This window comes from Orcinus orca, chromosome 5, assembly GCF_937001465.1.
Source record: "Orcinus orca chromosome 5, mOrcOrc1.1, whole genome shotgun sequence".
Taxonomy (NCBI): Eukaryota; Metazoa; Chordata; class Mammalia; order Artiodactyla; family Delphinidae; genus Orcinus; species Orcinus orca.
In genome coordinates, this window is record NC_064563.1 from 48,585,059 (window position 1) to 48,657,147 (window position 72,089).

Here is a 72,089-nt window from a genome sequence, read left to right on the forward strand (position 1 = left end):
TTTTTGCATAATATTTTAAAAGTTTGAAAAATATTTTAGAGGTTTGTCTTTCATTAGAGGTTTGTTGACACCCAAGTTATCTCTATCTGCACAATTTTATCTTCCTTCAATTGAGCAATGAAAACATATTATAATATGTGCATTGAGAATCATCATTATTATTATGTAATAATTTTAAGTAATTATATAATGATTATCATTAATTAATGGCATATATATATAAATATATATGTGAGCCAAATATTCATACCAAAGACTTTTTTATCCCCTTCTAGATGACAATTCTAACTTTTCCTTCAGGGGCTAATTAGGTGTTTTGTGAGAAAATTATCTTATACTTTATTTTTAATCTAGTGGGCCTCTTTGCCTGGAGTTTCAGTAACTTCGTGGACACTCAAAGTAAACCCATAGAATAATTGTTTTGGGCCTTAATGACTATCTTTTGAGATTAAAAATAATTCTATGATTCCTGGTTGAAACATTTTTGGCTGTTGTTTTACTAAACTTATTTCAGCCACAAACAACTGAACCTACTAAAAGAGCCCTGAATAATAAAAGGTATATTATTTCACAATTGTAATTCCAGAGTGTGTAATTTGGGGTGGTTTGATAAAGCAGTTCTCCTAGTGTGGATCAGAGACACTTGGGAATCTCAGAAGAACATTCAAGTATCCTTGATATCACAATTATTTTCATAATAAGATCCAGGTAATATTTGCCTATTTCAGTCTGTCTCACAGTATACAATGACAGTTTCCAGGGGATAAATTATGTGTGATATAACCAGACTGAATGCACAAAAAGATATGAGAATCTAGCTGTCTTCTATAAAGCAAAGCATTGAAAAGATTTGCAAAAATGTAAAGTCATGCTACCTCTCACACAAGTATTTTATTTTGGAAAATACATTTATGACATTAAAGTATGTTATTCATGGTAACATATGGATATGTTGTTTTCATTTTAAATAAATTAATAATATCTTAAATTTTTTTCTCATTTTAAATTCTAATACAGTAAATATTGATAGATACAGTTCACATACAAAGTGTTTTGGCTACTGATTCTGGTCCTGTCCTATGACTCCCTTCATATAAACTTTTTGGTCTTCATTTTCTAGTTTATAAAATAATTAGATTAAGAAAAAATAACATCTGAGATACCCTGAGATGTTAAACTTTCTTCAATAGATATACTTTGTAATGTTCTCAAGAGTTATAATGACTTGAATTGGTTGACCATGTAATCTGTTTTTTCAGGGAGAGACTTGAAGACTACATATGCTAAAGAAATGATGTTTTAGATGCTTGTCACAAACTGACGTGTAAAAAGTTCATAAGTATTTAATTACTTCGTCTATTTTAGGTGTGGGCACATTCCAGCCAATAAATATTAAAAATTCTTATAAGCATTTGATATTGTTCTGGAAAAGTTATGGTCTCCATTTTAGCTTTAGAATAGATTCCAAATAATCCATATTTCTAATGTAACATCCTTAAAATTTTTGAAAAATGTGAATTAAATGTTTTGAAAAAAATTCAATAACACTTCAAATATATTTGCATATATATTTGCATATATAACTTTGGAGGGAGAGTACTAATTCTCCTACTCTTGAGTGGATTATAGGCATTATTAAGAGTTCTTTATTGGTAGGTATTATACCTTTTGTTTTGTAGATCATATGAATATAATACTCAGGCATGCTGATATATTAGACTGAATATAAAAAGTTTAGTGTTATCTTTAAATTAAGTACCAGTTCCATAGTCAACAATATTTCAGAGTACCTTGAAGCATAGCTATGTTTTTGGTTCAATTTTTAGAATAATTTTGACTTATAGTTACTTCAAACTAGTATCTCTCTCTTTCTCTCTCTCCTTCTCTCTTTCACTCTCTTTGGTGGTATTGACAAGTGACTCGACTAGAAACAAGCAACCTTTCTGATTTAAAATGAAAATATGACATCCAGTTTATCCTTTCACAAGCAAGTACATAACCAGATAAATTAATTTTATAGTTGAATACCAATTATAAGAATTTAGCCAAATCTGCCAATTCAGTGGTATTAGTGAAATAATTTATGATTTTGCCTATAAATTTGAAGTTCCAATTTATGTTTAATTCTGTCCTCAAGCATTTCCCATGGAGAAGTTCCTTTGCTGATGGCAAGTTAGTATTACCCTTATCTCCAAGGGAATTAGTTCAGTGAGGTTATTCATTACAGCAAAATTAGAATTTAATTTCAGTTGTCTCATAATAGTTTTTCATAATCATCTGACAACCTAGTTAGTTAACACCATCAACATATTTTCTCTTCTGAAAACCTAGCAGGTGTTTGGTACATTTTCTTCATCTGTTACAAATCAGTCCTGATTCCAACTGGACATGTTCCATTCAATAGATGGACATCTTTATACTTGCAGATATCCTGCACCTGTTCAAACAGTATCAGCTCCAAACCTGTCTTCTTAGTTGATGCTGGCTGTTCTGTTCTTGACACCTGGGCCATTCGACCCACATCATTTTCTCTATAGAAGAGATTTATTATACAGATACTATTGCACCTGTCTCAAATTATCTAAATCTGTCTCTGTCTGGCACACTGACACTCTTAGTGGAACTGTGGAGGCATAGGTTGACCTATGCTGAATCATATTTTTGCTTCATGACAAAATGATATATCAATTCTCTAAAATCTTCATCAAATTGTAACTACGTTACCATTAGAAATAATCTTAAAGATTTTATTCTTGAATTTTTCCAATTTTCAGAATAAAATAGGCAAATTATAAGATCAGCAGTAACTTTTCAAATCAGAAATTATAGCAGATGAAAGAACAGACCAAACAACTCTTGAAAATGAAAATTATGATAACCTTACGTTAGGCACAAAGGTTGATGTTCCTAATATGTGAAAAACTCCTACAAAATCAAGAAGATATAAACTAATGATACATAAATACACTTTGTAGAAAAAGAAAAGCAAACGTCCTTGAACATACATAAAAATTAACACTATAATAAGACCATTTCTGATCTATCACATCACAAAAATTTAACTACAGACGACCCTCCATATCCATGGGTTCCTCATCCACAGATTCTCGAATTCAAATTCCAACTTCGGTTTTTGAATATGCAGATGCAGAACCATGGATACAGAGGTTCAACTGTATTACACCATTTTATATAAATAACTTGAGTATCCACAGGGTTTGGTATCCATGGGGGTCCTGGAACCAAGCCCCTGGGGATATCCAGAAAGTACAGTACATGCTCTTTTGAAAAAGTTTGAGGAAATGGCATACTGTTGGTGGAAATATAAAATTGTGCAAACTTTTTGGAGGGAAATTTGGCACTATTTGGCAATTATCTGTTCACATAGTCTTTGATGTACTTATAGGAATCTAAACATACACTGCAAAATATAAATTGCCATACACAAAACTTATTCATGTGACATTATTTGTAATAACAAATATTAGAAATGATTCAAGTATGCATCAGGAAATTGATTGGATTAACAATAGCACATCCATAAATGAAGTATTACACACACATAGAAATAGAAAATACATCTATGCAGTGATAGGTATGGTTTCCAAAATATACTGTCCAGTGAAAAAAGCAAATTTAGAGTATCTCCTTACAAGTAGACAGATAGGTAGGCTAGGTAGATTTGTAGATAAATGAAAGATAGCTGAAATTGCTTTTTAAGCATTGTAGGATTACTAGGGATAAGAAAGTTGAAGAAATAGACCTATCTATCTATCTGTCTATTGATCTATCTATCTACAAAGAGAGAGAGAATATAGTCTTCCCTTGGCATTCACAGGGGATTCATTCCAGGACTCCCCACGGATACCAAAATCTGCAGATGTTCCTTATATAAAATGGCATTGCATTTCCATATAACCTACTCACATCCTCCAGTGTACTTCAAATTATCACTAGATTACTTATAACAACTAATACAATGTAAATGCTATGTAAATAGTTAAGATCATACAGCAAATTTAAATTTTGCTTTTTTGGAATTTTCAGGAATTCTTTTTTCAAAAAAAATTGGTTGAATATGAGGATGCAGAATCTGTGGATATGGAGGGCTGAATGTATGCATGTGTGTGTATACTTTTGTGTTTAAGATTGTTTTAATATTAAAAGATTTTTAAAGAAATTTACATACATTAAAACAACACTTTTATTTTGAGATAATTTGGGGATTATAGAAAAGTTGCAAAATTAATAGAGTTTCTCTATCATAGAACTTTTCCTAATGCCAATATCTTTTGTAATCATAAGATACTTATCAAAAGTAAGAATTTAACATTGGTATAATACATACATAATTTTTAAAATATTTTTAAGAAACATTAGAATAACAAACAATGCTAATCAAATGGTTAATAGTTAGAGGGAAGGAATAGTAAAAGGAAGGGAGGAAGGAAAGGAAAGAGACCCTGAAATAGGAAAGCGGGGGAGTTGTCCATAATTCATTCATTAATACATTATCAAGTCATTTTAATGCACTGTAGCTGTGATGGACCTTGGATGATTTTGTCTTAAACTATGGCAATGAAGAGTTCAAAATCACTTCTCTGTAGTTAAGGGTTAATGAAGAGTATTGTATAGAAAAATATGAAAATTTGAGAACTGTGTCTGTTCTTAAAGGCTAACTTTATCTAAATCACAGAGAATTTTGACCACAACTCAGAGGAAAAAATATTGACTTTTATCTTGTCTTTGATGATTGATTTCCCTTTATTCATATTTAATGTAAGATTTTTCAAACTTTTACCCTAAACATCTATCCCAAATATATTCTAAACAATCTGATATTTAATTTTAGACTTTGATATTTGACTCTATCACCCAAACCTCAGAATTTACACATGAGGCATAACTTTATTTGCCATGAGAAAATATTGAGTTCTAAATTGATGGAGACTTTGAGTAAGTTTTATGATGAGTATAAAATATGATTTATATTTAAATATACATTTCTGTGGTTAGATATAGTTCTCAATATTGTAAATATTTAGATAAGGCTAATTGCTGGTGTCATGTAAATATCTATATATATATTTTTTTTAATTAATTAATTAATTTATTTATTTTTGGCTGCCTTGGGTCTTTGTTTCTGCGCGTGGGCTCTCTCCAGTTGCGGTGAGCGGCGGCTACTCTTCATTTCGGTGCACGGGCTTCTTGTTGCGGTGGGCTCTCTTGTTGCGGAGCACGGGCTCTAGGCGCGCAGTCTCAGTAGTTGTGGCTCGCGGGCTCCAGAGCGCAGGCCCAGCAGCCGCGGCGCATGGGCTCAGTTGCTCCGCGGCATGTGAGATCTTCCCAGGCCAGGGCTCAAACCCGTGTCCCCTGCATTGGCAGGCATATTCCCAACCACTGCACCACCAGGGAAGTCCCTATATATTTTTAATGTCAGACACCAGTATTTTAAAAGACATATGCTTGTTTATAGAGCAGTATTTTTGTCTAATTGTCAGAACAACTAGTAGAATTCTCTTACTGTATGTGTAGGACAAGTTACTTTCAGTAAATGCAGTAATATAGGCTAGAAAAATTCAGTAATATAGGCTGGAAAAAGAACAATGTTAAAATTAAGCATAATTTAATCTTTTAGAGATGATATTTAGTAATTGATCTTTCATAAATTAGTTAATGACTATGAGATTTAGTCTACTCATTTATCAAACAGGATTAGGAATTTAGTATCTATCCTGTGGAATTGTTAGAATGATCATATGAGACACCTCAAATAAAACACTTGAAACATTGCCTAAAGAATGTTGCTTTTGTTACATCCTTACAACTTTCTATCTCTATTATTATTTTTTTGGCTGTACTGGGTCTCCATTGCTGCACACGGGCTTTCTCTAGTTATGGCAAGTGGGGGCTACTCTTTGTTGTGGTGCATGGGCTTCTCATTGTGGTGGCTTCTCTTGTTGAGGAGCACGGGCTCCAGGTGCACGGGCTTCAGTAGTTGCAGCATGCGGACTCAATAGTTGGGGCATGCAGGCTCAGTAGTTGTGGGGCATGAGCTTATTTGCTCTGCAGCATGTGGCATCTTCCCGGAACAGGGATCGAACCTGTGTCCCCTGAATTGGCAGGCAGTTTCTTAACCACTGGACCACCAGGGAAGTCCCAATCTATCTCTATTTTTAATTATAGTGTTAATATCATAGCATACATAATGTTTTATAGCTGGTTTTAATCATCTAATAACATATTATGAAATTTTCTACAAATTTATAAATTTAAGAATATAATTTTAAGTACTTTAGTTTTTAAAAACGTTTTAGGCTTACATATATATATAGATAGATATAGATATATATATAATTTTATAAAATGCTATCGTGTGGAGATATTTTACCTAATAAGATAATTCAATCTCTAAAGTAGACAATTTATGTTTGCTACTTTTGTTCCATTGTAAATTTTGTATATTAAATATCCTAAAACAAACAGTTCTGTTACTTTCTCTGATTATTTTCCTTGAAATGAATGTGTACATGTGGTATGACATGGGTCAAAGTGATAACATGAAATTTCTTTGTTTTGTTTTTTTGCCAAATATTCCTCCATACATTTGCACAGATCTATGGTTACACTTAAATTATCTCTCTTTTTCCTCCATTGGTTGTTGAACATGAATACATTGAATATGTTTTATTGGTAATTGGTATTCATTTATTTTTATATTCACATAGCATTTTTAAAATTTTTTTTATTTTTTTGGTGAACTGGTTATTTTATCTTTTGGGGCTCTTGACACATTCATTTTAACTGTGGAAGTCATATTTAATTTTTATAAGTGCAAGTTCATACCAAATATTTAGATTTTGATCACTATACTATTTGTTAATTATATGCCACTAACCATCATTTTGCAAATTTCTCATAAAGTTGCTGAACACAGAAGCAGCAGATTAACTTTCCTTTTCATATTAATCATCATTTACTACATAGGATTACTTTTAATATATATGATAAAACTTTTAATGTAATGATTCTACTTTAAATAAAAATTTATTTTTAAATACAAAAATTTTTCTCATCTTAGGAAAATGAAAATTAGGCAAAGTTTTACAGTAATTCAGACTCAGTGAACAGACTAGGGGAATGCTTGCCTTTTGACTTCAATGGGGACTTTAATAAAACACATAGAAATTAGAAATGGTATTTTTCTAAACTTGACACTTTTATATTTCTGCCAAGGGAAGGAGATTTGTATATGTATATTTTTTATGTTTTTTTTTAAAAGAAATGCATTTATTCAGAAATTTTTTCTCAAAGAGTTTCAAACCAGACTTTTCTTGAGACAAAGATTTTTCCTTGTAAGTAGGTCATCAAAAGAGAGAGATTTTCATTTTTAAAAGGCTTAAAAGCTTTTGGATAGCAGCCATTTTATCTAAAATTAATTTAGCACTGAGAATTCCTTGCAGTATTATTTCTTGAAAAACTTCTTATAAAGTTGTAATTATTTAAGGATAAAGAAAAGAAGGAAGGAAGGAAGGAAGGAAGGGAGGGAGGGAAAGAGGGAGGGAAGGAAAGGAAAAAAAAGTATTGATTTTAAAAGTCGTCCTAACCAATTGTTGTATGTGGATTGGGAGAAGGGGTCAATTATTTTATTTTATTTATGTATTTATTTATGTATTTATTTATTTATTTATTTATTTATTTATTTATTTATTTATTTAGTGGTACGCGGGCTTCTCACTGTTGTGGCCTCTCCTGTTGCGGAGCACAGACTCCGGACGCGCAGGCCCAGCGGCCATGGCTCACAGGCGTAGCCGCTCCGCGGCATGTGGGATCTTCCCGGACCGGGGCATGAACCCGTGTCCCCTGCATCGGCAAGCGAACTCTCAACCACTGCGCCTCCAGGGAAGCCCCGAAGGGGTCAATTATTTCATACCAAATCATTGAAAGTCCCTGGGCATCACATTTATAATTTTTATATGAAATGTTGGCTGCAGAACTCACAAAAATAAACAATACTAAAATGTAAGGCACAATATGCAACAGCGTTTTTTGTTTTGTTTTTTTTTTTGACTGTTGGCTCTTCGTTGCTGCATGCAGGCTTTCTCTAGTTATGGTGAGCGGGGGCTACTCTTCGTTGCAGTGCTTGGGCTTCTCATTGTGGTGGCTTCTCTTGTTGCAGAGCATAGGCTCTAGGCACATGGGCTTCAGTAGTTGCAGCACCAGGCCCTAGAGCTCACGGGCTTCAGCAGTTGCGGTGTGTGTCTCAGTAGTTGTGGCTCACAGGCTCTAGAGCTCAGGCTCAGTAGTTGTAGTGCACGGACTTCGTTGCTCCGCAGCATGTGCCATCTTCCCGGACCAGGTCTTGAACCCATGTCCTCTGCATTGGCAGGCGGATTCTTAACCACTGCACCACCAGGGAAGTCCCTGCAACAGTTCTGTATAGCATGTCTCATGGAATTAAGGTCAGAAGTCACTTAAAATAAACATAAATATAGTTTGAGTGATTAAGCTATACAGAACACCTTCTTGACACTGTGGATAAAAATGTGGATGCAGAGTTATGACCCAAATTTTCCCTTCAGGTAACTCCTAGTTGGAGAGATCATCTAATGTAAGTTACCTTTTCAATAAAAGCTTTAGGTAGACCTGTCTTCTCAGGTTAGTTACTTCCTCCCAGAGACTTTGTCCTTTCACCTCTATGTCCTCTACATTACTATATGTATAGTAATATATAAATATTTACATAAATATTCTTCTTTCTTCACTTATAAATGATATTTATAGAGATCTCTCTATCTACTTATTTATCTATCCACATCATCTATCTAATAGAGAGAAACAGAAACAGAGATGCTAGCCCAGTGCTGTGCTGAGTAAAACTGGGGACTTAAGAAATAGCTACAGAATGACCCGGTGTGCTGAGAACCAAATTCTATGATAGTTGAATGAAGAGGAGGCTTTCCTTGTATTTACTGAGAATGACTGTGTTCACTTTATTTTCTAAGGTGGTATAACAGGCAATGAGAAAAATAAGTGTAGCAAAGGATGATATCCAGAAATAATTAACAAAGGCTTCAAAATGGAAAATCTATACACATAATCTGAAAATTATCAGAAATAGCACTATTGATTATAAAGTTGTTATATAAATGTTTGTAAGCTCCTGCTTATGAAATATGAAGGTATATCTTTAAGTCTCTAAACAGCACTTGATTGTGTCCATACAGATAAGTACTTATATTAATAATGAAATAATTACCAAAATATGAGGATCCATGTAGGATGAGAAAAGTCATGTTATAATTATACTTCAAATATTTATTGGGAATATGGTTTCTCCTATTTAGTAAAAATTTCTTTGTTTCTGACAGAAGCCTGAATGACAAATCCTACAACTTGAAGAAGCTTTAAAAGACAAATTCAAACTGATCTATGAAACAATTCGTGACTCTGAAGGAAGAAAAAGACAGTGGTGTAGCCAATAAGCATTTTCTGTCTTGGAAAAATAAATAAGCAGCAGATTATCCAGCAGATTTCAAGAAACATTCCAAAGAGCATTCCTCTTAGATCAGGGAAGAACAAATGCTTGATTATATTAAATAGTGCCAAGAACAAGTTTAATGAATAATTCTAACTAATTTGGTTAAACTTGAATGGTACATTTCTTTTAATTTTATTTTAAACTACACTATAAAATTGACCATTAAATCACATTTAATGCATAAGCAGCAAAATATTTATTTAATATACGAGTGGTTTATCTCTCCTGCATTTTTAGTGAGTATATTTGCTTTTTTTTTTTAAAACATCTTTATTGGAGTATAATTGCTTTACAATGTTGTGTTAGTTGCTGCTGTATAACAAAGTGAATCAGCTATATCTATACATATATCCCCATATACCCTCCCTCTTACATCTCCCTCCCACTGTCCTTATCCCACCCTTCTAGGTGGTAACAAAGCACCAAGCTGATCTCCCTGTGCTATGCGGCTGCTTCCCACTAGCTATCTATTTTACATTTGGTAGTGTATATATGTCAACACAATTTTCTCACTTCTTCTCAGCTTACCCTTCCCCCTCCCCATGTCTCAAGTCCATTCTCTATGTCTGCGTCTTTATTCCTGTCATGCCCCTGGGTTCTTCAGAGCCTTTTTATTTTTTTTAAGATTCCATATATATGTGTTACCATACGGTCTTTGTTTTTCTCTTTCTGACATACTTCACTCTGTATGACAGATTCTATGTCCAACCACATCACTACAAATAACTCAATTTTGTTTCTATTTGTGGCTGAGTAACATTCCATTGTATATATGTGCCACATCTTTATCCATTCAAATGTTAATGGACACTTAGGTTGCTTCCATGTCCTGGCTATTGTAAATAGTGCTGCAATGAACATTGGGGTACATGTCTCTTTTTGAATTACGGTTTTCTCAGGGTATGTCCAATAGTGGGATTGCTGGGTCATATGGTAGTTCTATTTTTAGTATTTTAAGGAACCTCCATACTGTTCTCCATAGTAGCTCTATCAATTTATATTCCCACCAACAGTGCAAGAGGCTTCCCTTTTCTCCACACCCTCTCCAGAATTTATTGTTTGTAGATATTTTATGATGGCCATTCTGACCACTGTGAGGTGATACCTCATTGAAGTTTTGATTTGCATTTCTCTAATGATTAGTGATGTTGAGCATCCTTTCATGTGTTTGTTGGCAATCTGTATATCTTCTTTGGAGAAATGTCTATTTAGGTCTTCTGCCCATTTTTGGATTGGGTTGTTTGTTTTTTTGATATTGAGCTGCATGAGCTGCTTGTGTATTTTAGAGATTAATCCTTTGTCAGTTGCTTCATTTGCAAATATTTTCTCCCGTTCTGAGGGTTGTCTTTTCGTCTTGTTTATGGTTTCCTTTGCTGTGCAAAAGCTTTGAAGTTTCCTTAGGTCCCATTTGTTTATTTTTGGTTTTGTTTCCATTACTCTAGGAGGTGGGCCAAAAAGGATCTTGCTGTGATTGATGTCATAGAGTGTTCTGCCTATGTTTTCCTCTAAGAGTTTTATAGTGTCTGGACTTACATGTAGATCCTTATTCCATTTTGAGTTTATTTTTTTGTATGGTGTTGGGAGTGTTCTAATTTTATTCTTTTACATGTAGCTGTGTAGTTTTCCCAGCACCACTTATTGAAGGGCTGTCTTTTCTCCATTGTATATTCTTGCCTCCTTTATCAAAGATAGGATGACCGTATGTGAGTGGGTTTATCTCTGGGCTTTCTATCCTGTTCCATTGATCTATACTTCTGTTTTTGTGCCAGTACCATACTGTCTTCATTACTGTAGCTTTGTAGTATAGTCTGAAGTCTGCGAGCCTGATTCCTCTAGCTCTGTTTTTCTTTCTAAAGACTGCTTTGGCTATTCGGGGTCTTTTGTGTCTCCATACAAATTGTGAAATTTTTGGTCTAGTTCTGTGAAAAATGCCATTGGTAATTTGACAGGGATTGCATTGAATGTGTAGATTGCTTTGGGTAGTATAGTCATTTTCACAATGTTGATTCTTCCAATCCAAGAACATGGTATATCTCTCCATCTGTTGGTATCATCTTTAATTTCTTTCATCAGTGTCTTATAGTTTTCTGCATACAGGTCTTTTGTCTCCCTAGGTAGGTTTATTCCTAGGTATTTTATTCTTTTTGTTGCAGTGGTAAATGGGAGTGTTTCCTTAGTATCTCTTTCAGATTTTTCACCATTAGTGTATAGGAATGCAAGAGATTTCTGTGCATTAATTTTGTATCCTGCAACTTTACCAAATTCATTGATTAGCTCTAGTAGTTTTCTGGTGACACCTTTAAGATTCTCTCTGTATGGTATCATGTCATCTGCAAACAGGGACAGTTTTACTTCTTCCTTTCCGATTTGTATTCCTTTTATTTCTTTTTCTTCTCTGCTTGCTGTGGCTAAAACTTCCAAAACTATGTTGAATAATAGTGGTGGGCTTCCCCGGTGGCACAGTCGTTGAGAGTCTGCCTGCTGATGCAGGGGACACGGGTTCGTGCCCCAGTCTGGGAAGATCCCACATGCCGCAGAGCGGCTGGGCCCGTGAGCCATGGCTGCTGGGCCTGCGTGTCCGGAGCCTGTGCTCCGCCACGGGAGAGGCCACAACAGTGAGAGGCCTGCGTATAGCAAAAAAAAAAGAAAATAAAAATAGTGGTGAGAGTGGGTAACCTTGTATTGTTCCTGATGTTAGTGGAAATGGCTTCAGTTTTTCACCATTGAGAATGATGTTCACTGTGGGTTTGTCATATATGGCCTTTATTATGTTGAAGTAAGTTTCCTCTATGCCTACTTTCTGGAGGGTTTTTTTCATAAATGGTGTTGAATTATGTCAAAAGCTTTTGCTGCATCTATTGAGATGGTCATATGTTTTTTCTCTTTCAGTTTGTTAATATGGTTTATCAGATAGATTGATTTGCATACATTGAAGAATCCTTGCATTCCTGGGATAAACCCCACTTGATCATGGTGTATGATCCTTATGTGCTGTTGGATTCTGTTTGCTAGTATTTTGTTGAGGATTTTGCATCTATGTTCATCAGTGACATTGGCCTGTTGTTTTCTTTTTTTGTGACATCTTTGTCTGGTTTTGGTATCAGAGTAATGGTGGCCTCATAGAATGTGTTTGGGAGTGTTCCTCCCTCTGCTATATTTTTTGAAGAGTTTGAGAACCATAGGTGTTAGCTCTTCTCTAAATGTTTGATAGAATTCGCCTGTGAAGCCATCTGGTCCTGGGCTTTTGTCTGTTGGAAGATTTTTAATCACAGTCTCAATTTCAGTGCTTGTGATTGGTCTGTTTATATTTTCTATTTCTTCCTGGTTCAATCTTGGAAGGTTATGCTTTTCTAAGAATTTGTCCATTTCTTCCAGGTTGTCCATTTTATTGGCCTATAGTTGCTTGTAGTAATCTCTCATAATCCTTTGTATTTCTGCAATGTCAGTTGTTGTTACTTCTCCTTTTTCATTTCTAATTCTGTTGATTTGTGTCTTCTCCCTTGTTTCCTTGATGAGTCTGGCTAATGGTTTATCAATTTTGTTTATCTTCTCAAAGAACCAGCATTTAGTTTTATTGATCTTTGCTATTGTTTCCTTCATTTCTTTTTCATTTATTTCTGATCTGTTCTTTATGATTTCTTTCCTTCTGCTAACTTTGGGGTTTTTTTGTTCTTTCTATAGGTGTAAGGTTAGGTTGTTTATTTGATATGTTTCTTGTTTCTTGAGGTAGGATTGCATTGCTATAAACAACTCTTAGAACTGCTTTTGCTGCATCCCATAAGTGTTGGGCCTTGTCATTTGTTTCTAGGTATTTTTTGATTTCCTCTTTGATTTCTTCAGTGATCTCTTGGTTATCTAGTAGTGTATTGTTTAGCCTCCATGTGTTTATATTTTTTATAGTTTTTTTCCTGTAATTGATATCTAGTCTCATAGCATTGTGGTTGAAAAAGATACTTGATTTGATTTCAATTTTCTTAAATTCACCAAGCTTGATTTTTGACCCACGATGTGATCTATCCTGCAGAATGTTCCATAAAAACTTGAGAAGAAAGTGTATTCTGTTGTTTTTGGATGGAATGTCCAATAGATATCAATTAAGATATCAATTGTTTAAAGTGTCATTTAAAGCTTGTGTTTCCTTACTTATTTTCATTTGGTTGATCTGTCCATTGGTGAAAGTGGGGTGTTAAAGTCCCCTACTATTATTGTGTTACTGTCGATTTCCCCTTTTATGGCTATTAGCATTTGCCTTATGTATTTAGGTGTTCCTATATTGGGTGCATAGATATTTACAATTATTATATCTTCTTCTTGGATTGATCCTTTGATCATTATGTAGTGTCCTTCTTTGTCTCTTGTAATAATCTTTATTTTAAAGTCTATTTTGTCTGATATGAGAATTGCTACTCCAGGTTTCTTTTGATTTCCTTTTGCATGGAATATCTTTTTCCATCTCTTACTTTCAGTCTGTACGTGCCCCTAGGTCTGAAATGGGTCTCTTGTAGACAGCATATATATGGGTCTGTTTTTGTATCCATTCAGCCAATCTATGTCTTTTTTTGGAGCATTTAATCCATTTACATTTAAGGTAATTATCAATATGTATGTTCCTATTACCATTTTCTTAATTGTTTTGGGGTTGTTTTTGTAGGCCTTTTCCTTCTCCTTTGTTTCCTGCCTAGAGAATTTCCTTTAACATTTGTTGTAAAGCTGGTTTGGCAATACTGTATTCTCTTAGCTTTTGCTTGTCTGTAAAGGTTTTAACTTCTGCGTCAAATCTTAATGAGACCCTTGCTGAGTAGAGTAATCTTGGTTGTAGGTTTTTCCCTTTCATCACCTTAAATGTGTCCTGCCCCTCCCTTCTTGCTTGCAGAGTTTCTGCTGAAAGATCAGGTGTTAACTTTATGGGGATTCCCTTGTATGTTATTTGTTGCTTTTCCCTTACTGCTTTTAATATTTTTCTTTGTGTTTAATTTTTGACAGTTTGATTAATATGTGTCTTGGCATATTTCTCCTTGGATTTATCCTGTATGGGACTCTCTGTGCTTCCTGGACTTGATTGACTATTTCCTTTCCCATATTAGGGAAGTTTTCAACTATAATCTATTCAAATATTTTCTCAGTCCCTTTCTTTTTCTCCTCTTCTTCTGGGAACCACATAATTCAAATGTTGGTGCATTTAATGTTGTCCCAGAGGTCTCTGAGACTGGCCTCAATTCTTTTCATTCTTTTTTCTTTATTCTGCTGTGCAGTAGTTATTTCCACTATTTTATCTTCCAGGTCATTTATCCATTCTTCTCCTTCAGTTATTCTGCTATTGCTTCCTTCTAGAATGTTTTTAATTTCATTTATTGTGTTCTTCATCATTGTTTGTTTGCACTTTTGTTCTTCTCAGTCCTTGTTGAACGTTTCTTTTATTTTCTCCATTCTATTTCCAAGATTTTGGATCATGTTTACTATCATTACACTGAATACTTTTTCAGGTAGACTACCTATTTCTTCTTCATTTGTTTGGTCTGATGGGTTTTTACCTTTCTCCTTCATGTGCTGTGTATTTCTCTGTTTTCTCATTTTTCTTAAGTTACTGTGTTTGGGGTTTCCTTTTCTCAGGCTGCAGATTCATGGCTCCCATTGTTTTTGGTGTCTGTCCTAGTGGGTAAGTTTGGTTCAGTGGGTTGTGTAGCCTTCCTTGTGGAGGGAACTGGTGTCTGTGTTCTGGTGGATAAGGCTGGATCTTGTCTTTCTGGCGGGCAGGACTGCATCCAGTTTTGTGTTTTGGGGTGTCTGTGAACTTAGTATGATTTTAGGCAGACTATCTGCTAATGGGTAGTGTTGTGTTCCTGTCTTGCTAGTTGTTTGCCATGGGGTGTCCAGCACTGGAGCTTGCTGGTCCTTGAGTGGAGCTGAGTCTTAGCGTTGAGATGGATATCTCTGGGAGAGCTCTCCCCGATTGATATTATGTTGGGCCAGGAGGTTCTGGTTGTCCAATGTCCTGAACTTGGCTCTCCCACCTCAGAGGCTCATGCCTGACACCCGGCCAGAGCACCAAGAGCCTGTCAGCCACATAGCTCAGAAGAAAAGGGAGAAAAAAAGAAGGATAAAAAAAAAAAAAGTTATTAAAATAAAAAATATCAAAATTAAAAAGTAATTTAAAAAAAAGAAGAGAGCCATCCAACCAATAAACAAACCCACCAATGATAACAAGTGCTAAAAACTAAAGTAAGATAATCATATAAATCAGAAACTAGTCAGTCGCATACGGCAAACCCTAAGTCTACAGTTGCTCCCGGAGTCCATTGCCTAAATTTTTAGATGATTCATTTTCTATTCAGGTATTCCACAGATGCAGGGTACATCAAGTAGATTGTGGAGATTTAATCTGCTGCTTCTGAGGCTACACAGAGAAATTTCCCTTTCTCTTCTTTTTTGGCACAGCTCCTGGGGTTCAACTTTGGATTTGGCCCTGAGCCTTCATGTAGGTCACTGTTTGGTGTCTGTTCTTACCCAGACAGGAAGGGGTTAAAGGAGCAGTAGATTAGAGGTCTTTGGCTCACTCAGGCCAGGAGGAGGGAGGGGTACAGAATGCGGGGTGAGCCTGTGGCAGCAGAGGCCAACATGTCATTGCACCAGCCTGAAGTGTACTGTGTGTTCTCCCGGGGAAGTTGTCCCTGGATCACAGGACCCTGGCAGTGGCGGGCTGCACAGGCTCCCAGGAGGGAAGGTGTGGATAGTGACCTGTGCTTGTACACAGGATTCTTGGTGGCTGCAGCAGCAGCCTTAGCATCTCATGCTCATCTCTGGTGTCTGCGCTGATAGCCGCGGCTCACGACTGTCTCTGAAACTCGTTTAGGTGGTGTTCTGAAACCCCTCTCCTCACGTACCCCAAAACAATGTTCTCTTGCCTCTTAGGCAGGTCCATAATTTTTCCCGGACTCCTCCTGACTAGATGTGGCGCACTAGCCCCCTTCAGGTTGTGTTCACGCAGCCAACCTCAGTCCTCTCCCTGGCATCTGACATCTGAAGCAGGAACTTCAGCTCCCAGCCCCCACCCATCCCAGCAGGTGAGCAGACAAGCCTCTGAGGCTGGTGAGTGCTGGTCAGCCCTGATCCTCTGCAGGAATCTCTCTGCTTTGCCCTCTGCACCCCTGTTGCTGCACTTTCCTCTGTGGATCCAAAGCTTCCCCCGACCCACCCCCTGTCTCCACCAGTGAAGGGGCTTCCTAGTGTGTGGAAACCTTTCCTCCTTCACAGCTCCCTCCCACTGGTGCAGGTCCCGTCCCTATCCTTTTGTCTCTGTTTTTTCTTTTTTCTTTTGCCCTGTCCAGGTATGTGGGGAGTTCTTGCCTTTAGGAATTCTGAGGTCTTCTGCCAGCATCCAGTAGGTGTTCTGCAGGAGTTGTTCCACACGTAGATGTATTTTTGATGTCTTTGTGGGGAGGAAGGTGATCTCCACATCTTATTCCTCTGCCTCTTGAAGGTCCTCCTCTCAGTATATTTGCTTTTAATTAAAAAAATCTGTAATCATTTTTTATGTGCTATTGTTGCTTTTATAAATTATTCACATCTTCTTCCAAGAAATCTCACAATTAACATAGGCATTTGATAAATCGTGGACATTGGTAAATCCTGGAAATTAAACTAAATGACCTAAGAGAAATGAATCATTGAAGAAAATTCTGTCACATTCATAAATACCATCAGGTCTATTGAGATCCTCTCTCTAGACAAGAAAGGTAGATTAACTTCTAAGGATGTGCCTTCACTTGTCTTCGGAGGTTCCGTAGTGCACTAGTCTGTGGACTAGTTAGGGTTAACCAGTAGACTTCTCTGCTTTAATGGAAATGTTCTATACCTACACTTTCCAGTATGGTAGTCACTAGCCACATGGGGCCATGGAGCATTAGAAATGCAGCTAGTGGCACTGATAAATTAATTTTTTAACTGTGTTCATTTAAATTAATTTAAATTAAAATAGCCTGCTTTAGGGTAACCTGGAAAGTGGACCCTGAGACAGCAGCTTACATAAGGTTAATTTATTTGGGAATACAATAGCAGGGAGCAGGAGTGAGGGATAGAGGAAGTGAAAAAAGAAGAACAAAAGGTTAATATAAGGATGAATTATCAAATTGGAAGCTGATTGTAGCAACTGATGCTCAGTTTTTTAGGACTTCTGAGATACTTTATGAAATTCATTTTAGAACTGTCCATACAGAAGATTAAAGGGAGAAGCATTTATCCCTCAGCTCCCATTTCCCATTGATTCTGAATCTCAAAGGCATTAACTTTTCCACACTTTGGGATTACATATGTCAACTGAACAAAATGTACAATCTAAAAGTTGAGAATTACATTTTATTTGGCAGACAAAAATGAGGACTTAAGCCCAGGATGTAGCCTCTCAGATAGCTCTGAGAAACTGCTCCAAGGAGGTAAGGGAGGAGCCAGGATACATGAGTTTTTGCAACAAAGGCCAGGTAGTCGGAACATCAAGAGATTATTGTTAATTAATGAAAACTAGATATCTCAAGTTAAGGAATTTAGCACTTTTCTATGTATGGGAAGAAGCAAGAGTCTGGGCTAACTGAAATCATTCCTTTGATGTGCACCTCAGCTATCCTGTGCTTTCTCATCTTGAGTCTGCTTGGGGTGCATCGTTGGGGGTGGCTACAGTGGCTGACTGTCTGATGGAGGGCATTCCATTTCCATCCTGAGTTTTCTCAGGGCTCACTCTCAGGGGCAGCTGTAATGTGAGGGTTTGATGGCTGTAACATCCTCTGCTTATTGACATGGCAGACAGTATTTTTTCAATGACACATATGCATGAAGACTAAGAGGGTTTACCATGGATGTTGTTTACAGGGGCTTTAGAAGAAACTCACAATAAAAAGCAAGGTGATGAAAAAAAGAAGGTGATGGATATGGGCCCCAGATAAGGGACTTGTGTGAAGTTGGTGGAAGCCTTTGTGAACATGATCACCACAGCACTGTGGTGATGGCAGTCAGGGAACTAGCTGAAAGATTTCCTGGGCTATAAGTATAAACATTTAAGTGAATAAAACCTTGTAAAACTTATAATCAATTGGAGTAGATAAGAAAATAAAAAATAAGCAAACAAAAAGATAATTAGAAATTGTGATGAATGCTGTTGAGAGAATAAACAAAGTATACGGATACAACATAGTAGGAAGAGAATTCATTTGATAGAGTGTGATCAGAGAGAAAGCCTCTCTGAAGAAAATAGTTTTAAAGCTACAACATGGACAATACAGAGGAGGCCAGGGAAAAAAATATTGTTCAATAGATCAAGAAAAGTATAAAGTAAATCATGTTTCTAAAATGCCCACTTGGGAGCTGAAAAAGAAACCCCCAGCCCACTCAACAAACAGATGGTGAGTCATTATAGCCACCCTACCAATTCAACCAATAGTGTTGCCAAGAAGAATGATCCTTGGTAGACTTATACAGTTGTTAAATCAATATTCTACATTTCAATGGTAGGCAATAGCCAGAAAGTTCCTTTTTTAATGAAAATATATAAATCCATTATTGAAAAATAAAAATAGTTGAAGCCAAAAATTTTGTTTTCAACATTGCAGCAGGGAGCATCTTTAAAATAGTAAATTGCTCACTAGGAAAACAACAACAAAAAATCATGAAAGCTGGAAGAGAAGATAAAGACATTTTAAAGAAAAATGGTTAATTTACCTGCATTTAACAGAGAAGTGAAACTGGAAGGGGTCTATTCTGATCACTGATGCATGAAAATTTGAGAGTTTTCAATATAGAATCTGACAGCACTGGAATAACATTACTGAATTTTGGTGGCTAAATTAATTTGCTTCTCCTTGGAAGTGTAGATTACCTTTATTTTCTAATATCTCAATATGGAAGATTTAATGCACTTACTTGGGGAAATTAAATTTAAGATTGGAAACAGAATGTTTGAACCAAGCCAATTAAGCACTACTTGCCAAGTAACAAATCATAGATTTCAACTTTAACTTTCAAAACTATGTTTTATGGGACCCCAGTTTCTTCCTATCCAACCCCCTACTCCTGGAACATTTTATTTTGCAGGAAGAATTGCCTTTAAGTATTTGCATAAATTTATGAAACTATCAAATTTAAATTTAAAGCAAATGTTTTGTTCCAACTTTAACTTACACTCATTTTTATCCTGTGTGGTCCTGTTTTAAGAAACACAATTACTATGGAAAAATGTGTATTTTTATTTATATAATCACCACAACAACTCCATGGAGTAGACACCATTCTTAACCTAGTTTTACAGAAGAGAAAAATGAGGCACAGAGATATTAACTTCTCTAACTTGTTCCCCTGTATCCTTAGAGACTATAACAGTGTCTGACACATATGTGAGCTTAAAAATTGTTGACAGTATCTTGTTGACTGATCAACTCACTTTTTTATGTGTCATTCTGTAAATGCTAAAGAAAAACATGATTTTAGCTCCTTCCCACGCTATGCTCAGAACAAAGCCTATTCCTTTGCTAGCCTTCTCCATCTCATATTTTGGTCACAGACTGGATAAACACTCATTTCTTCCAGCCAAAATTTCATGACTCATCCTTCAGTATTTTCTATGTCCCACACCCTACATCTAATCCTTCACATGTTTAGTAGTTTCTTCTTCTAAAATACATTTAAAAATCTGTTCCTTTCTCTCCATCTCTATTGCCACTATGTTCCAAGCCAGCATCTTTAATCTCTTAAAGCAACAGTGGTTTCATGATCTTGTTACCAAACAAGGTTTGTTTGCCCAACATGCAGTAAGCCAAACACTGAGACACTACAGTTTGCAGGAGAGGAAAGTTTTATTCACAAGGCGAAATGAGGAGATGGAATAAATCTCAAATCCACCCCCTGAAAGCTAGGGGCTTGGCATATTTATGGGTGAAGAGTATAGAGTGGTCAGATGTGTAAGGGAAGGTGATTAGAGGCAGGAAAAATGTGAGGCAACTGCTGCTCTGTGCAGACGTATCTGAGTTACATGTTTCTTCACGGGATGCATGTTCAGAAAATGGCAGCATTAGCATGATCTGAGGGTGGAGTTTTTGGCTCTCTGATGTCAAAGGGTCACCTGTTGGATAAGCAAATCCATTCTGTGCAGACTCTGGCCACACAATACAATTTGCAAACCATTCCCCCTGGGGCTATTCCCTATTCCCATCTGCTGTTGTATTTCTCTCCACCTATCAATATACTAAATAGTTTTCTCATTTATTGTATTTATTACCTGCTTTCTCTGACATAAAATGTAAACTTCATAGAGAATATTCCTCAGTTCCTAGAATAGTTCCTAGCACATAACAGGTACTCAATAAACACATATTAAATAATTAGAAGGATCACTCAATCCATCAATCAGTAATGATTGGTCTAATAGACACTGTCTTATTTTGTGCCCTTTCTACCTCTCCAACTTTCTATTTACCCAAGTGTTCACTCTGCCTGGTAGTGCCTCAAATGGCTGGATATTTTTCAGTCCCTCAGTGCTCAATTTAGAGGTCACCATCTCAGAGAAATCTTCCTATACCATCCCATTTAAAGTACCTTTCTACTCAGCATTCCTAATAATCCCTAACCAACATCAAAGTTTTTCATAACACATTATAATCTATAGCTTTTATAAAATTTGTTCCTGTACTTAATTTTTCTCTCTCTCCCTGGTGAAATATGTACTCCTTAAGGGCATAAACTACTATGTCTGTTATTTTACCTTCAGTGATCAGCCGAGTGCCTGGTATATAATTGGAATAAAATTGTTGGAGAGGAGCTTCCCTGGTGGCGCAGTGGTTGAGAGTCCACCTGTCGATGCAGGGGATGCGGGTTCGTGCCCTGGTCCAGGAAGATCCCACATGCCGCGGAGCGGCTGGGCCCGTGAGCCATGGCCACTAGGCCTGCGCATCCAGAGCCTGTGCTCCGCAACGGAAGAGACCACAACAGTGAGAGGACCACATACCGCAAAAAAAAAAAAAAAAAAAAAAAATTGTTGGAGAGGGAGAAAGGGAACTTTCAAATTTAATACAGTTATCTCTGTGTAATAAAATTATTGGAGACATTTACATAATATTATTTATCTAGATTTATTTATATTTAACATTACTTATTTACTAAAAGATTTGCACATTTACAAAGACACAATAGCATTGATTATAATTATTATACCCCTTACATTTTGCTGGGTCTTCTTTACACTATGTGTGTTTGGAGAGCAAGTTTCTAGGCAGGTAGATCCTAGTACACTAGGTTAGATTTACTCAGAAGCAGAAACCAGCCATAACAGCATGGGGCAACAGGCTCTTACCAGACCTCATTCTTGGCAAAGGCCTTGCATCTTTTGAATTTCTAGACTTCATCAGTTGATAACATTTAAAAAATATTTATTATGTTATTATATACTCCTTAGTCACTTATGTCATTTGCAATTGTTTCCCTAAACAATTTCATGCTCTGCTTTGGAAAAGAAGCTGCACCTTCTGATTTCCTGTAAGGTTCCCAGGGCTGCTGTTTTACATTCCCAAGGGGTCTGGCGAAGTTCTGATAGGAGGTTCCCTGCTCCTCTCCTTCTTCCTCCTCCTTTTTCTCCTGGTCTTTATCGTTATCTCTTTTCTTATAAGGTTTGCTATCTGGGGCCCTTTAGAAGTAGCAAAGAGACAACTCATTCACTAGTGTTCTAATATATGAAGTGACAACCTCTTTGCATAACCGAATTCATATGCAAGGAAAAACTCATTTTTCTGAACCGGCCTCATTTCTCTCTTTACTAGCCTCCTTTGTAATTCTCATCAGTATTTTCACTGTTTCTTGAAAGTGTTTGTGATTCAAAATGTTTCTTACTGTTTCACACTTTCACTGGTTTTTATGAAATCACATTATTTAAGTATTATATCTAGTTTCCATTCTACACTCTGTTTTCTTCATGTGTCTAGTCTGATGTGCCTACTTATTTCTCAGACATATTCATTTGAAGAGTTTACTTCCACTCTGAATCACATATTACAAGAACATAATTCCCATTCAATTTCATTTTCTTGCAAAATTAAAAAAGACAAAGTGGTAAAAGGCACATATCTTTAGCAGTGAACTCACTTTGCTACTATGTAAAAAGACAAACCCTTCTGTGTAAAACATGAGTTAAAAATGCAAACCCTTCTGTGTAAAACATGAGTTAAAAATACAAAATGACTTATTTAATTTTTGATATGATTCTATTTAAAGCATGAGAGGATTAGCATTTAGTTCATTTTATATAAAAAGAAAATTTTCAGACAACTATTTTTGTCATTTTTCAAAATAGAAAATGTTCCAGTTATGCAGTTCTTTGCATACAAAATGAACCAAGAACCCACCAACAACATGCAGTTTGAATTAATGTGTTCAAAGAATTGGTGACAGATATTTCCTGAGTATTAAATTTACTAAAATAATTGAATTCTATTCTATTAAATCTAACTAACATTTGTTGAACGGTAGGAAAACAATTGAAATAGATACAAAATATCTGGATTCTGCTTCATTTGCTCATTTAAAGCATTTGTTGTCGTGGTTGATTTGCTTTGTTATTTTTTTGTTTCTGATTCCCAGTGTGTTTAGACACTATGTTAGTTTCTAAGGCTGTAAACTAAGCAAGATTCAACACTCTTAGGCCTCAGTTGTTACCCTATGATGCAATCATTTTACAGTTGACCCTTGAATAGCACGGGTTTGAACTGAACATGTCCGGTTATATGCAGATCTTTTTCAAAAGTAGTAAACACTATATTACTAAGTGATTCTCCGTTGGTTCCCCTTGACCCACAATTGCAACAAGTGGCTTGGCCCTGATGTGTACTGCACCCTCATTAGGTTTGTGTCACAGTCAAGAAAGCTCAAAATTAGGAAATTCCCAATTTTCTAAACAGTGTGCTAGCAACCCTGGACAATCTTTGCCTGGAGGAAGACATTATCTTTATCATCCAGGCTTGCAAATGGTTTTGTCCTTAGCCCTAAAGAGTGACATTATCTCTGTCTTCCAAGGCTATGTGCTGTACAAATGTCCTTGCAAAAATAGCCCAGAATATAAACTGATTCAATACCCGCAGAAAAAACAAAAAGCATCGTCTACTAATAGAGTGTTATAAAGATATATTTCCTGACACCAAGGAGTTCACAATACAGTAGATGTAAACAGCTTGTGAAAGTGAATATGAGCTAATAACCAATTATTTTCCCAAGTTTTATGTAACTTCAAATTGTGCTTTCTGAAAATTGACGTACTTAATATTTATGTATTCAAAGATATCTCTTCCTTTATGATTTCTTCCTATGATTTTGTTCTTAGAAGGCTTTTCTCTATATTACAGAAACAGTTTAGAAACATTATTTTGTTTCTAGAATTTGGTTTAGATTTAGAATAGCCATAAAAATACCCATATGATTTGTGGTTGGAAGATAAATTGATTTAGGGAATAGAAACAAAAGTTGTATGGAGCTCCTGTTTTCATTTGTAAAGACTTGTAATTAAAAATTAATGTTAACATGTAGATGAATTGTACTTTCAAAAATACAGTAACTGAGTCATTCTCTGATACATAATGAACTTTGGAAAAGATAACATAAAAACTTATAAGAAACTGTATCAAATAAGTTAGGGAATGTTTGTAAAGTTTATTGAATGGGAAAAAAACTATATATTTATCATATCTTAATTAAACATTAAATTATATCTAACTAAACATTTAGTCAAAGCAAAGGGAAATTATCCATATATGTGGCTTTCAAAATCCTTTAAAGGAATACATTCTTTACACTTTTAATTTAGTGGGGAGGGGCAAATAAAATAATAAAAAAATAATAAATGAATAATTTAGGTTTGTCTGCTTTTATTGCTTTAATATCTATTTCAGTAAAACTATTTGGCTAATGTCCTTAATTTGATATACCCAAGAATACATAATAGTCTTTAGTACCAGACAGACATGTTATTTTTGTTAATATCTAATGCCGCATCCTTACAGCATAAAATGAACTTAGCTGAAAAATGAGAGAGGTATATTCATAAAGAACAGTGATGCAAATCAATATGCATTAAAATATAAAAACTATTCCAGGAAGCCAAAAAGTGACTTCTAATCTTCATTAAGTATAAATTTTAAAACACTTCCTTCCAGTGTAACATAATAAAAAGATAAAAATATGTTACTTTGGAAAAAATCAGAAATACTTCTAAACAAGTAGTTTTCAGCTAGTATGATTATAATTTCTTTTTACCCTTTATTTTGGAAAATTTCAAATACATACAAAACTTGAGAAAATCACGTAATGAGTCTTCATTTACCCATCAACAACAATGTTGTTTTATCTATACATCTCTCTACTTCCCTCCTGACTTGTTTTATAACAAATCTCAAATGTAGTTTTATTTTATCCATAAATGTTTCATGAGTGTAGTTTTAATTCATTATTTTAATAGAAATATTTTTAAATTTTAAAAGTTAAAAAAAATCAAGAACAGGAGTAAATGCAGTTGAAGTTGTTCAAAATCAAATGTTCTTTAAATTTATATTATAAACATTAATCAGACAAGGCATCTATGAACACATTGGATTATTCATTGAAGTATATACAAAAGAAACATTTACCAAACCCACAGACCTTAAAGAATTTACAATTTATTTAGGCAAATAAAATCCAGTTGAGTAATTTTAACATTTTAGCATCACTATACTTAATCAAAACACATGCATTACTAATTAGAGCCAGTCCTCTTCTTAATAAGTTATGGCACTAAGTAGGAGGATCAACAACATAGTTGAAGAGAATTGCATTCCATTTCCCATGTAAATGCAAACTTCCTCTGACTGTGCTCAACCTGAAGGATGAAAAGTTTGTGGTAGAATGGTGAATCACTGCATATATTTCTCCTCTATCCTGAGGAGATTCCTTTCTCATTGTAACCACATCAGGCTCAACAAGAGCAATAGAGAAAGCAATGACCAGCTCTCTCCAGTTCCCACTGACCTCTTGCAGTTGACAGGTTTTGTCCACCTTTGTACTGGCCAAATTTACAACATTATACAAACAATTAGTACGTAACACTTTCCCTGTAATCATCAATATTTTTATTAAAACACTTCTTATTGATCCCTAGGGATATTCAGTTACTTTTGAATTACAATTCACAATTCTTGCTTTTAGTAAATCCAGAAGCTCTCAGTTTAACATGTCTAAATAAGGGGAAATATTTATATGATCTGAAGAGAAACATGAGTCTGGATATTAACAGGTCTAAATAAAAGCCATGTCAGGAGTAGGGAAAGTGTTTCCAATTCAGTTATAATAACCATACCAATGATATCTTTTGGTATTGTAATAACCACACTATATTTTTTCATGATAAAATTTATCTTACACATTTAAAAAGCCAAAAAGAAGAAAATGCAAGATTCCAATAATGATTTTATTAATGTCTAGGTAGGAATAAATGTGTCATGCAGAAAATTTTTGTCATGTTCACATTTTAAAAAATTAGGATTTTGTGTTTAATTCAAAACTATGTGAGTTAAGCCTTTGCCTACCACTAACTTTGAAAATTATGGAAATTTTATTCACAAAACCACTGATAAGAAAGGAGTAATGTCATGCAAAATGGTGGAGTAGGAATGTTTGAGGGTAGGTTTCTTCAACAAAACAACCATTGAAATGAGAAGAGAGTTTGAAACAAACTATTTTGAAACTCTGAAGCCTGACTGGACACTTATAACAACTGGGGTATACTGGATGAAGGGAAAGACTGTTGTTCTTAGGCATGAGAGTGGTTTGCTTAAACATGTCATCAATCCCCATTTCTCAACCCCACCTAGTCTGTAGGGTGAATGGTTCAAGTTATTGGAGCAGCTGGCTGGTGCCCTCTAGGACACAGCAGCTTTCCCCATTGATATCTAGGGGAGATTTAAAGAGCCTGTGCACTTTTTTGTTGCCCTTTCTGGAGCCAGACATTTAAGAAAATATTTGATTATTAGCTGACCACAGAGGTAATGAAACCAAAATTTTGGTGACTTCCACAAAAAAATAATACATACTTTTCAAAAATAGTTTGAAGGGACTTCCCTGGTGGTCCAGTGGTTGGGACTCTGTGCTTTCACTGCCGAGGGTACAGGTTCAATCCCTGGTGAGGGAATTAAGGTCCTGCAAGTGGAGCGGCGTGGCCAAAAAAAAAAAAAAAGTTTGGAAAAGTCACAGGTGAACAGTACCAACACTCAACCAGAAATCAGCAATCCCTGAGTGAGGAGTGGGAGAATCAGATTTCCAGAGTTACTACGTGAAAGTCTTTTCAACAAATGGCTCTGGGTAAACTAGATATTCACATGCAGAATAATGGAGTTTGACCTTCCCTTATATCATGTAAAAAATTAACTCAAATGGATCAAAGAACTAAAACTGTAAAACTTGTAGGAGAAAATATAGGGCAAATCCCAATGACTTTTGGGATGCACACAAGAAAAGTGAAAATAGAAAATTTGACTTTATCAAAATTTAAAACTTTTGTGTATCAGAGGACATTATCAATAAACTGAAATGTCAACTTTCAGAATGGGAGAAAATATTTGCAAATCATATATCTGATCATGGATTAATTACCAGAATATACAAAGAACTTCTAAAATTATAAACAACAACAGTAACAACAAAACAAACAGCCAAATTGGAAAATAGGCAAAAGATTTGAAAAAATATTTCTCCTAAAAAGAAATAAAAATTGCCAATAAGCACATGAAAAGATGGTCAACATAATTAGTCATTACATTAGGAACATACAAATCAAAATCACAATGAGATAACACAACCCCCATTACAATGACTATTAATTATTTTTACAAAAAAGGAAAATAGAAAATAACAAGTGTTGACAAATATGTGGAGAAATTGGAACTGTTGGGCACTGCTATTGGGAATGTAAAATGTTGCAGCTGCTTTGGAAAAGTTTGCAGTTTCTCAAAAAATTTAAATGTGGAATTATTGCATGACCCATCAAAATTCCACTTCTAGGTAACTACTCAAAAGAACTGTAAACAGGGACTCAAACTGATATCTGTATACCAATATTCATAGCAGCATTATTCACAATAGCCAAAAGGTGGAAACAATCCAAGTGTTCATCAATAGATGAACGCTAAACAATTGTGATATACACAGGCAATGAAATATTATTCAGCTGTAACAAGGAATGATGTTCTGATACATACTACAAGACGGATAAACTTTGAAAACATCATGCTAAATGAAATAAACCAGACACAAAAGGACAAATATTGTATGATTCCACTTATATGATGTATCCAGAATAGGAAAATTCATAGACACAGAAAGAATAGAGGTTATCAGGGGCTGGGAGCAGAATTTGGAATGCTATTGCTTAATGGTTACAGAGTCTCTGTTTCTGTTGATGAATAAGTTTTGGAAATAAATAGTAGTGGATGGTTACATCACCCTGCGACTGTACTTAATGCCAGAGAACTATATACTTAAAAATAGTGAAAATGATAATCTTCATGTTATTTATATTTTATGACAGTAAAAACTAACTGATAAAGTTTATATTTAGCATGTGATTATGTTCTACATGTTTTATGAAGTAAATTATTCTTTTTAAAAACTGTATTTAGCAACATGATAGAGGCTCAGAGTTCTATGCTACAATGAAGATTTTACCCAGGGAATTTTAATTATTTAAGTATATTTAATAATACAAAACTGCTGATATCTTGTACCTTAAAATAGTAAAAAAAAAAATCCACATAAAATATTACTTTTGAGCCATTTCATAAAAGTACTTTGGGAATATAAACCTGAAATCTATATATCTACCTTACAAGTAGTGCTAAGAAAAGCAAAATAATGATCTCCATCAGCAATTTCTCAAATGACCTAAGAGCATTAGTAGTGTAATCTTCATATAGATGTAAAAATAAATCATTAGAAGCAATGTTATGCAAAAATAATTATTTCCTGCCTTAGAGTTGAGCTCATAATCTAAAAAAATTCATAGAAAGTTTTAACTTTAAGCATGAGTGATAAGTTGATTTTTCTCATTATATATTTTTTCAATTCAGTAAATTCACAAGTTAATCAGTTTGTATAAAGAAATATTTTCCTAATAATACTTTTTACCACTTCAATTCTCTACCATCACCTTACTGTCCTTAAAATGTATTATTCTAAACTTTACTTTTTAAAATATATTTGAGAGATGAATATTACCTACCAGGCATAAAATACTGCTCTATAATAATATAAATCTGGAAATCTTACTTTCTATTGAATTTACTTGCAACAGGGCGGTTTTATTTCTTTCCCTCTATGGTATGTCATCCTACTGTTCAGAAAAGTAGAAGAAATGCTATAGACTTTAATTTTAACAAAGCAAATGAATATTCTTGATTTTAATTTCTTGAAATCATCTAAAGTTTCTTGGCTCTTTAAATTTCTTTACAGAAATGAGACTTTAAAATGAACTTTATAGAACTTTATGTTCTATCATCACCAGCTTATTGTTTCTAAGAGCAATAACACACCTAATAGTGTTTATTTTCCAAGACTTTATATTTTAAAATGTAATAAGTCCTTTTTTCAGATATGTGTACTGTGAATTTTTCTTAGTCTATTAGTGTACTTTTCTTTCCGTTTTCCTCATGATATCCTTTGCAAGGCAGAAGTTCTAAATATTGATGATATCTAATTCATCTTTTTTTTTGTATTTTATTGTTTGTGCTTTTTGTATCCTACCACAAGAAATTTTTGCCTAACTCAAGGTCACAATGATATCCTCCTATCCTCCCTTTTTTTCAGAAATGTAACAGTTTTTCAGCTTTTGTGCTTAGTGGATATGATACATTTTTTATTTAATTTTTATATATGTTGTGATTTCTGTATTTCCATTTTTCTTCCATGAATGTATATTATTTTTATAATCAGCAGCAATATAGCAATAATATTTATGTAAGTGAAAAATTCTGTATAAATAATTATTTTCAAGTTACTATGTTAAAATTTCTCAAAACAGTTGAAGACAACAAAACTTCACTAAATGTATTTAGAGCAAACCCCTTTCAGAGAACAAAGTTTTGCAAATACTTTGAACAGCAGTGAATTTAAATCCTAGTAGATATAATTTATTTGGTGGACATAATTCATGTGGATTTAAAAGAAATGCAAAATGTGTAGATACTACTTTGTAATGAGTTATTTGAAAAACAGGGAGATGTTTTGTCGTAGATAAGGAAATGGTGAAGTGTCCTACTAGTAAGCATGCTTCAGTTTCCTCTTAATTAAGGAGGCTTATCAGGGAAGTGCCCAATGGCTATTATTACCATCAAAGTAATCAGTCCACTTATTAACATTTTGAAGGTGAAATAACTTGAGTTTTATTGATAACATCAAACTAAATTCATATTAAATGTCATACAGGGTAGTGAGAGTTTTCATGTTATATATATATTTTTTTTTTTTTTTTGCGGTATGAGGGCCTCTCACTGTTGTGGCCTCTCGCGTTGTGGAGCACAGGCTCCGGACGCGCAGGCTCAGCGGCCATGGCTCACGGGCCCAGCTGCCCCGCGGCATGTGGGATCTTCCCGGACCGGGGCACGAACCCGCGTCCCCTGCATCGGCAGGCAGACTCTCAACCACTGCGCCACCAGGGAAGCCCCCATGTTATTTTGATACCAAGAACTACCTGCTCATTTGGTCCCATAATCTCCTTTTAGGAAGTGGATACTGTATTAGTCAGAGTTCTCAAGAATAACAAAACCAACAGGATATATACACACATATATATATATATATATATATATATATATATATATATATATATATATATATATGACAACATTTATTATAGGAATTGGCTCACATGGTTATGGAGGGCAACAAGTCCCATGATCTGCCGCATGCAAGCTGGAGGACCAGGAAAGGCAGTGGTATAATGCAGTCCAAGGGCCCAAGAACTGGGGGTCTGATGGTGTTAAGTCCAGATCTGAGTCCAAAAGCTGAGAAACAGGAGCACTGATGTCCAACAGCAGGACAAGGTAGAGGTTTTGTATCAAGCAGAGAGAGAGAAAGGAAATTCACCCTTCTTCTGCTTTTTTGTTCTATCCTAGCCCTCAGTGGATTGGATGATATGCACCCATGTTGGGGAGGGCCATCTGCTTTACTCAGTTTACCAAGTCAGATGCTGATCTGTTCTTGAAGCACCCTCACAGACATACCCGGAAATAATGTTTTACCAGCTACCAGTGCATCCCTTAGCCCAGTCAGGTTGACACATAAAATTAACTATCACAGTTACCATGGTATAAAATTTCTACATCAATTTTAACACTCCTAGATCATTCAAATATATAAAATGTAGCATTTTAGGTAGCCTTCATTTGCTCATTGCTGTCATCTCTCTTCCTCAAATTGCACTACCTTTACAAATTTCAATCTTTTTCACCCTGGTATGACTATACACCGCTATTTTCTTCTGTCCTTTAGAGAGCACAAGCTCTTCTGTTTAGATGATAAAGCACTGTAAGTTATAGAAATAAAAATTTGAAATCAAATGGTTGAAGTTTCCTTTTTCTTAAGTGATAAACAAGGAAATAAAAGGTGAAGGAATTGTAGATGTTTAGAGATATCAGTGTCTTAGGATCATATGGACTGATGGAAGGAAGGAATAAAATCAATACTTAGTTTAGTGTTAAGAATGTAGGGTCAGAAATGTAAATTAGCTCAATGTCAGGAATATAATGGCTTTCAACTTGCTCCATGAGAATGGCGGGCATGTGGGCATAGGTAAGCATTCCAATGCTGGAATGCTCAAGACATTTACCTGGATGACGAGGATGAGAATTCTGCACTTGCTGCTCAGAATGCATGAATCTAAGACTAACCACCACGTGTATCACAGCCTATACCTGAAAGTGAAGAGGAGTCTGTTCAGAAACAGGCGGGTTCTCATGGAACTCGTCCCCAGACTGAAGGCAGAGGAGGCTTGCAAGAAAATTTTGGCTGACCAGCCTGAAGTTCACAGGTCTAAAACCACAGAAGGTGCAAAGCTGTGAAGAACCACTCCAGGCCTAGAAGGAGGAAATCAAGACTCCATCAAAGGAAGAAGAGACCAAGAAATAAAGCTCCAACTCACTTGTCTGTACATAGTGGCCTTGGCAATTACATAGATTAAGCCATTCAATAAATAAGTCTGATTTGTGAAAGAAAAAAGAACAGGGTTTATGGAATACTCTAAATACTTAGAAACACTAGTGCTAATATTTAGATATAAAATTTTACTTTCTACAATATAAAGTTTAAACAGTGGGCTTCTTATCATGTGTATATTTTAATAATATGCTACATATATTAATCACTTCATACATATTTTGTTCATGTTAACTGATATCTAGATGATGACAAATATAAAGTTTTCTTTTGACAATAAAAATCTAAGTTTTGAATTTCTTTTGTCTTTTTGGAAATTGAAACATATTTACATTAAGACATTAAGATATTACTCTTAAACTAAGGTTAATTTCTTAAAGTTTGGTTCATCGAGGTATTAATGATAATTGAAATTGTCTGTTAAATGCCATAAAATTAAGATGTTTTTATTATAGATACAATACTCTGAAAGATAGATGAAAACTGAGCTTTAATCTCAGAGGACAAATCAATTTGTAATTACTGAACTCTGAATATTATATCAATTTTATATGTTCCCCACTATTTCCTGTGTTTTAAAATATTTACTAGGGTAATGCAGTCTACTTTTAATGGCTTTCATTGTTGATGGCTTTATTCAAGTTTCACTCTAAGCAAAATTAGACAAAAGTTTAATTGAGTCAATCAATTGCTTTTGTTTCCCAGTCTAATCTCTCTTTCTCCCAACCCTTTCCTCTCTCTCTTCTTCTCTCTCCTTCCCTTCTTACCTTTTCTCTATTTCTCTCTCTCTCTCTCTCTCTCTCTCTGTCTTTCCAAGTAAGGTATATTCCAGTTAAGACATTACAGCTAGTTAAAGCTAAAGTCCCATGCCACTTATAAAAGCCATAAATGAGCAGTCACCTCCAGTAGCATATAATGTAGCTAATACATACAAATAGTGACCATATGTTTTACACTGAAAATGAGAACATGTAATTTGGCAGTTTTGGCGGGGGGGCATTTATAGGTAGAAACAGCAGACTAAGTTTTAGATTGCAAAATGATGAAATGTCTTTGTTTTTAATCATTCACAGGGACAAAGTGAAACAAGAATAATGGTGCCTTCTTTACTTGGCTACTAGGTGGACTAAAAGAAGTAACATTTCCAACCTCGTACTATAGTGTCTGGTACATGGCAACTGTTCAATACACGATTAAAAGATTAAGCCTAGGGCAAGACAGGAATAAAGACACAGACGTAGAGAATGGACTTGAGGACACGGGGAGTGGGAAGAGTAAGCTGTGACAAAGTGAGAGAGTGGCATGGACATATATGCACTACCAAACGTAAAATAGACAACTAATGGGAAGCAGCTGCATAGCACAGGGAGATCAGCTTGGTGCTTTGTGACCACCTAGAGGGGTGGGATAGGGAGGGTGGGAGGGAGACACAAGAGGGAGGGGATATGGGAATATAGGTATATGTATAGCTGATTCACTTTGCTATAAAGCAGAAATTAACACACAATTGTAAAGCAGTTATACTCCAATAAAGATGTTTAAAAAAAAAAACAGATTAAGGTGCACCAAGCTCATTTTCCCCTCTTGCTATTAAAGGTGGTCATGAGATTTCATTTTGGTCATTGGGAAATTAGGGGGAGATTTTGGTTAGGCTAGTTTTTTTTGTTTTGTTTTGTTTTTTGTTTTTGTCTTCAGGCTTTCATCATTGTCACAAAAAAAATGACACATCCGATCACAATAGTGTCCCAAACAGATGTCCTCTCTTCATATGCCAAGTTCCTTTATGAAGGAGGAGACAATACTTCCCAGCATACACAGTTAATAATTTCAAGAGCAGTATTTAAAATCCAGGAGATCTTCCTGACAGACATTGCTCTCACCTGGCATGGCCCAAGTTTAGTGACCTATGTCAGTGGTTCAACAGGAGGTTAGAGGAAAAAGTCCTCTTCCTCTTCTAGAGAAAGATACAGCTCCATGCAGTGGAAATAAAATTAGGAAAGGAGTCAGGAGAATCATAGGGCTATGAAAAAACCTCCATAACTCAGAGAGTGGGTTCTGGAGCTGGAAAGTCTGAAAAGGAATTCTAGATCTGCTATTGAATGCACTTATGACCGTGAGCAAGCTACATAACCTTTATATTGTGTTTCTTCCTCAGTTTCTTCATTTGTGTATAGTCTCATAGATTGATTGTGAATATTACATCAGTTAATATACAAAGTTCCTAGAAGAGCTCCCAGCTCAAGGTGAGCCCTCCATAAACGCTGGTGAAAATTTTAATTAGACTGTGCGTCTCAGATTTCTCTTATGAAAAATTGTGAATCTAAAGAGCTTTTTGCTTTTACAACATTAAGATTTTTAATTGTAAGTCAGATATAAATCTGCTTTAGGAGTAAAATTACTATTTTCCTCTTACCATTGTTTTAGAATAGTCCTCATTTTTTAATAGTTAAAGAAACAACAAGTGTACCGTTGACTATGGCACTTCTTAACACCGGATTATGCTGGAAGCCCTGTAAGATTTTTATTTTGTAAATTTTTTTGCTGGTTTGTGTCTTCGTTGCTGCGCGGGCTTTCTCTAGTCGTGGTGAGCGGGGGCTACTCTTTGTTGCAGTGCGTGGGCTTCTCATTGCCGTGGCTTCTCTTGTTGCAGAGCACGGGCTCTAGAGCACAGGCTCTAGAGCGCAGGCTCAGTAGTTGTGGTGCACGGGCTTAGTTGCTCCACAGCATGTGGGATCTTCCCGGACCAGGGCTCGAACCCGTGTCCTCTGCATTGGCAGGTGGATTCTTAACCACTGTGCCACCAGGGAAATCCCTGGAAGATATTTTTAAAGTGCTAATATTCAGTGTCAGAAAAATTAAATCAGATTTAGGGATGAAGCAGGAGCTTGGCCATCAATATTGAGGCTATTTAATGAGAAACTTTGAGGTAATCTAAAAAGAAATGATGTTTTCTCTTTTTATTGCTCTACATTTTCATTCCTCCCATGAAATTTTATGAAGATAAATAAAAATATCTATAAACTGTTAGCATGTGGATGATAAATTCACAATAAACAAAAACAAACAACAAAAACAAAGGATTTTTTTCTTCTTACTACTCAATGAAAATACATATTTCCTCAGGCTCTATAATCCTTTCAGGAATTGGGAGGTAATTTTCCACATGTTCACATTCACCAAGTTTCTCTTACTTGGCCTTTCTGGCTTCAATCATTGATATTCTTAAATGGCACTTCTTTTAGTCATCTCCAGTTTTATTTTTAAATGTTATTGAGTGCCGGGATTAATTTCTATTCAACTTTGTATTCTCCCAAAGGCCTTAGTAAGAATAAGATTTAATTCATTCAAAAATATATATTGAACATACATCAGGAAAAAATGTCTGTGGAATCTAAAATACACAGGAAAGATAAAGTTACTAAGGCAATTTGAAAATTTCTTTGGGGAAAATACTTTACAACTCATAGTATTTTAGGATGTGATGCATATGCTTAAAATATCTATTATGGCATTCCAATTTGAGAAGTAAACAGAGGATTCTGTGTAGGTATAAAGAGCACAACTTATAAACGATAGAACTAGAATGGATTCCCGGTTCAGAGTATTTTCCAATAGAACACAGTTGCCCCTAATTTTCCACCTTTTTGTCATCTGAAATGACTTTAGTGACCCAAATATATAAATACAATATAACCAAGGACGATATTGTTGAAGTAATGCTTTAAATACTACCTTGATTAAGCTCATGGAAACATAGCATTTAGTCTTCTTTAGTCTATCCTAACTCAAGAAATAGTATAGAAGTTTTTGAAATAAAAATTTTTGTTTAGAGAAAAGCTATGATTTTGCTATCTACCTCAAAAATGGTTTGTGTAATGAAGAGTAGAAAACAATTAAAAGAGAGAGCATTCCACTAGAAATTGCATTCACTCATTCAAAAATACTTAACACAAAGCCTGGAGCATCCATGGCCTTGTCCACCCACTCTGCTCACATTCAACACATAAAGTGTTGTAATGATTTCTACATAAATCTACCTATCTTGCTTATCTTGCTTAAGCTGATTCAAAATATTCAGAAGGATTTACTGTTTTTCTTTCTCAGTGATATCTCTGCAGTTCTGGATCACAGACTTTGATTGTTAAAAACCATAAAAATAAAGACAAAATATCCATTTCAGTGAAGACAATTTTGTGGAAGAGCAGGTGGCTGATAAAAAGCCCCACTCCTTGGTGTTGAGGCAAAAACAGCAGTTGAATAGCAAAGAGCACCCTTTCCTGTGGAGTTTAAATTAAATTCAGATTTGTTTCAGCAGGGCCTTAATAGAGTCCCTATGATTGGGTTGCTTTGGCTAAGCTGGTATCTCCACATGTTTTTGCTATGTTGAAGCCTATTTAGTCATTTTGTACACTCAATAAATGGTATTAGAGATAACCAACTGCTATATGTATTAAATATGTGGTGGTTCTTTGGGACCTTGTGCTACAGTTCTTAAATGTGTAAGCTAAAAGAAAATCATAACATTAATACTGTTACAGTTGCCTTCTGTATTTATCACCAGTATTTAATCTTTACTATTTTACTTTTTCAGTCACAACTGCCAATCCCACTGCCTCCTATCCAGTATAGATTTATCTATACTGTCTAAAGAAGCTACTTCCATCAGTAATTAAAGAAAACTGCCTCTGGAAGAACTCCCATTGCAAAGCAGATATAGCAGCCACTATTAACACAGTGGTGTTTTACTGGTAGTAACTTTTAAAAGATGTTTCTTTTAGTCACCATAGAGAGGGGAATAGAAGTAAAAGAAGGATGAAAATTTGACAGATGAGAAATCAGATAAACTCTGTTTATCTCCCTTATTTTTTGTCCTTTTACAATAACTCTTCATATGTTTCTTCTATTTAGCATGAATTGAAAGCTGTCAGCTTTGTATAAGCATTAAAAGCAGACTAGAGTAGGCCTCCCAACCAATTAATATGTTTACACTAAAAAGCGTGGTCATGTGCTGCCTTTAGGCTGCAGGCAATTTAGGGATGAGCTTCATTCCACTACCTGTCACTTCTGGTACGTTTTAAGCAACCCAATACAGACATGAAGAGTATGCAGGCAAGGGTATTTAACCCAGTAACATGTATATTTACTTTGTCAGTCATGAAATACTAAATAGAAAGTTGTCGCATTTTTATTTGGAAAACATTTAGATCACAAAGGCTATGTAGTTTTGGACACATCACGAGATGCTCTGATATTGTACAGTAGAAGACAAGTAATGTAATATTTATTGTATATTGATGTAAATAATGGCCTTAGGATATGTTTGTTTATATAATCAGTTTAGTGGTCAGTCAGTCAACTTGGGTAGAAATGAATGAAGGAAATTACAGTGAGTATAATAGAAAAAGTTGAAGTAGAAATGAAATGAAAAAGTCACTAGATCAACTGATTACTAATTGAATATTACTAGCTCATATTTATTGAGCTTGGTTTCACAATTTACAATACTTCAATCTTCAAAAATAATGGGCTCCACTCTGGTTGAGGGTGTCTAAAGGCACCTGAAGAATCCTTTGTGAATAATTTTATTACTCACAATCTCTCTCTATTGATGGGCAGAATGCTGGGTACTGCCCACTATGTCTTGCTTCTTTAACCTTGCCAAAGTGAAAGTGGTGGAGAGATTCAGTACAATTTCAGAGATTAATCTCATATACAACTCCTATTTCTCCAATTCTCCCCCACCAAAATAAAAGCAGAAATTATGCTCTTTTTTCAAAATGTTTTAAGATTTAACGCTTTGTAGATAGTCTATAAAAAAGTCATAATCTTTTAAGATATTCTTGAAATATTAGAGCACCAAAAGATATATATTTGTTTCTTGAGTTGCCATCACTATTCCAAATCCTTATTTTCTATGTTCACTATAGAGGCTTCTTACTATTTCCATTTCTCCAGGTTTTCAAATTTACCCTTTATAATTTGAAGTTACTTCCTTACTGGTGCATTACTGATGTGAACTGTGTTATCAAGATGGACCAAGTCTCACTGGCACATTGCAGTATTTATCACATTTTCTTAAATGTAAAATAATAAAGACATTTTAAAATTATATAAGCATATTCTTTTATAAACTAATTTAAAATATTTTTAGGAATGTGCACCATATTATTCGTTTTCATAGAAATCACAACGAATTGGATTATCATAAAAATAAAGTTTTATTTCTCTATTTCTGTTATAATAATCTCACAACTTTGGTATTCTTGGTATTTATGACAAAAGTATAAATTTATTTTAAAATGAAATGGAGTTTACATATTTCTCCTAAATAAAAACTTAAATTTTCAATAGAATATGTGCTTATAATGCCAGATATTTTTGGTTTGTGTGTAATCAAAGTGGTCTGGCTGGAGATTGTCTTTGGTTGTACAGTCATGGTGTGCCCACCTCTTATTCTTGATTACTAATATTTATTGTTTTCTAAATTAAGATATTCATTTTCTATTAACAATCTAATCACAATTTTTAAAAGAAGGAAAATTATGAAAGGGTAGATTTGAGATAGTTTGCAGAGAAATTCAACAGCTTTAAATTTTCTGAGAGAACTAAGCCTCATCTGTGTCTGTGGTAAAAGATTTAAGGATTCTTAGCGAAGTTAGGAGTCCTAACATTTGAAGGAGAATTATTTCCTTGCTGTTTAAAAAAAGTACAATGACCCTTTACTTTTGCTTAATGGAAAATGAACAATGTCAAGAAAATGTTACTGGGACTGACATATACACACTACTTACTATATATAAAATAGATAAGTAATAAGAACCTACTGTATAGCACAGAGAACTCTACTCAGTACTCTGTAATGGCCTATATGGGGAAAGAAACTAAGAAAAGACTGGATATGTGTATATGTATAACTGATTCACTTTGCTGTACACCTGAAACTAACACAACATTGTGAATCAACTATACTCCAATAAAAATTTTAAAATAAAATAAAATAAAGTAAAAAGAAAATGTTACCTAAGAAAATGATAGCCAGTTTTCAATATCAAAGCTAAGAAGGCTGATAGGACTTAAAAAGCCAGAGAGAAACCAGTGAATAGAGTCAAGCTGACCCACAAGAATTTTCTTTTTTTTCTTCCATCCTCCCTAGAGTCTTTTTCTAGTCCTCCTGGTGATCAATATTTGACAATTGATACACATGGACTAATGGCAGAAGATTTGAGTTTGGAAAGCAGACCAAATTGCATTAAGCTCTTACAAAAGATTATTTAATCCTATCAATTTCCCTTTAAGGGAACCTCAGCTCATATGCATTAGACTCGAAGAAAGAAGAAACTTCCAGGAGACATAGTTGATCACTTCAAAGTAGCCAATAAAAAGAGCCTCCTGAGAGTAAAAGTGTTTATCTCATCACACCATGGTAGAAAATAAGAACTCTATACAGCATTCTAGAAATGGGACATCATTGCTACTTTCTTAGATAAAGAGGAGAGAAGGATAACTGGACGAGAAATAATTGTTTTTTGTGAGAATAGGAAGACTGGAAGAAGTTGGTAGAAATTTAGTGAATGATCTATTCCTAGTGATTCCTTGTACCCAATAAACTTCTCTCCTGATTTGAATGGCAGTGACACATTACTATGAACACTGCCTCTGAGCTTGGGAAGAAATAAGCTAAAGCAGAGGTCAACTGAGTTTCTGAATATGTCTCCAAATTTACGACAGAAACCACAATCTGTGAAACCAAGTTCTTTGTGAAGCTTAACATTTTAAGATATACATACACACGTTTATCTTAAAAGGTTATCTTTAGCTATCTGTATCAAATGTAATCCTTGGCAAATCTTTGTATTAGTTTTCTACTGCTGCTGTAACATATTACCACAAACTGGGTAGCTTAACTCAAATTTATGAATATTTGGGACATCCCACTGGAGGTCAAAAGTCCAAAATGGATCTTGGCTAAAATCAAGGAGTTCAGGGCTGTGTTCTTTCTGGAGGCTCTATGAGATCTGTTTTCTTGTCTTTTCCAGCTTCTAAATGCTGCCTACATTTCTTGGCTTGTGACCCCTTTCCATCTTTTAAGCCAGCAATGTATAGTCGAGTCTTTCTCATATATATCACTCTGACACTGACTCTTCTGCCTCCCTTTTCTACTTTTCAAGACCCTTGTGGTTACATTAAACTAATTAGGATAACCCAGGATTATCTCACTATTTTAAAGTCAGCTGATTAGTGAGCAAACTTAATTTCACCTGCCATTCCCCTTTGTCATAAAACAGCATATTTACAGGTTCTGGGGATTAGAACAGGAACATATTTGAGAAGCTATTATTTTGCCTACAACACAGCCTAAAGTAAAGAGAGTTTCTGAATAGATCTCCAAATTCATAACAGTAACCATGTTTTTTGAAGCCATGTTCTTATTAATGCAGAACCTGAGCATTTTGAGGTATACATACACAAGCACATTTATCTTAAAATGTTTTCTTCAACTATCTTTAACTATCAAAAGCTAATCCTTGGTAAAGTCAGTCTGTATTAGTTCCCTGCAAATGCTGAAACAAATTATCACAAACAACATGGCTTAAAACAATAGAAATTTATCCTGTTGCAGCTTTGGAGGCCTGAAGTCTGAACTCAAGGTTTTGTTAGGGCCATGCTTCCTCCAGAGGTTCTAGGGGAAAATCTGTTCATTGCCTCTTACAGTTTCTTGTGGTCACTGGCATTCTTTGGTATTAGTGGCTCACTCCAGCGGTCCCCAACATTTTTGGCACCAGGAACCGGTTTTGTGGAAGAGAAATTTTTCCATGGATGGTGGGGAGGATGGTTCAAGAGGTAATGCGAGAGATGGGGAGCAATGGGGAGGAAGAGATGAAGCTTCCCTTGCTCGCCTGCCACTCACCTCCTGCTGTTCAGCCCAGTTCCTAACAGGCCGAGGACAGGTACTGGTCCGTGGCCCAGGGGTTGGAGACCCCTGGCTCCCTCCATTCTCTGCCTCCATCCTCACATTGTCTTCTCCTCTGTGTGTGTCTGTCTAATCTTCCTCTGCCTTCCTCTTATAAGGATACTTGTGATGGCATTTAGGACCTACCTGAATAATCCTGAATGATCACCTTATCTCAATATCCTTAACTTAAATATATCTGCAAAGATTTTTTTTCCAAATAAGGTAACATTTACATGTCCCAGGGATTAGGATTTGTATATATCTTTGGGGCCACTATTCAATTTAAGGTCATAGAATATATGACATAGAAGTAAATTAGAAAGTATGCACAAAAATGTAAAAACTATTTTCCCCATCACACAGAGAAGAGGTAAAGTTAATTTCTGGGCCGAGGTCTGAAGAGCCTAAGAATTGAAAGAAGACTAAGAAATTAATAAAGCTTGACATAGGACAGTGTCCCAGAGAGGGCAATGATCCATTCTTATACTAGGCGAAATCCTAATTGGTAGGGGGAAAGAGGGAAATTTGAAACATGAATAAGATTAGGGATCCTTGAATGTTTAAGGAATATGTCTTTATCTTCCTAAGAAAAATTCTGGGAGACTGCAAGCCTGTTAGAGAACTTTAAACACCTAGCCTGATGCCAGAGCAATTGAAAAACAGGTGCATGAGTTGCCAAGTTAAATAGAAATTCTGTGAGATAATAAGACAACTAGATACATGAGCTGGAAAACAGACACACCGAGTTTGGGCTCCCAGAATGTACAATAGTACATCTGAATAGTTCCTATGCTTCTGAGGGAAATAAAAAATTGGCTACCTGTGAGCTAGTCAATCTGGAGAGACATCATGTTTGGAAAAAGAATGATGCAGAGAAAGCTGAGTAGAAACAGAAAAGCAAAAATGTTTATGGGGAGCATTAGAAATGCAAAGGCAGCACAAAAGTTTCCTCATGACCAAAGAGCAGAAAGGATTATGTATATTTGCAAAGTCTTCTAGGAGACAGAGGACCATAATGAATCACATGCCCTATTTCCCTGGATACTACAATAATACTTGAAGCACTGCAAACTAGGTCTTCATTGAGCAGAAGTGTAGAAAAAAAAGAAAGGAGAAAAATCCCACACAATGTTTACCATTAGTTTAGAACATTGTTATTCCCAAACGTAAGAAGAAAACCATCAAGCTAAACTAAATTCAGTTATAGAGATATAAAGCTCCATTTCTTTTTTTATGTGTGAATTGTGTCATTTTGTACTCATTACACTTGTAATCCTTCTACATTTTCCACTCAGGTAGTAGTTGGGGTCATGCTAGAATATACATGAGAAAACTCACTAATTCCCAAAAGAGATCACTTACCTCTGTCCAGCTTTATGAGAACACTTTCCTTACCTTGACCTAAAAAAATATTACTCTGGTTACTTTTATCTAATGGGTTAGAGAAACTTAAGGAAGGGACACAAAAGGTCATATACACTAAAGATCACTAGCCCTACTCAATAGAAATCAAATCTTTGAGGTTAATTAAGGGTGTGTGTGTGGGGGGGTGTGGGTGTTGCTTTTCGTATGCAAGTGCTATTTTTGTATGTGTGTGTGAAGTAACTTTGTCATTTCTGAAGATTCTCTGATCATCACTCCAAAATAAGGTTAAAGATAATATCAGGTTCGAACACTGATTCTTATTTCTCTATTAATATTCTTTAAGCAAACTAATATTATAGCCAGGAAATATCTACTATTGCATTTGGATTCCAATAATTTCTATCTCTAAGACAAGATAGATAGTCTTAGAGATTTAGAGTCTTAGAGTCTTAGAGATTTCTGTCTCTAAGACAAGATTGTGATAGTGTTTAGTATTTGTTTCTGCTTCTGTTTTAGAATCAATCAAGTTTATTTCAACACCCTTAATTTTCCATCCTTTTCAGCCTTCTCATTTTTATTTTTGCATCTGTCATAAATATTTCATAGCTATATGATAAACTCAGGGGAAAGAAAGAATATTTCACACTTATGCTGTTGAAAATGAAACAAGCATTCTTTGCACACATTTTAACATCTTTAGAGTGTGGCCTTGCACCTTTAATTTCCTATGAAAATCTCCTTTTATGAATCATAAATAGCATTAGTTATATAAACCAAAGTCAGGATATTTTAAATGGCTCAAAGCAATAGCAGGGCAAATCTGTTCTTTTTGTACTTAGAAATCTCTCTCTCTCTGTACCATATGTGTATATATATATATTCAACTTGTAATGATATTTAGCAAACTTGGTGTGTTACATAAAAGTATAATGGTTATATTTTATTTTTGTGAATTCAGTACAATTGAGTGTGATAATGTAAATGTGAAACTGTATACTAGAGGAATTATTGACATTTATAAAAATGACTATAAACAAAAATCAATTTGAAAACCAAAGAAATGAAAGAAATTGTTCTATGATTCTTTTCTGGATGTGCATAATGGAATATTTCCAAGAGATTATTCCACTGTGTCTATTTTAACCATGTGTAAGGAAAGAAGTTGTGTGCACAAAAGTAGCAATATTTAAATTTATTTACATATTACAATAATACTCCTGAAAATAACTTAAGAATGTAAGTCTGGTTAACCTATTTAAACCATATCAGTCTATCTTATCTTGAAGGTATATCTAGTTTAGAGCGTAGACCCTTTTTACTCACATAATCTATAATTATAATAGAATCTTTGGGAAAAAATATATATGTTGAGTAATTTAAATAATTATGAGATAATTTTTGTACTCCATTATATTTATTGTGGGCAAGGGGACCACAACTTCTGATATGCCTTGTAGGACTTATATTCTCATATTCCCTAGGTACATTTCTTTTTCTCATATTATCAAGCTTCTCTCAATTTTCATAAATCTGAAAACATCACATTATATATGGATCATCTGCATATTTCTTTAAATTATATCATTAAATTCTTCATGGGAGGATTTGTTTGGGGATGCAAAAGTCTGATTCTGCGTATTAAAGCTTCTACTTTATGTATTGCACAGAATTTACCTGGGTACCTTCAGCCACATCTACTTTATTTCAAAGAAGTTAGAGAGATCAGTTGTGTCAAAAGTTCTTGATAGTTTAAGTCAGGTCAAAATTGAGACTTGATCATTGGATTGACCAATATAGATGTTAGTAGGAACATTCAAAGGAATTTACAGTAGGAGTAATGGAGGCAAAGGCCTGATTGAGTGGTTTAGGTGAAAAAGAAACAGAATAATAGGAGATATTGAATATAGAAAATCCTTTAAGATTCTTGTTCTAAAAAGGGAGAAGAAAAATGAGGTTTTAACAGAAGTGGAAATATTCATTCAAGATAGGTTTTTGGTTTTGTGTGTCAGTTTGTTAGTTTATATAAACTGCAAGAAATAGCAACTTTTTTGTATCTGATAGAATAATCCTCTCATAGTGGAGGGGGCAAGGGAGATTTCCAGGATCTCTTTTATTAGGGCACTGATCTCATTTACGAGGGCTCTGCCCCCATGATCTAGTCATCTATCAACCGCCACACCTCCTAATGCTATCACATCGGGGATTAAAATGTCAACATTAATTTGGGGTGGGGAACACAATATTCAGTCTATAGCACAGGGTTTAGGGAAAATTATTTAGGTTATTTTTTCATACAAGCCACATCATTTTCGCAGGGAGGAAAATTGAAGATATTTACTAAAAGCAACTGGTAAAACTTAATATCTACAGATTCTAAGAATGAAAAAGAGTCTTCAGTTTGATGAGAAATTATACCAGTGGAAACTTTGATATTCAGGTAGGAATGAAAAGCGGTGGGTGTGATCTTGATAAATATAAAGGACTTTTTTTTTTCTCTTGGCTTCTTTAAAATAAATAAGACTAAGTCAAAAATTATAATACTTTATTGTGGAATTTAAAGGATTAACAGTTAAAATATGAAACTCCCATTTACACTTGAATTTTAGATAGATAATTTGTTTAAGTATAAATATATTCCAAATGTAGGATGGGACATATTTACACTGAAAATTATTTGTTGTGTATCTGGAATTGAAACTTAACTGAGCATACTGCATGTTATTTGGTAAGTTTAGATATCTCAGGAAACTTTATTGTGTGTTGGTATAATATATTTTTGACACTTAGATCATAAATGTTTGGCAGGTCATAAATAGACCCATATAGTTGCAAAGTTTCTATTTTTTTAAGGACTGTGATATTAACTCTAATTATTCCATGAACAATGTGTGCATGTTGTATTTCTTAGTGCAACCACTTAAAAATGAAGAAAAGAGATATAGCTAAAAAGTCAATGAATAAGTAAAAATAGATTCCAAAAAATATCCATTTAACCTCTAAATAGGCAAAAGGAAGATATTACAAAAAACAGGAAAGGTAAGGAGACAGAAAAAAGAAGACAAATAGTAAAATGTAAAGCCTATTCTAAACATATCAATTACACTAAGAATTAATAAATTAAAATTTCTGTTTAAAAGACAGAGTTTGTCTGCAAGAGTTGTAATTAAGTATACATAAACACATATAAACACCCAAAAATGAAGAGTTAAGATATACTATGGAAACAGTAAACCTTAATGGATAAGAATGGATATATAAATATGGGTTAAAGTGGACTTCAAGACAAAATGTATTAACAGAGACAAAGAGGAACATTTCAATTCATAGGAAGATAACTAATCATAGTAGACATGTAGGCGCAAAAATAACAGAGCTTCACAAGGTGTGAAGCAAGAATTGAAAAAGTGAATAAGCTAAATAGAATATTCCACAATCAGAACTGAAGATTCCAATATCCTTCTTTCAGCAATTGATAGAAAAACTAGGAAAAAGTATAAAAACATGGAAAACCTGAATAAACCTGTCACCCATCTTAAATTAATTGATATGTATAGAACAAAACACATAGTAACTGCTGAATACAAATGGTTTTTTCCATGGGCACATGGTACGTTCACTAATATTGACCATATATTGGGCCATAGAAAAATCTAAATAAACTTAAAAGGATTTCAATCATATAGAGTAAATTCTCTGGCCACAATGGATTTATTTGAAAATTAATGCATAGTACCACAAAAAAAAAAAACCCTTAAAATCCTCAAAAACAAATTCAACAAAAGATGTGCAAGTCTTTTGAACTAAAAGAACAAAATAATAATGAGAGATATGAAAGAGGACATGCATAAACTGGGATACAACATATTCCTGGAGTGGAAATCTAAATATTGTAAACACATCAATGAAGCCCAAATTGACCTATTAAATTTAATGCAGTCACAATCATGATTCCATCTGACTTTGTTAGATAATTATAAGCCAAGTATAAAATGTATGTAAAAAGGAAAAGACCTAGAATATCCAAATTATTATTTTTGGGCAATTGCATTTTATCCACTGATTTCTTGATTAAATAACTTTATTTAATTTGATGCTTTATTCAATTATATACAATTGTACTACATTTTATCTAGCTTTAATGTGTGTCTCTATCAAAACTATTTCTAGTCTCAACCAACTACACACATACACACACATGCACACACACACATTCGTATGTTATTTGGCAAATATTCACCTTGAACTTATCTTTGGTAGGAAGATAAGTTTTCATTTTAATTTTTATTTATTTGTCATTTTATATACTGATTATTTGTGTAAGTCCAGTGACAAGAGAATAAACATAGGTGAACTAAATAAACTATTTTAATTACCTTAAAACCTTAAATATAAATATTTCCAAATATATGTGGAAAAATTTGTAACTTTTACCTCACAAAGAAAGTAATAATAATGTGTCCCTGGTGAACAAGTGTAAATATTAGCAGGTGAGTAATAATATGTTAATAACAACAATAATTATAATAGGGTCTGGCACTATGTAAGTTATTTGCAGGTACAATTTCATTTAATTTTCTCCACAATTCTAAAATTACATGTTACTCATGTAACATGTAACTTACAAGAGTAAGTTACTTACTCATGTAAGTAAGTACAATTAGAAATAGCATTCACTATAACAAAGGTAATAGAAATCACAACTAAAATTTTTCAAACGCTCATTTTGACAGGCAATCTTCTCAGCACTTAGCTCATTTAATTCACACAAAAGCTAAACACTAATCTCTATTATTATGCCTGTTTTACAAAGGAGGTATCAGAGAGTTGAGTAATTTGCCCACATTTAACCAAGTGGTCCATGGAGAAGCTAGGATTTGAACTCTGGCATGCTGGCTCCAGAGTCTTGATTATGGGGTGATGAGCAGCCTTATATCCCTTACAAAGAGATGCATACTTGAAAATGTTATCAGGAATGAAGTACCTCAAATAATGGTTATTTTTCCTTTCCCATCTCCAACTCAAATCTGTTCTTTCTGCTGTTTTTGTCACTTGTTAACAATAGCAACTTATCTGCCTGGGACAGAAACTTGACTAGTCGTTTATGGTAAAAATAGAATCATTTTAAAAATTGAACTTAAAGTTTATTGCAGAGAATACACTGTAAAAAATATACCCTCAAAATAAATATATAATAATTAGATATGATGAGATATAAAACAGAAAATAAAAGATGGTTGGGGAGTGTGATTTACACTGCATGTCCGGGAACAGGTCCATAAGTGACCTTGGAGCCTGAAAGATGCTTAAGAATTATTCAGCTAAGTGGGGGATATTCCAGATTGATGGTTGTTGACATCAAAGTGGGATATTTATGAACAAGTAAGTTGGAAGGACAGAATGTTATCAATAATAATTTTATGAGTCAAGCCTTGAGTTAGAGTCTAGAGTATAGACTTAGGTTAGTCATAGAGTACTGCACTGGAATTGAGGAGGTTACCGACCTGGGAGGCCAGGTGCTAGATGTGCATCCTTAAGGACAACCTAGAAAAATAGCAGAACTTATAGTGGAAAGGAAAAACATAAGTCAGGGCTAAAGTTTAATGAGTAAGACAGACTGGTGGAAAATAGATATAAGTAGGGGGACAAGACAATATAACAGAACAAACCTCTACATTACAGTAACCTCACAAAGAGGGGTAGAATATCTAAAAGTGGCATTGAGTCTTTTATTTCTCCTTCATATACAATCAGTCAGTGGTTGATTTATTTCTACCTCCTAAATATTTTGAACTACTTCCCCCCTTTTTGTTCTTTCATTTCTTTCATTTTATTTTCTGTTATTTCATACTTCAAGTTAAGATCAATTCCTACTCATTTTCCTCCACAGTTATTGTAAAAACAGCCATTTATCTCCCATCTCTTTTTCCCTTTAGTAACTTATAACTCTTCCTTGCTCTAAATCCTTCTGTAATCATCTAGTACCTAAAGTGAAATATGCCAAGCTCTTTACTATATCTTACAATTCATGTGATGAATATGAATTCATAATTCATATTCACAATATGGTCCTTCATAGCATGGCCTCAGTCTGTCTTTCCAGCTTTATCTCATGCAATTCCTTGGTTAGGACATTAATCTTCTGCAATACTAACTCCCTGTCATTCTTCAGCAGACCACAGACACTTATCCTGCTTATTGTTGCACTTAACATACAGAACATCAAATAATTATTTACTTGTTTCTCTGTCCATCTATAAATTCTTTGAAGGTAGATATATATATATATATATATATATATATATATATTTGTATGATTAGTGGAGTGGAATAGCACAAAAGCATGTTAATTTGGTTTGAATGTGGTTTAAATTAAATTATTGTCATTGACGTAGATATGATATCATCTGCAAAGGAAGAAGAGAAAAAAAATCTGTCTCTAAATCCGAGGTGGTCTGCAAAGTAGCACTTACCTTCTAAACTCGTTCTTGAGAGATAGGTAGGAATTTAGTTACTTTGCAGTTAAAAGAAGACCATTCTCAAAATTTAGAATATCCTGAAAAAAGACATGGAAGGAAAGTATATGACATCCTGGTAGAACTATATATGGTCTGTATTACTAGAATATAGAACATAGAATTTCCAGAGATGGAGAGTTACAGACACAGCCCGGTAAAATAAAAGCATAAGAATAAATTTGGAGATAATAACAGTTAAGTTTACTTTAATCTATACAGTTTATTTCTGGAAATAAAATAGCATTCATTGCATCAAATATTATTTCTAACTAGAGAAGTGTCATTTGTGTTTGTTCAGATTTGTGTTTGTTCTTAAGTACAATAATCCAAGTGACTGTGAAATTTGCCACTGGATTCATAAGATGGCAAAGCCTGTATTCTGGACAAGATAACTTTCATAACTAATGTCACTAATATTTATATACCGAGCGATTTCTGAGTAACTTTTCAGTCGTTTTTTCCCCAAGTGGTTGATCAGATTGTGTTTTAGCAATTACAACTTGCCAATGAACCCTGGCATTTACGTTAATAAGGTATAAATGAAGACATAGCTTGTTCTCTGAATGGTTGTAACAGCCTGCTGGGTTTCATCAATCATGAAGCAGCTCATGCTGGGACTAAACAACAAGGAAAAATACAAAAAAGAAAAAGAAAATGCTGAGGAAGGGAAGAATGTTACTGCTTTTAAATAGGTAAGGATTATATCTGTGAAACTAAAGTGTCAGAAAATAGCACAGGAATGTTTGAATGACACTATAATATAATTGTTTTCTTATAAGGATTATGATATATAATATTTTTAAAGATCGTTAGATGAATAGAGTAAAAATTAAATTGAACAATGTTGTAAAATTAATTTGATAATAACAATTCCACTTATATCCAAATGATTTCATTCTTGGATGATTTCATTTTTAGATGCTAAGTAGTATTTTTCTGTGAGTGTTATTTCAAATTAAAGTTTTGCTTTAGAAAATATAAATTTTAAATGACATTAAGAGAAATATATATTTACTTTAAAATGCTTTCTCAAATCATTTTCAAGTACTAAAAATTATTTCTCTAAAGAATTTCCTTTACAGGATCTAAAATAATTGTTTGTTTTAAGAAGTAGTTTAAAATCTACCTAGCTTTTCCAGTAGAAAAATAATTTTCTTTGTGTCTTTAGGTCAACTTCACTTTCCAAACTATTGTATTCTTAAGAAAATATTACCTTATTTTTATTGACATATTCATCTCACATAATGGAGAATTGAGTCATTTTTAAAAGGAAGTCATCCAAGTAAGATAAAAAGAACCTAAAGCACAAATAATTTCACTTATTAAATAAGATATGAATTATATATATATATTATATCTGAATTATAATTCATTATAATAATTACTAATGATGTCTTTTTATATTAAAATTGCTCTACCAAGCCAAGAAATATTCATTCATTAATTTTCATTAATCCATTCAACAAATACCACCACTGGTAATATAGAAGAGATGCAATATACATAAAATGGTGAAGCAATTACAAGAACTTTCACCTCAAATATGAAAATAAGGTAAATATGCTTCCATTCCAGATGGTGTTACTAGATTACGTTTGGGAAATTTCTCCCGTACTCAGTACTGCAAACACATAGCAATGTGTTATAAAGAGTTAAAAGCAAATTATAAGTACAGAGCTATATTTAAAAACAAGAATATCTTGGATTTAAAATACAAATTATTGAACAAGACAGAAGTTGTAGTTGGCTGATCACTGGCTTTTGAAAGGGAGTAGATGTGGTGAGAAGTACAGAGTAATGAGGATTAGAAATTATGCAGGCCTTCAGTTTTTGTGAGGGGAGAGTAGATGCTTGAGACAGAATGCCTGAATCCAGAAAGTGGGGTGGGGTTCCCCCATTCAAGAACACATTTAAAGAAAATTTCTTACTCATGACTCTTTGAGCAATGACTTATATGCAGCCCCATACATGGGAGGGGAGAGCAATGAAAATGTAGCATTAAATTCAGGATTTGGCCAACTCACTGACAGCCTTCCTCATTGGATATAACTTATTTTTAATATCACCATTACCATAAGAAAGGGGAGACAACAACAGATATTAAATCTATTTCAAACATGGAGACTCCACAGAGACCAAAAGTAAGCAAACACAAAACTACTAGATGAATAAAGGTGAATGCAGAAAGACAAAGCAAAAAGGACAGGAAAATAAATGTCCATCCATGATGAACCTGAAAATTAAAATTCATGAATATTTTAAAGAAACCCATGAATAAATCTAAAATCAAAAATAGAAACATAATTTTGACAAAATTAATATGCTACATTAATGAAAAGTAAACTTGAAGTAAGTATGGTTAGGATCCTAAAACAGAAAAAGGAAAACATAACATCTAAAACAAAACAAAATGAATCAAACAAAAACAACAAGAAACTCTAGATGTTATAAAACAATAATAGGTAAAAGCAGAAGAAGTAACAATGAACATGAAAACTACTAATTATTTATCATGAAAAAGAAAAAGTCAATAGAAAATTAAAAAGTACATCTGTGGGTTTATATATATATACATTCTTCTTGGTTTTTAGTGACTTTTCTTCAATTTAATTATGTATACACACACAGCTTCATACATGTGTATATGTGCACATTTATGTATAACTAAAATTCAGTTGCTAACACTAGGGAGAATAAGATTAGGAGATATTATGTCTGTAATAGTCTGTTTCTTAAAGAAAAACAAATCTGAGGCATATTTGGCAAAATGACAATAGCTGTTAAAGTGTTTTACTTTATTATATTATCCTCCATACATTTTTATATTATTAAAATTAGAATACTGTTAAATAACAAAATAATAACAAGAAATAAAGCACCTTATTAATGATTTGGATGACTGCATCTTTCTAAATTGGGACATATATACAACTTAATTTTTTCAGGAAGTTAAAGCTTTGGTGCTAAAATAATCTGGGTTAGTAAAAATTGAAAATTATGTATGCTTGTGTAGGTATGTGTATTTATAAAATATTATTAGTTTATAATATAAATGCACTATTACCAATGTATGTGTATATTGATGTGTAAATATATGTATGTGTACATATATAAATACATATATATATATATATAAAAACTACATATGTATAGCTCATTTATATATGAGAAAGAGAGGGAGAAAGAGAGAATTAACTCTGACTGAGAAAGCAAAAATCTGCTCTTCCATTCATCAGGCTGGGATGATAGATACAGATAAAGCCAGCTGCTGAGTTAACAAGAAACAACTTTTTTTCCCATGGTCCCTCTACAACTTTAAAGTATTATAGCAGTCCCTTCCTAAGTGACTACTTTCTATTCACAGCAAAACTTTTTTCTCTAACTCCAAAATTAAAGCCTATCAGAAACTGTTGTTTGAAATTACATCAGTAGAAATGTAACATCCTTCTCTTGCCTGGAGGATCTAATTGGCTTTGACACAGAAAAGCAGCCTTGATTTCCAATCCAGATGGAGAGTGTCAGATAAGGAGTTTCTAAAAACACTTTTTCACATTTATCATAACTTTGTAGTTTTGAAAGAAACAGAAACCTGGATTCCGTTTGCTGTCCAGAGCAGATATTAACCCCTTTACATACAACCTACTTTGATTTAAGCCTGTCCAAACACTTCATTTTAATTTTACCTAAACTCCATTCTTTCTTCTAATCTCACAATTACTCCATCTTTTTCAGTTTTTGGTAAGATGTCCCATGGTGAGTTTTGAGTGTGTTTTCTCTTGTTGCTATGGGTCAATAAATCTAACTTTCTCAAATTACAATTTTGTCCCTGATTGTCTTAGTTGATTTGTCTAGAGCTAGATATAGATAGATAGATAGATAGATAGATAGATAGATAGATAAACATTTTGACCTGAAACAAATAGACTGCCAGATATTTCTCCAGCAAAGATGGATTTATTCGGGATCAGCAGAGAATTGCAATTCAGGGTTTGCAAACCATGGCAAGTCACATGCAAGTCCCCACAGGGCAAGGGAAGGAGAACACTTTTATAGAGAGGAAAAGGAAGTGGAAGGGCTATAGTAAACAAAGAGTACAGGGTTTTTCATTGACTACCTCCTTGACAGGAAAGAAGATATGTCCTTTTTCTCCTGTTAGGCTCTGCTGTCATCAGGATGTGGGAGCTCCCCACTCTGGTCTCCCAATTCTATCTAACTGAGGTTTCTGTTACTTAATTTTTTACATTTCCCCATACATCTTGATCAAGATCTTTCCCTAAAAGCATTGATGATGAAGAGTCAAGTTTTCTAGATTCAGTGGCTTTTTGTCCTTCAATGTCAAGAAAGACCTTTCCTGGGTTTAGTGTCTCACATTGGAGGGAAAGCGACAGATTGGAAACCTACTAAAGTCACATTCAAGTAACAAGGAGAAGTAAGAGAGTGAACTCTTAGGCACTTTTTATCTAAAATCCATATGTTTTCAAGATCATAGACATTGGAGATCATCTGAAGAATTATACCATCATCAAATGTTTGGTGACAAACTTCCAACAGGCTTGGTTTAGATATCTTGGGAAAGCTGTCTCGACAAATGCCACCTGATTCACTTCTGAAATATCTTTAATCTCAGATTTCATCAGATGATGTGCAGGTCCAGTAAGTGCTTTTCATGACACTTTAGATGTGTCATGTCAATCCAAGAGTCTATTCCTTGGACTTTGGTGGTACAAAAGCAGGTTAGCAGCACTTGATAAGAGCCTTTCCAGTGAGGTTGAAGAGAGTTCTTCTGGACGTATCTTTTCCAAAAGACAATATCTCCAGGTTGTAAGATATGGTTCTTAAGGTCTTCATCTCCTGAGTGTACACTGTGAAAAGATTTCCCTACCCAAACATGGTTATTTTTAATAGGGGCAATTAGGCCTTTGCAAAATTGGAGTATCTGTCCTTTTATCAGTTGTGGGTCAGAAGAAGCAGTACATTGGGCCTCCTGTGACTATCTCAAAGGGTGAGAGTTTGTGAGTTCCAAAATAGGTGGAACTGAGATTGAGCAGGATCGACCACAATGCTTTTGGCCAAGGTATTAGGAGGGCCTCTACACATTTTGCCAACTGAGTCCTAATAATGGCATTAATGTGTTTGACTAAACCAGAGGATTGAGGCTAGTAAGCATAGTCAGTCCAGTGTGAGAGCATACAGACAGTGACTAAAATATATTTATATTTATGAGACAGAGAAAGTTGTATGAAATCCATTTGCCAGACCACTAATGGTCCACTACGCAGTTTAAAATGTCCAGGAGCAGGACAAACAGGCTTCTCTGGGTTGTACTTCAGACAAGAGGGAAAGGTGAGGTAGCCAGTTTTTTGCCCACCAATATTAATTCATGAATGCTATCATTTTGTCATTAGACCGATGGTCTAATGCATGTACAGTGGTAAGGAATGGAAATTTTAGAGTCTCCAGTAAAACTAGATTGTTATTTGATCCAAACCAGAACTTCCTTTTTTTACCAAAACAACAACTGTTGAATTTCCAAGCTTGTTTTTCCTTTCCTGAGGCCAGTTGTTAAGCCTCTCTAGCCAGCTTTCCTAAAATATCATTTGGGGAAATATCCCTTTGGACTATAATAGAAGCCTGACTGTTGTTGGTCCCATTAAAGACAGCATTCCTTGCAGAAATATCAGCAAGGTGACTTCTTTTAGCTTCCAGAGAGAGTCAAGTTTAGAATGCCACAGAATCAATAATAGCTAAAGGACAGGTAAAAGTATTGCACAGAATAATTCCTAAACATGGGACCATTCTTAATTTCATTTCCCCTGGAAGTAAGGAAGCCATGCTGCTTCTACAACCATCCAAAATCATGGACGACTCTGAAAGTGTATCTACTATCAGCATAAATATTGGCAGTTTTGTTCTTGACTAAAGTACAAGCCTAGATGTTTTCTCCACAATAGCAAAAGGAATTGTAATAGCATACTCAGGACAATATTGCCATTGTCACCTTTTAAATAGGAACCATCAGTGAACCATGAGAAGTCAACGTTACCCAATGGAATTTCCTGTAGATTACTATGAGGAGTCAGGAGGTGATTCATCAGTATTAAGCAGTTGTGAGGGACTTTGTCAGTGACAGAGGGAAGAAGAGTATCTGGGTCAAGGTTATTACAATGTAAAAGAGTTATGTGAGGGCCAGTAAACAAAAGGACTCCATAGGAGGTGAGTTGGCTGACTGAGAAATGTTGACTGTGGTGAGAATTCAGAGGAGCATCTACTGCATGAAGTACACAGAGAGTTAAAGGGGATACCATAATGAATTTCCCAGTGGCCTCAGTCAAAACGGCACTGTCTAAAATGGCAGTGTCTGTAATGGCTCTTAGGCAAGGTGGGTATCCCCATGCCACAGGGCCCAGTTGCTGACTATAACACCCTATGGGTTAATTGTAGTCCCTGTGTTTTGGGGTGACTATCACAAGGGCATTTCCTTCCTTTTTGTATACAAAAAGAAGACTCTGATATAGGATTCCCAAGAGCAGGGGGTTCATAAAACTCTCCTTTAAGGCCTTGAAGTCTATGTCATCTGGTTCTTCCCATAAAATGGGATCAGGGTTGTTATTGTTGAGTAAAACATATAGAGTTTTGACCGTAAGAGAGACATTTGGAATCCAGTTTAGGCAATAACCAAGTAGCTTGAGAAAAACCTCACAGTTGGCACTTAGTTTAGGGTTTTGGGGAACCTAAGACACCATAAAATCTATCTGGATCTAGGTGTAGGCCTTGTTCTGATATCAGATGCCCTAAATATCAACCTGGGTTTGGGGAAACTGCAATTTTTCTTTGGTGACCTTATGTCCTTTTAAGGATAAAACTTTAGCAAGCGGATGCTGTCTTCGGGGGAACTAGACTTGTAAAGGAAAGGAAAGAAGCAAATCACCCACATATTGCAACAAAGTAGAACTTCTAGGAAACTTTATATCATCCAGATCAGCCTGCGGGATTTGCAAGAAATAACAAGGACTATTAGTATAACCCTGAGGCATTACTATCCAGGTGAATTGTTTTTCTTCTCAAGTGAAGGCATGAAGCTATCATCTAGCTTCATCAACCAGAATACTAAAGAATGCACTGCATAAATCAATTACAGTAAAGAATTTTCTTCCAGTGGGAATGGATGTTAGTGAGGTGTGAAGGTTAGAAACAGCAGGGTGAGGAGGGATATCAAAGTTGTTTCTTGCTCAGAGGTACTGGGCAATCTCCACCCACAGCCCTTAAGTTTTTTCACCAGTAATGTGTGAGTGTTACAGGGGCTAGACAAAGGAAAATGAGGCTTTGAGCCTTGTAATTTTCTATTATGGTCTTGAAGGGATTCTTTATTTATAGGGTATTGATTAATTCTGGGAAGCAGTTTTGAGGAGTCCATTTGAAATTTGATAGGAGGTGTGCTATGAATTTTGCCAACATCAGTTGGAGATTTTGCCCATAAGGAAAGTGGTAACTGATTCAATAGAGACAAATGATCAGTGCTTCAGAGAAAAAGGGAAGTTGAGCAAGAGAATTAGTTTGGGGGAATTTGTGAGGGTATAGGGGAGGCACGGGCAGATAGAAGGAAAGGAGGAAGATGGTGCCAGAAGTGGAGTCTGAGTCAAAGAAGCCAAGGAAGAAGAGCCTGATGCTTTGGGAGACATTTTATCTTTCTTCAATCATTTGTTTGTCTCAGTTAATCTTAAAATCTTATTTTGCAGAGAGGCAATTTTAGACTCCTGATATCATGGGGAAGCCTCAAAATACCAATCAAAGTAAGCATTCCACTCAGTTCTGGAAATGTTTGAGCTATTGTAGTCCAATTTGGTTTCAAGGAAATTCAGTTTGGGGATTTCAAAAGTTCCCCATAATGGCCACTGATATTCTAACTTTCCTTTGGTCAGTTTGGTCCATTTAGTTAGAAATGTGCATGGGAAAGGACCAAGACTTTTAAATATAAAATTGGCCAAAGTTCCTGTATGGGGGCCACTCTCAAAATACTTAGATAACCGGGATCCCATTTCTTAGAGTTTTTTTCCTCTAAAGAACGATTTGCAAATAGATTGAATAGCTTACAACACAAATGGCTCAATTTAGACAGCTTGTAAGCCAATCCCAGCCAATTTAAAGGAAACAGCTTGGTTCCAGAGAAGCCAGGCCAAAGAATTTTTAGCCAGTTTCTAGACAGAATAGTCCTTCCAAAGGAATAGGCCAAAGGCTAAAAAACTTGGCACCATTTCAGAGAAGCAACCCAACCCTGTTTCCAAAAGAATGGGTCAAAGGCTAGCTAGCTTCAGTGAAATAGTCTGATTTCAAAATCAGACAGAGAAGTCAAACGAGTACTTGCATACAGAACAAGGCCTCAACCAGAAAGACAAAACCTTTAAGTAGGTCCAGAATAAAGCCTGGAGAGCTTCAAATGCAAAGAGGGCATGAGCTTGGATCAGGAGAAAGATGCACCTTCAAACTCCATGGTTGATGAGAAAAGCAGTGAGCAACAATGGGCTCAATTGTGGGTCCTGCACCTGTTTGCTCATCAGCGGCAGAGCCGTAGAGAGTCTTCTCTGTTCTCTGTACAGGCCACCAAAATACTGACTTGAAACAAATGGGCTGCCAGATATTTCTCCAGCAAAGGTGGCTTTATTCAGGATCCATGGAGAACTGCAATTCAGGGTCTGCAACCATGGCAAGCCACGTGCAAGTCCCCACCTGGCAACGGAAAGAGAATGCTTTTGTATCGAGGAAAAGGAAGTTGGCACAGCTATAGTAAACAAAGAATCCATGGCTGTTCATTGGCTGAGTCCCTGCCAGGAAAGAAGAGGAGTCTTTCTTCTTCCTATTGGGCTCTGCTCTCATCACAGGGCATGAGTGCTCCACCTCTGATCTCCGAACCCTATTTAATTGAGATTTCTGTTTATTAATTTTTTACAATAGATAGATACATAGATAAATAGACAATCTCAATTCCATTCACTAACCAGATACAGACATTTTGCATAATAGTTCAGTAAATGGAGTCAGAAAAGTAGAAACAAATATTGTATCATGGCATAGAAGGATAGCTCAACTTAAAAAATCTGACAATGTAGACCACCAAATTAATAGATTTAAAAGAAAGGATTATCTCTATAGATGCAGAAAAACACTTACTATAATTCAATATTCATTCATGATAATAAAAAAACAAATTCTTAGCAATCTGTGAATGGAAAGGAACTTCATTAACATAATTAAGGCTATCCAACTAATCTAGTCACCAAATTAGTAATAGAGATACCATAGAATAATTGCCATTAAATTTAGTATTAAGAAATGGATGCCCTAGGGAATTCCCTGGTGGTCCAGTGGTTAGGGCTCTGCACTTCCACTGCAGGGGACACAGGGTTTGATCCCTGGTTGGGGAACAAAGAACTCACATGCTGTGTGGTGCAACCAAAAAAAAAAAAAAAAGAAACCTGACATTTCAGAAATGGATTCCCTAGTTCACCATTTCTGTTACATATTATCTTGAGCAGTGCAATAAGACAATAAAAAATAAAAATGAGATACAGACTGAAAAGGAGAAAAATTCCAATTTTTATGTAATGTGAATGCTAATATATAAAATACAGCAGAACACCTAAAATAGTCAGTTAGTATAAGATGAGCAAGTGAACTAGACAGAAGAACATTAAAAAATGTTGATAATATTTTTATACATCAGTAACTGAAAATATATTATTAAAATAGAATTAAAAGTATAGGGTCTGAGAAATCTATCTAAAGATGCTTAGAATTTTTATTAAGAAATATACAAAACATTTTAAAAAGCATGTAATAAATGAAAAAATAAAGATGTTGATTTTCTTACAAGATCTATAAACATTTTAGGAAATATTTATAAAAATCACAAATGTGTTTTCCTTTTAATGGAACTTAAGAAGCCCATCCTAAATTTCATGTAAAAATAAATGGCCAAGAACAGGCAAGACCATTTTGAAGACTAAAATATGAAACTTTCCCTGTCAAATTTCAAGACATACTATAAAGTTTAGTAATTAAAACAATGTTATTGTAGAATTAGCATAGAGAATAAACCAGTTGTTCAGAATAGGGAACCAAGAAAGAGTCACACGCATTTATAGAAACTTTATAATATGACAGAGGTGATTTTAAAATCAGTGGGAAGAGGATGGTCCATCCAATAAATGGTACTGAAACAACTGACTGTTATAATTTTTTAAAAGATGATACACTGCTGAACTCTCTTTAATATTTATCTGGTTTGGTTTAGTAATAAAACCTCCTTATGAACAGCTTTCTAAGTCTGTTGATAGTTGCAGTGGCTCCCCATGAAAGAAGTAAAATGCATGTGAATTCTATATTTACTCCCAAGAACCTTTGTGATCTATTGTTGAGTTTGGAGCTGTGCCTGTGCTCCAGGTTCCCGGGAGTCTGATCTCCAGATGGGGAGATAGTAGGACACTATTATATTTTGGATTAGGATTTTAAAGCCTTTCTTTTACAATAGGCTTTTTTAAAATCAAAGCACCATAACTCTTGCTCTCATAAAACATTGTAGACAATGAATTTTTCAGAAGAAATGTCCTGAAGCCTAGGCAGATATAATTATTTGCCCTATTTGGCACAAGTGTGGGTGAGAGAATAAACCTTTCTATGTCTTCTGAATCTATTTCTTTATTTTCCAAACTAAACTAGACATACTATTTTAAAATCAGTTTTAGTCTGTACCTATAATTTGAACAGAAAAAAATAAGAATGCCCTACATATCTAAGAGTGGGAAGAAGAAAGGGTGGAAAAGGGGAAAAGATTGCCTCTCGAGTTTAAGCCTAGAATTGCTAAGAATGGGACTGTGTCTTGGAGAATTGCAGGGTGGGGCGTCTGGCTGCAGATCAGCAGCAATTCTGCCATCTGGAAGCTTTAATTCCCTGCAGCTAGACACTTTTAAAAAGCTGCCCATCCCTTACGGTAAACTTAGCATTTCTGCTGTTCTGGCAACTATGCACTTGGTGTGCAGGCTGCCTCTGGCTATTAAGTTATTCTTGTCAGATTACCTCCTCTCCCAGACAGGCTGGAGCCTGTGGAGAGAGGTTCCGGGCTGGGTGCAGCATGCAGAGAGGCTGCACCAAGGTCAGGCAGAGCTGGGTACTACTCATAGGTTGCATTTCCTGAAGATGTGGGGAGCAAGGAAAAGGTAGCATCTTGGAGAGAAACCACAATTTTGTGCAGGCAAATCTTACCACCAAGCTTCCATGTAGAAGGAGAAAGAGACAGAGACAGAGAGATGAAACCAAGGGGCAAAGATTGAAAATTTAATTATCGAGCCCAGGAATTAAGACTGGAGACAAATAAAAAGAGCATTTGGTGTTTCAACACAGATTGTAGGGCAAAACCTTCAGACTAAAAGAATAGCTTTAGGGACTTTTAACAAAGCACCCATGGCCTCAGGGACAGAAAGAAAGGGAACTATGTAGAGTAAAACATTGCCTGGACAATTTGCCCTTCAAAATACTTAACTGAAAAATATCTAAATAACGTCTTTCCTTATTATGCTTATGAAAACTCTATATACATATATATAACATAAACATATACATATGTGTGTGATAATAACATATACATATATATGTGATATGATAAACCTATATATGGTGATAATTAAATAAACAGATATGGAAAGAATTTTACAAATTTGTTCTCATAAAAATTCTGACTTGAAAAAAAAATCGTTCATTGAAGGAGTCACATGAGTGAATATTTTCCAGCTGTGAATAGGCCATTAGAATCTAATTAAAAAAGAAAATTACAGTGAGCAGGAGACTCAAGATACTCCAAAAATTGCAAGCTCTACCACAGAGAATAGAACTTAGTATATATATACTAAATGTATAACAGTTATTTATTGCTTAAGGGTAAAAAGTGTTTTGAAGGATAAAGGAAGGAGGAGAAGGAGGACACATCGTTATCTTTATCTTCAGGACACATAGTATTTTAACTGATTTGTTTCCTATATCAGTCAGGATTCTTAACTGCAAGCATCAGATATCAGCTTCGGCCAATTTAAACAGAAAGGGAATTGAATAAAAGATAACTTCATAGCTCACACAAACTTTGGTACATGTCTAGATCAAGTTTGAAGACTACATAGCCAGGAATAACATCACAAGTTCTATCACCTAACATTATATAAACACCTCTTTACCAATATCCTTGAGAACAGGCACTCCAAAGTGCACCTCAGACATCATCAACTCTGGATGCTGGGGATGCTGAAACCACTGCCAGCACTGCCACCTGGATGTGGAAATTCCCAATCACAACACTCACAGGATAGCTTCCTCATATTCACTGTTTTGTGTATGTCCAGCTGCAATCATGCAATACTTGCTGGGGCCCAGGTCACATCCAGCATCTTGACTGCACGTGTGCCTAAGAAAGCAAGTAACTGGCAGTTTAATCTTCAGCAGGGGAGATGGTTTGCATATTATTACCTTTAGTAGTAAATCATAGTCAATGGTTCTACAGTCTCTTAATCATATACATGGATATGATTTAGCTATTTTAATATGATAGAGCTAAGAATTTTGATTTTTATTAAGTACATGATAAATAGGTTTGGTTACAAATATAAAACAGGGTAATAACTCCATCATATGAGGACAGAAGTTTTGAGTATGGAATGGTGATATTCAGAGACTTTGAAATCCAAATAACTCAATTCAGATACTATCTTAGAAGAATATTATGGTCCTCCATATGTGCGTATAACAATCCACATTTAAAAAGCCATTCCTTCTTCTGAATGCATATAATTATTGAGTTCCTCTAGCCTCTCTTTGTAACTACACAGATGACTGACCTAAAACTTCAGTGTCTGAGAGCTACAGGTCACTGAAAAACTCCTAAAATGAAAAGACCCACAGAGACAGAAAAAACCTTTTTCTCAAAAAGAAAGTTAAATGTACTGGTATTACCTTTTACATTCTTTTTTGTATGTAAGATTCTATTATGTGCTATAATATAATATAATATAATAATATTCTATATGATTGAATTCTATATAGAATATATCTACATAAATAAAATATAATTCAATGTGTATGATTATATATCATAATCATATAATGAATTGTAATGTAATCATAGTAGATATTTATTCTAAACAAATAAATAAAATATCACAATTCGCTGTAGTCAACCAAGAAAATGTTTCTTTATTCTTGATCTCAGACTGCCAGCACTTAACTTTTCTGATTCACCTAACAGACACATCTGATTTAAACATTAAAAGAATTGTGGGATATTTCATGCTTTTATTAATTCAGAGCAGAATAAATGGTAGATGTCATGTGCTTTATAAAATTAGTGCTTGTTTTCCTCCTGGAGTCTATGCACTCTTTTAGGGCAGGAAGACACATTATTCATCTTGACAACTCAGGGTGTTGAGCCTCACAAAGTAAATGCCTAGTTAATGGTTGTTTGAAAGACAAACTTTAAAATTATACTTAATTTAGGAGCTGATGATAAGGTTTGAGAAGGAAATACTAATTAAAATAAATAATAATATATTGGTACTCTATTGTATTAATCTCAGCACTTATATTTTTAATCAAAGAAAGATGATTAAATTATATATTTTAGAACCATCAATCTCAACAATTAAAAAATGAAAAACACTGATAACTATTATGGAATTAAGACAATCTCAGGATTGAAACAGTAACAACGATTACTTAGATTCAAACCATAACCATTCTTGCCTGAAAATTTAACCCAGAAACAAAGGACCAATTTACTCCTGAGGATTGTCCTACTCAGCTTGCCTCAGGGCTTCCCACTCCACTCCCACCTTATTGAAATACACCTAAATTTAGTGTAAGTGTAAAAAGAAAAAAAATATTTAAAAAGTCATTAACAGAAAGCAATATCAACAAACATCACAATTGATTTATGCTTCTGATAACCAAAGTCTACATTCTTGCAGAGTATCACTGAGCCCTATCCATCTTGGCAGGACATTCAGCCCACCTTATAAAGTAAATTAGAAATGTTAGATAGTCAATAAATAAATGTGTAGTGATAAGAATATAAACATGTAATGATTAAAATATATAAATAATGTTTAGTTTTTAACTTTGGCTTAAAATTTAAGTTTTTAAACAGATCAACTTCTATAAAATCACTGTAATCATAATTGTAGCAATAACTACCAATAATTAGGTATCCTGTTTGAGCTTCAAATTGAGCTTTAAAGTATATTTTTGTTTGTAAGAAGGTATTTTTTACTAACTATCTCACCTTCTTGTAAAATTTGAATGTTCTCAAATTGGCTGCAATCTTCTCAGATGTAACTAGCCTGATCAGGCTAGTTAGCCCCTACTGTTCATCTTCTTGAATGTCCTTTTACAAATTACAACCATGCTTAGAATATTCCAATGTATAACTCAAGTATTCACAATGAGTTTATATCATACACTTTAAAAATTAAAATTATGGTTTTCCACTCAAGCCAAACACATCACTTTATCCTGATGGGAGATATTTACAACCCTCAGTAAAATTATTCTGTTAAAATATTCTATACACAGTAACTATGTGCTTCATGGTGATATAAACATTACTTTTAAAATTACAATAAAAAAGTTGAATTTTTCTCTCTGAATTGGATCCCTTCTCTTATGTGAGTCCATCACTAATACTTTTAGTGTGTGACAAATGACAACACTGTTTTAGGAAATATTACTATTCTTATCAAGAACACAGAACTCACAAAGTCATAATTAGCTGGTAGATTTGAATTATTAAAATGGATCCGTTATCAGAACATGAAATTTATCTTAATTGTATAATTTAAGAAGTGCTGTATTGCTTCAGGAAAAGTATAAGCCAAATATAAATGGATTAGTACCTTTAATTAGCAACATTCAGGTAGTTGAAGATACCAAATCAGCTATCCCACATATTTCAAAGAGACAAAAACAGGTGTTAAATACATTCCTATTATTAAAACAAGATAAGCATTTGAACAAGGTTCAGGTAAATGGTTTAAAATTCTAATTAAAATTTAAGTATGCTGTAATAATGATTCTATAACCCATAGATTTCAGTCTTGGATCTCTACATAGACTCAGGTAAAAGGGACCCATGTTGTGGACCTCAAGCCTTAGAGACATCTGTATGTCACACACATGGATGACGCTTGAATTCAGTGCTCAGCTTTAGGACATCATGTACTAAAACCATTAACGACCCTTCTCATTAGCAACATCATCTACCCGGAGAAATGAAGATCTACATCCTCTAAGCAAAAGATATGGTCCTAATGCAGGAAAGTGTGTGGGCTGTGTTGCTACTGAGCCTGAAATCGGACACTGCTTGTGACTGTGGAGAGTTTGTAAAACAGAAGCACTTAGGTAAGAGAAAAGATGAATCTATTATCATTTTTATTTTCTCTCAGCAGGAATGAAACAGATTCTTCCAAAACAAAACAAAACAAGGAAAGTGTCAGTTCTCAGTTGAGCTTAATGTTCATTTTCCTGCTTCCTTTTGTGTTCCAGGTTGTTGGTCTGGAGGAACTCAGAATCATTTGTACAAGTGGCTGAGAAATATTTTGCCCTATTTTACAAATTGTATGATACTTAAAATTGTATACAAAATAGATTGATCTAGATAAAGCATTCAAGAAACAGGATACTGATAGTCATTTAATGGACAGTGAGCATTAGAGTTGAGTCGTGAGTAGTTTTATTTCTATTAAAATATTTAGTAAGATGTGTAAATGCACTTTCATAAATTGAATTTTAAATATTCAATTTTAATAATTTTGATTTAAAAATGTATACTCAATTATAACTTCTATTTTGCCTTTTAATATTGATACATCATTTTGGAAAAAAGCTTAAGAACATTTTTAAAATTTTAAGAATATTTCATTTTTAGATTATTATTTTTGATTGTGGTTTAGGCAGGCTTCTTCCCGATGATAGGGTCCTGACCTCCCTCTCATCCTAGGGTCTACAGAATCCAAATGGCATAACCACAGAAATCTCTCCTCTTCCCTTTAGAAACTTGTAATTGTGAATTATTTCTCTGTTCTCTAGAGAGGTACATCTCTTTAAAAATCCTCTTGCTTCTTTATTACTGTCCTGCCCCTAGGTTCTTCAGAACCATTTTTTTTTTTTTTAGATTCCATATATATGTGTTAGCATACGGTATTTTTTTTCTCTTTCTGACTTACTTCACTCTGTATGACTAGAGGGATGATATAGGGAGGGTGGGAGGGAGACGCAAGAGGGAGGAGATGATAGGAGCCCATCTTCTTTTGGTGTCAAACTGTAAAGCTACCTCCTGTCATGAAGTATGTGAAAGTTTGCTTTTCCTTTGAGTGAGGTAATTAGCAAACGTAGATGACCTCTGATCCCCGTCCCACACCACCACCACACACACACCCACACCCACACCCACACCCACACCCACACACACACACACACACACCAGCTCTTTAATACTCTCCACTCCTTGTTTCACTGGAGTTGAGTACAGACTCGGTACTATTCTCTCTTCCCCATTACAATAGCTTTGAATGAAGTCTTCCTTGTCTGTTTAACTTTGTCCAGTGCAATTTTTGTGGTTTTTTTGTTCTTTTTTTTTGTTTTTTTGCGGTACGCAGGCCTCTCACTGCTGTGGCCTCTCCCGTTGCGGAGCACAGGCTCCGGACGTGCAGGCTCAGCGGCCATGGCTCACAGGCCCAGCCGCTCCGCGGCATGTGGGATCTTCCCGGACTGGGGCACGAACCCGTGTCTCCTGCATCGGCAGGCGGACTCTCAACCACTGCGCCACCAGGGAAGCCCGCAATTTTTGCTTTGACACGATTATCATCAGCCCATACATGAATCACAATAATTAAATATTATATAATCATCTTTGATAAATTTGATGCTTGCAATTATATCATTATGTTTTAAATTTTGTCATGATGTTATATTTTTCAAGGCAGAAGATATGTTTTATTTAATAATTTGTTAGCATGATTTAATTTTTTAAGTATTAAGATATAAGATATGAAGTCTTCATAGGCCCTGCAAATATTAGATGTGAGTCCATCGTAAAAGACCTATGAGCTTTCATATTAGTCTATGAATTTCTTAATAACAATGCCATTAGAAAAGTTTATCTTGAAGAGTAATTTAAGAGACATATGAACAATTGAAGTATGGAAGTAATTTTTGTATAAAGGGAGTGTGAGGAATGCTGCCTACTAATCCTTGTTAAATCCTGATTTATACAGGGTCTACAAACAGTTACATGCCTTCTTTGCTGATGAGGACACCTGCAATAAACTGCTTTCCTTATCTTCACAAAAATAGCACATAAAAAAATTAAGCTTTTTGTTTTATGGCAAAAATGTTGGTTTCAACACAAAAGACCTTCCCTAAAATATATTAATGAATTTGAATAATTTGAACATTAAAATTCATCCTAATATGATTTTACTCTTATCAAATGGAAATATTATTCTGTGTTAGAGTCAGCTTTTCTCATCTATTGATATTAACTGTATTTGCTCTTAAAATAGTATTGGTATTCTCCCAATGCCCCACCCTACAAATTTCCTTAGATAGAAGGGGAAAAGGAAGGTTTCATAGATGTTCAAGCAACTCAAAAAAATGGAATATATATTACATAATGGAGAAAGTTATTAAGTAATTCCTTTTATACAAATTTAGCCTTTGAAGATTACTTATAATGATCATTACTCAAGGATGCATATTGTTTTATTAAAATTGAAGTACATTTGTGTGGTTCACAAATGTTAAGATATTAAGTTTTGCCCCAGTGACGAGCATACATCATCCCATGGGTATAAACTATTAAAACAGACACCTGGAAAACTAGAATAATTGTCTGCTATTTAATGGGAAGGATTCTATTTAAACAGTTATGTACATTCATAGCATTTAGTTATAATATAAAGATAATTTTTACACAAGTATTGCTACATTGTTTAAATATCATCACTGGCTAATGATAGTGTACATTTATACAGTCTTCTGGTACAAAGTTTTTTACAAAACTAGCTAGCATGTTGAGTTTTAAATATTGTCTACTTGGATAATATATTTTAGAGTCAGTCTTAACAGGAAAATCATGCATTCTATAAATTTTTTTTGGGGGGTCACCATTTTAAAAATGTTTTACTGGTCCTAAAACACATTCCTAAAGCTTGTGGTCCCTTAGTACCAGAATAGATTTCAATGGTTTGCATAAACTTGGAATATTTTATTATTAAAAATAAGATACCTGATGACATCATGGAAGTGGTATGAGCCGTATCTAAACTTTATACTCAGAGAGAAACTTCTGTCAAAACCTTTTATAAAATATGATGGCATAAAAATCACAATAATGTCTTTAAGTTCTTCCTAATCTCATCCTCTTCTCATTAATCAACCCCTGAGCATGTCTAACTCTGTCAAATTACTGAATGGGCCACAGAAAAAGAGAAAGAGGTATAGATTTTCTATCCTGCCTTATGGTTCACTAAATTTCTGTTAGACTATTAAACTTCAGGAGGTTAACTTAAGATCTTTGTAGCATTAAACCTCTGTAATGTTTGGAGTCCATACTATTTGTATTCACCACATCTGCAAAATTAAGTGAGAATTAATGCACATGCTATACCTACCAATGTAAACTTAAAAAATTATAATGACAAATATATGTGTAGGTATATTAATCACTTCAGAAGAAAAGGATAAGGAAACATTAAATAGCTACCATTATTCCATGATTGATGTATTCTGAAGGAAATATGTATGGAGAGAGAAGGTAACATAGTGTGAGAATTAAGCACATTCATTCTAGAGTTGATCTGTATGACTAACCCACCTGACTGTTCCCTGATCTGTAATATGGAAATAATAATAATTTTGCCTTGTTAGGTTTGTTGTGAGAATAAAACAATAAAACCAAACAACACATGAAAAGCAATAGGAAACTGCCTGGTGAAACTCTTATTACAGGCATTTAATAATATATTTTAATGTTAATAAAACATGACAGGTTATTCAAAATAGGAAAGAAATAATTTTGTCTATTATATATAATATCCTCTTTGAGCATCATTTTAAATATAGTCTTTGATCTCAAAATGAAGCTATAAAAATTTATTCTGTATGGTTTTAATTGTGACTTTCTGATGTAAGCTTTTTAATTTATGGCATTTTGAATTGTTCTTCACTTCTTTTAGGGGTAATTCAAAATAAATTAAAGTAGAATTCTTCCTAATGGTGCTGCCTTACCAAAAATGTACTCCCAGAAATAATTTAGGAACACATGCCACATCTGCACAAAGGAAAAGGAGTTACGGAGAATAGGAAAATGTATATGATTTAGTGAAACTGAAAGCCCCCTCAATTTCATGACTATTTGAGCATGAAAATTGCTTAAAAATATTCTTCAAATGAATAGATTCCACTCGGGGATGCAAATTGAGGCCCAGGGGACCTTACTTATGAAAGTGCATAACTTACAGATTCAGGGCTAAAAGTAAAAAAAAGATTCAGTGTATTTATTCTTTAAGTGCATTTCAATAAACAATGTAGAAATTTGAAAATGGACATTAAAAAACATACCTAGTCTTCAAATAGCTAGCTTACAGTAATGTTTACATTTAGCATGAATTAAGTTAATTATATAAATATTATTCTTCAAGTTGCTGACAAAAATTTTTTTTTTAATTTTAAAAAAAATTTATTTATTTTTGGCTGCTTTGTGTCTTCATTGCTGTGTGCAGGTTTTCTCTAGTTGTGGTGAGCAGGGGCTACTCTTCGTTGCAGTGCATGGGCTTCTCATTGCAGTGACTTCTCTTGTTGCAGGCTCTAGGCACACAAGCTTCAGTAGTTGTGGCACACAGGCTCAGTAGTTGTGGCTCACGGGCTTAGTTGCTCCGCAGCATGTGGGATCTTCCCGGACCAGGGCTCGAACCTGTGTCCCCTGCATTAGCAGGCAGATTCTTAACCACTGCACCACCAGGGAGGTCCCTGACACAAAACTTATATGCACACACAGACACACATAAACATACATATATACACACATATACTCGTCATTAAATAATTGCCAAATATATGACTAGAGTTAAGGGTAATGAAATCCAAATGTAAGACATTAAAGGATGCTGGAAAACAGAACACAAAATACTTTGGATTTTTTTCCCAAAATATGAAGTCAGTCATTGGGAAATGCGAAACGTGCAGCCTCATTACCAGTGATAATTATGCAAAAGAATAGTGTCACTATTAAGCAAATAAAGAATCTAAGGCTCAAAAGGCCTATAGTTTGAGACCTATCACATGGTCTCTTCCCAAAAAGTCTAAACAGAGAGGAGCAATATATGTACATGAAAGGTCCATCAGAGGTAAGCATGGCAGAACTTTATTATCTTGTATACCAGGAGTTTCTAAATCATAAAGATTATGGTACTGGTGGTGGAGACAAAGATAGGAGAAATTCCTATTGAGCTTCTTCTGGTTTAGAGGCTAATTGGTGCTGATGTATCAACTCTATAGTAATAGACTCTCAAAAATGTCAGGCAATGAATCTGGTTCTCAACTAGTCAAGCCATGGAGGGAAAAATTACCAAGAGAGATAATTTATAATTGCTTGGGTGGCAAAGAAACCAGGGATTTAAATCCTTTAACTATAAGGACAGCATTTACTGTATGTTTAGTATTAAATTCTTCCCAGGAAGCCAAGATCATGAAAGACTAACCATGTTGGTACATACGTGGACTGTTTGTGCCTAACTGCAGAAAAGACTAGCAGAACAGTGTTTTGCTGTCATTAGGTCAATACAAGCAGATGTTCATTTGGCTGTAACTTTTCTACAAAAAACTTCCTGCTCATTGAAGAAAAGAGGTAAAAGGGCCCAAAGCTACTATAATGACTCACTGCTCCTAGGTTAAGGGACAAAAAGAATCCAGAATAATAAATCCCATGACAAGGAAAGATATGAATGATTCACTCCTTTAAATTTTAGTAATAACAATCCAAGATCTATAGCTGTTTCAATTTCTGGACCATTTTAAACTGGCAGCAAGTTATTCAAAGAATGTGAAATACAAAGGGCCACCTTTGAACCACATGATGACCAAGCTGTGCTATCTGGAAACACCACTACCAGAATCTATTGAGTTAAGAGCATGGTTCCAAGGCCAGTGGCTATCCATTGAATGCAAATGCTAAAATAGAAGACTGTTGCTGCTGTTGCCTTGGATGTGCCTCAATAGGCACAAAGGGATAACAAAACCCTGGAGTGCTTCTTGTAGAAACCTGGAGCAGTGGATCTTACCAAGTAAAGGAATAGATATTAATCTTATATTACTTACCATTATCCCTCCCTTTTGGAATCTGTTCTAAGAATATCTTCCTGTCTGATCTCACTGATGCTGCCCATGTTGGAAGACATGTTGGTACCATGCTTCATTTTGCTTTTAATGTATTACGATTTTGAAATAATTCATGTGTAAAAATGCGTGATGAATAAAATATTAAAAACTCATGTTCACACTACCTGCTGAAAATGCAAGATTACTCATAGTACTGATGTTCCATCCGTCCTCTTAAGATGAGAGGGAGGTGTGAAGGTAATAAGGTATTTAGCATTAAAGGTGAGTAAGGTATTAACTTCACTAGATATGTCTCTATATTTTTACTTTATATGTTTGTAAATTTAAGGAATACATAGACTCGTTTTATAAAGTGCAAACAAGTAGTATCATAATTTATAATTTAAAATGTTATGTTTGGAGATTTAGCCATTTTTATACATATGTATTTTTTGCCACTTTGTATAAAATTCCAATACATTAATATACTATGATTGACATATCCATTTTCCATTTAATAAATATGTTAGTGGTTTTTAGCTATTAAAAATTTTGCTATGAATAGCTTTGTATATGTACTTGTGCATATGTGTAAGAGAGATTGTATGCTTTAAATCTAGGACTAGAATTACTGTGTAATAGAGTATCAAAATCCCTAGATGTTGCCAAATTGCTCACCAAAAGTTTTGTACTACACTTTAGATGTTTGAGTTTCCCTGTTTTGCTACATTTTCAACCCTTAGTACAGTTGAAACTTCACAATTTGGATCCACAAATTGTCTGAAATGGAATCCCCTAGTGATTGATTTTGCATCGCCTAGAATGGAATACTTTTCATGTGTTTATTAACCGTTTAGATTTCTCCCTCTCTCATTTGCCTGACATATTTTTGTCCATTATTGGATTCTATGAGGATGATTTACATATGATGGATAATAATATTTTATTATTTAGAAGTGTTGCCACTGACCACTTAGGTCAGTGGCTATGGTTGTCTAAGATGTCTTTATAATATAAGCAAACTTAGCACTCTAACACACAAATATTCTGAACCACCACAGTATTTTAAAATTCAAATTTCAAACACACTTGAGGGCAGGACTATGCTAACAAGTTCTCAGGGATCATTTATCATTATTATTTCATGCAAAACTCTGGCTGAAACAACTGAATTTTTTTTGTAATGCTTTGCTTTTATAGCCTCTTTCTAAGTAAAGTAAATTTATGCTAGTCTATCTTTTAGCTAAGAGTTTAATCCTTCAGCTTAAGGATATCCCAGATCTTCAAGAGTGGGAAAGTGGAGAGAGGGCCTTTTGAGAATACTGTGGAACTGCATTCGGATCCCCTTCAAAATTCTTCTAGAAAAGCAAGTAAAGAAAGAAAATCCTTTATTAATTTAAATGTGGTGTGTTGACTTTTGTTTATTTAAATGTGATTTCATTTAGGGACTCAGTCACAAAGGCCCAGATATTTATTTATTTATTTATTGTTTACATATTTATTTCAAGTGAGGAGCACATAAAAATTAAAAATAAAATAACTACCTACTGGGGCCATAATAGACCTCAATACCTGTTTTGCTCCGGTTTTGAATTTCCTGTTTAGCACAAAACTCTGGTTTGCACAATCAGCCGTTCTCGCTTCTGTAACTATGCTTGCTGGTTCGGTTTTGAATTTCCTGTTTAGCACAAAACTCTGGTTTGCACAATCAGCCGTTCTCGCTTCTGTAACTATGCTTGCTGGTTACCCCATAAATTTTAAACCAATCAGAATACAGGATTAATGTTCCCTAAATAAGATAGCCAATCTGTTTTGCCCACAACTGGAAAGTCCCGAACTTGTTTGTACCAATGTATAAAAAAGTTAAAACGGCCCCTTTGGGGGCTCTCGGAGTGCCTTTGGAAACAAGGGCACAGGGGCCCAGGTTCGAACCTGCAATAAATGACCCTTGCTGTTTGGCTTTGACTCTCGACTCTGGTGGCTTTGTGAGGGATCTCGCGACCGTGGGCATTTCATTTGGGGGCTCGTCCGGGATATCCCCCAAGCCCACCAGACCTCAGGTCAACGGTTCATTACTGATAATCAATCGGTAAGTAAGCCGGCTCAGGGTACT